Consider the following 71,677-nt stretch of genomic DNA (forward strand, 5'->3'; position numbering starts at 1 on the left):
GATGCTGGCAGTTTTAAAACATCAGGCCGTTCTGCTTCTCAGAAAATATTTGTATTGGACTCAATGAGGAGCAGAGACAGACGTGGCCGCACTTAGAGGCTCAGAGTTTAAATTCTGTAAGTCTCTCTGATATTTTGAGCAGATTAAGAGATCAAGGATGAGCTCGTCTACAACCGTGGCCGAAATTATGTGTGTAGAGTGTGAATTGTGGCCGTTTGGAGTTTGGATAGAGAAAAAATCTTTTTCTGGCATCTCTCCCACTCTAACCGATGATGTCACCCACTCTGACACGAACATTCCGTGCAATACACACCCATTATAATCTAATAATTTCTCCAAAAATGATCATGGTCATTGATCATGGATTGATCAAAAACTATATGACCTATCAAAACGTGGAGTAATACGACAATACACAAGACTTGTGTCTACTGTTTAAAGTTTAAATGGAGTCTCTAGGTGAAAGTATGCCTGAGCAGTAGACGTTTGTTAAACTCCAATGATTGGTCTTTTTTGCTCTTTTTTTCCGCCCGTCCCATTGACTTCAATGCAAAATTTTTGCGCAGCTTTTTGCGACATAAGTCGCGAAAAATTCGTACACTGTTAAGAAAAGTAATAGCATACCGATCCCGATCAAACCGCACAGGGCACTGGTCCCTGCAGCTATTTCATAGCTGTTGGGACCAGTGCCCGGTGCGATTGCCCGTGGCCCTAATAAAAGGAGTGCAATGATCTGTAAATTCAAATTCAAACCGCATATTTAAATGAAAGTAGCACAAAGACATACCAGGTGTTCAAACTTTTCAAATGTCATTGTTTTTCCAATGAAAACGATTCAGAATTTGATGTCAGTTGGGACTGGGCCATGTGACACTGTCAGAATTGGGGGGAACTGAGATGTTATTTTAGGGTGGAATGTTTTTTTCCCCCATTCTTCTTTGGTGTACAATTTCAGCTGGTCAACAGTTCAGGGTATCCTTGGTCCTATTTTACATTTCAAAATGTGTCAAACACTTTCAATAGGTGATACCAGTTTATCATCTGGACTCTTTTCCTAATGAACCATGGTGTTTAGTCCTGCAGACTGGTGCTCCCTCATGGATTCTGGCTTTTGACTTGTGCACTGATAACAACACTGACTCCACCTCTGTCCATCTTGGGACCAGACAAAGCAGCAGCGTTTCTGGATCTGGTTCACACACATTTTAAAAAATATGGGTTTTTTTATTTTGCCTTAAATTGGCAGGACAGTTGAGATGGACAGCCAGGAAATGGGGAGGCAGGGAAAGGGGGAATGATATGCAGCGAACATCTGTCGGGGGGATCGTAGACTTTGTATGTGGCGCCTGCTCAACCCAGTGAGCTATACGGTGCTCCCGTTCATACACAATTTCCTCTTTGCATTTCACTTGTAGATGCATTGATGAGCTGTGTTCACTGACTGTGGTTTTTTGAAGTGTTCCTGAACTTGCACAACCTGAAGACCATGGCCATCCGCTAATGGTTCTGGGCCATGTCCCTCAGAAACAGAGATTTTTAAAAAAAAATATAGACAATGAAATCCCATAATTCTTTGCAATTTTACATTAAGAAACATGAGTAGTGAACTCCTCCTATCTTTACATCAGAACGAATCTTTCTCTTTGGAAAGCTTTTTTTAATACCCTATCATATTAGTGGCCTGTAGCCATGTAATTCATAATTAAAGCAGAAGTAGGCGGAATGTTTGTGTTAATATAAGTCTTAAATAGTTATATCTTACATAGAGTGTTTGGTCCGAAACACGGGTCTGTCAGTCACTCTGCTCTGCTGTAAGCCGAGGTGAAAACTTTCCATGTATCCTACAACCTTTATCCAATGAGGAGAGAGAACGGCATAAAGGGGCGGTCCTCTCTGTGTGTGCAGCCAAGGGATGCGCGTGAATGTGGTGACGTAGGGACAAGGGCGGGGACTGCTAACTCCATCGGCTGCAAGAAGTTAACCAAAACGACCGGATCGCTTACTTCTGCTTTAATAAAATATATTATTTATTTCACAACTTTTCCAGTCAAATTAAAAAGGGGCAAAATACCGTCAACAAACAATGAGATTTCTCAGTTTTAGCATATGATATGTCTTTGTGCTGTTTCCAGATAAATATGTTTTGCAGCTCATCATATCCTGTCTTTACTAACACTTTGGAAAGCAAAACCTTTTTTGCTTTGGGTAACACCTCTCACACATTTATCCAAGTGTAAAAAGAAAAAGAAACGTGTCGGCAGCTGGTGCTTTTCTCTCCCTTTCTAGGATGAGTCTGAAGGGATTCTTTCTTTGTCATGGGGGGGGGGGGGCTTAATCCCTTAATAACTGGACAACTACAGTGCATGTTAACACATTAGTCCGACTGAGGCCTTGTCCATACGAGCCCGGGTATTTTTGAAACCGGAGTTTTGCTTCGCGTCCACACCAGTGGTGTAATAAAAACACTCCGTACACACGCAACCGTGAAATCCGCTACCAAGTGACGCAATGCACGTGTGGAAGGCTGTTTTAACCAATCAAAATACAGTGGAAACCGCTTGGATCAAAAGGCTTGGGGCGGAATCATTTCTATACAAATGCTGTTTAAATAATTCGTTATCAAGAAATCCGCTTATAGTGTTCATTTTTGGTCATTTTATGGATGAAACATGCGCAAAAACCATTTCAAAACTACGTGTTATTATAGCTTTATTTCACAGACTCCAAGTCCAACAATTAAATATTAATTAATTTAATAAAAATGTGTAGCCTATTTATTTTATGTTCGGCGGTGTCCCTTTCACGTGCACTGCTGCAGCAGCCTGCACATGTTGCTGCGCTGTGTCTTGACTCTTGTGCTGTGTGTTGTTGTGTGCTGTGTTGTTGTGCTGTGTGCGTCACCTGGCTGCTGAGCCACATGACTGTCTGTCGGTGCGGCGCAACTCTTTATCACTGGCTGTTGTGTTGTCTGTCAAAACATGGATGAATGAAACATATCCACTTTATATCGACCGCGGACGTCACGGATACATTTTCGGCTTTTGGCTCGTTCCGTTCATCTCCGCATAGGCTCTTTTTTATCACTGCATGACAGCAGCGCGACCCCCCCCCCCCCCTCCCGTCGTAGCCTACCCGGTCTGACAGTGACATAGGCTATTGCCTGTTCATTCATGAAAATCATCCCGAAAAACTCTCAATCAAACAATGTGGGGAATAAGAAACTGCAGCGCTACTGTAGTAGTTCTGTCATTTTAAAAACACACCGGCAGCGGCCCAGCTGATCTGTAGCGTCACTTGTTACTGTAAATGATGCTGTGTGGAAAACCAGCTGTGGTCTGTGATTGAGGGTGAGTTTGGAGCTGACAAGAGGATCGCCCTGACGACCGTTTCGTTATATTTTTCTCATCGAAAAACTATACAAATAGCCTAGCATTTAGATGATGTAAAAAAAAAAAAGTGATAAAAATCCACTTTGTCACCTCCATTTTTGCGAGCTCACCTGCAAACCGCTGCAAACAACCTCTGCGGGCTGGCAGTGTTTACATCAGCACGTGTGCAGCTATGACGTAAACGAGTAAAACAATCACGGTTGCAGTGTCCACACGCACCCGGTGAAACCAACCCCGGCCGAAAACCCCACCCTGGACTCCGGTTTCAAAAAACCACGGTTTCAGGGTTCCAAAAGCACGGTTGCGTGTGGACAGGACATACAACCGGGAACATATGTTCACGGTTTCAAAAATACCCGGGCTCGTGTGGACTAGGCCTAAGACTGGACTTCTCCAGATTCTTCTGCAGGTATACATCTTAAGGCCTGTACATACTCCCTAAGAACAGAGAAATTTGTTTGTTTTCTTAATGTGGCAAGAACAAGAACAAAGTTAGTTCAGGCCACGACATTTCAAACTCACCATACAGACACCATACAGGAAAAAGTCCTGCCCAGATTAGGGGTGCGCGATACTGCAAAATGTTGGTTTGGGCCAGTATTGCCGATACCGATACCAATAGGCTACTGAGCCTTTTTACTTGCAATACAGTTTTACTTACTAGCGATTTATCTACTTTTGTGTAGGGGTAAGCAATGTGTCATTATTTATTAAGTGAATGCATCAATATTCACGCGAATTCAAATTTTCATGATCATTGTTTCCTTTGATTAATCATGACTATGTTCATAATAAAGCTCTCTTCTAGTTGAGCATGAGCGAAGTGAGAGTTGAGCGGTGTTTGCACAGCCACTCTGTAATGGGAGTTGCGTACTGAACATAGAGAAGAGAAACTGAAACTTAAGTATCGATCTCATCACACAAGTATTAATCAATACCAGTACCAACATTGGTATCGATACTATTGATATTTTAGATCGATCCGCCCACCACTAGCCCAAATGAACAAAGTGCGAGAACTCCCAAACCAGGGCTCACAGCCATGGGCGAAAGAACACATTTCTCTGTTATTGTGGAGTACGTACAGGCCTTTAATCTGACTGAAACTGGACAAACGTGTGCTTCACAACAGTAGAGACGGCACAAAGTGTGGCATGGGCACCGATTTGAACCCGGCCCGGACCAGTCGGGTACTCTAGTTGAGAACTCTAATCCAGTTATTTACTAGGTGACAGAAAAGTCAACAGGACAGGGGTTTGTATTAACCCTCTGAGACGACACATATTGCCACCTATGTTGAGGAGGTTTCCATCAACTATTGGATTTTCCCTGTTGCATGTAAACTGGGAAATATGACAGAATTCTGATGAGATGCTTGACTCAGCTGTAAGCGTAAATGTAAACGTATTGACTGCTGCAGTGAGTCACATGCTCTGTCACCGATTGCCACAGGAAGAGGAAGTCAGTCAGACAGCGTGAACCACCAGACACTCTCCCATAGAGAAACAGAGAAGTGATTTCAGGCCCTGGTACTCTCCAGTCAAACGCCAGAACAAAAACAGACTGATGACAGAACAAAGAACAAACTGGTCATTAAGGGATGATAAAGACTATTTAGTTTTTTATTTAGTATTTCTATTAGTCATTCTTCACCTTCCTATTTATGTCCCAATCCCAAAACCCACCCTCATAGGCCTTAAAGGGATAGGTTCAACATTTTGGCAAACTGGCCCAATTGCTTTAATCCCTATAGTTTTAGGAGTAGGTTTGTTACCTTTAATTGTCGGTGCAAGCTATTTTTAGAACAGCGGAGCAGCGCCATTGCCGTGAACTGCTCAGAGCTACGCTACAGAGGCTAATGGGATTTCTTGGTTTCCCTCATCGAACTCATCAAATACACAATCCAACAACTCCAAAACGCTTTGGTGGACAAGTTGTGACCTGCACATTCACCACGCTATGAGATAATAACAGAACGTTGTTTTCGAGGTAAATGCAGAGACTGCTTCCTGAAAAAACTGCCCCCGACAGGAACATGCATCAGCGTTCTCGTAAAGTTCCGTTATTATCTCATAGCGTGGTGAATGTGCAGGTCACAACTTGTCCACCACAGCGTTTTGGAGTTGTTGGATTGTGTATTTGATGAGGGAAACCAAGAAACCCCATTAGCCTCTGTAGCGTAGCTCTGAGCAGCTCACGGCTCTGCAATTAAAGGTAACGAACCTACTCCTAAAACTATAGTGATTATGACAATGGGCCAATTTGCCAAAATGTTGAACCATCCCTTTAAGCTGATCTCCCACTAAATCACTAAGGTGTCAGGTTTGTTCCACTTGTCTCTTGAATTATGCAATTTCCCCAGGGTGTAAAGGTCCCACATGTATTATGAATTAAGGTTCAATGACCTATACAAATACTTTATATACCGTAAATTCTCAAGTACTACAGCTTCGAGCAAATAAAGCTGGTCTCAATTCGAAGCCGGGTCTATTTTCAGTGCAAGCTCTTGTGAAAGTACAGATCCTCTCAAAGCACTACTAGATCATGCGTCTGTACATGAATCACTCTTTTCCCCCGGTGCCACTGTTAGAGCCATCTGTTAAACCTTAGTCAGTGTAAAGAGACTCCCGACTCCTATTTAGTCTGAGCTGATCAAAAGAATTAAACAGGCTACCAATAAACAAGATTTATGCTCGTCTTGGGTTTGATCGTTTGGGTTTGATCGTTTTTGCATGCATTCATTTAGAAGTTTAATCGGCACCGACTCGCTCCATTGGAGGTCCCGGTCCCAGATGTGAGGAGGTGGGAACGCCGCCAAGGGGATATAATTCATTCAGGAACACTCTCCTTTTTTATTAAAACCATTTATTGCAACAAATGGTATACAGTTAGAATTGTCAAGCGCATGCTACGTCACTCCAGGGAGCGCAATAAATACCCCCACCCCCCCGGAGCCATTTGGACTCTGAGAAGGTGAAGGCTGGGATGTGGGAGGCAAGCTTAGCGGTTTTGTGAATACAGTAGTGTTGAAGGGGAGATCAGTGTGAGAGCCTAGATTTAAATTGACCGCCTATTGTGGGAGAATGAATGTGATTGGATGGAGACTAATGGGCTGGCTGTCAGCTGACTACAGCTGGGGCTTGAGACTTCTGTGTCCTGCATGAATTTGCGCAAAGCTTCATTAATAACAAATAATAAATCAACAGTCAATTACAACCGCAAAGACAAAGCACAGCTTGTTGGTTAAGGTACTAAAGGGACGGTTAACCAGAAATACAAAATGATAAATAACCAATTCTTCCTCTAAATAAATGCGTGCTCTGGCTCTTTCCCTGGGTCAGTCTGTTGAAGTGGCACCAAAGGCAAGAGCTCAAGTATTCTTACTCTTTCAAACAGATTTGATTGGATTTTCCCATCTTTACTAAGCAAAAGGTTGTTGTTTTTGAGAATTTACGGTAATCATTATAAAAATGTGTGCGAGGTCAAAGACTAACTAAACCATACCAGGCCAAATAAGGCTGAACCCCTGGAGCTGAACGTCTCACTTCTGTATCCAAGTGAAACACTCATCGAAACCTGACATTACTATTGCAAAGTGCTGAGACGGGACAATGGGATCTGGGCCGTAATGCAGGAAGGTCTGGCGGGTGCCTGTAAACTGAGCTGTTCATCACAAGTATATTTATTAATCAGCATGTGTGTTATTTTGTATATATGGACAACTGAATGTTTAAAGACATTATGAATTGTACATAAATGTTCTGTGTTGCATTGATGTGAGTTTGTTGTTATAGAGACAGAAGTCTCTGAAACCACCAAACACCAAGACAACTTCTGCTTCCTCTCTCTCAGGACTTTGTATGTGATCATCGGCCTTTTTAAGACTGCGATTCGCTTTGCTCATCTTCCTTTGAAAAGCTGACATGTACTTCCTGTTGCTCTCCACTGTCAGTCTGTGAATAAAATCAACAAGGTTTATATAAATATTCAATAACTCTGTGCTTTCTTTTTCTATCAATGATGTCACAGTGAAGTTGACGTGGGAGCTTTTTAGGTATGACACTCCATCACTTCATTTTATCTTACTGGATATTTGATTAAAATTGTCATGATGAGGTCAAAGTGATCTTGAATTTTGACCATCAAATGAGAATCAGAAATGCAGCGTTCCAGACAACTCTGGATAATCTGACCTCCTACTTGAAAAAGTGAATTGGAAGGCACCTAATGTCGGAGCTCCAACTTGGGAAACTTAAAAAATCTACCCTGACTTCTTCCTCTGGTGTCACATGGTGTAGAACCAAACCATCAATGGTAAAACATTGATTGAAATGCATTTTTAACACCAAAATGTGCTTAAACGTTATGAAATATTCAATATTTACCTACATTAACAGATTACCCACCAGTGTTGTGATTTTTCAATGGTCTGTTCAAAAAAAAAAAAAAATCCGGTAAGGGAGTAAGGGAAAAAGTAGGGGAAAAACTAGCCATAAAAACAGGAAAAAAGATTAGTCAGAAAAACAGGAAAAAAAATTACTCAGAAAAACAGAAAAAATTACCTCGAAAAACAGACCAAAAATTAAATTACTCAGAAAAAACTTTGTTTTTTTTTAAAATCCAGTCAATGCAATACGCTTCCGTATGTTTTCATGATTTTAAAAGGCTTCTTTTTCTCTGTTGGTTTTTGTGCCCTTTGTAATGTCTGAATGCTGTATGTGAAGCATGTCCCACTCTGCCATGTTTTTGGCTCATTCTGTCCTGGTGTTTCTGGAACACTTTGAAGATGGAAATTTGGAGTTCTCAAGTGGAAAATTCAGAGTTCCTAGTTGTCTCAAATTTGCCGAGTCCAAGTTTGTGTCTGAGATAAGTCATTCATTGAGTCTTGAGGACTTCAGTCAGCGTGTTGCTAAAATGAAATAAAACCCTCTTTTCCAGCAAGAGCACAGTGCATGACTGTTTCTGTTGGCCAGTGAAAACTGATTGTACTTTACTTACAAGATGCATGGTGAGATGTTATTAATGTACTGTGTGGCATCAAACTACTCCGACTATAAACTCAGAAACTTAGCAACATGTAAGCACATAAAAGTAAGTCATGTGTGAGTTCAGAAAGAGTCCAAGTGAATGCTTGTGCCGTGTACTGGAACTAGTTCATGGTGTAGAAAGATAAGAATCACATCCGTTCCCTTTGGGTTTGATGAAGCAGGAGAGTGACCTCTCTGGTTCCAGATGTTAAGTTGGTTAAGTAACATGATGCCTATTCTTATTGAGTCACTGGGCGAGGCAAGACACCCTGGACAGCTGCCTTGTCTTTCACAGGACTGACACATACGTATATCTCAAAATGTGGGTGTGAGTGGTCACAAGACTGTCTGAAAGAAGAGCTGTGTTTCCTCTTCACTTCACAATGGTGACAGTGAAGAGAAGCCAAGGCTGATGGACTGCAGCTGTTTGGCAGCTCCAACCTGGAACAGGACCACCACCACTGTTCAGACCACAGCAAGCTCTTCCAGTCATATTGTAGTCTTAAATTACTAATCTAATCATGTTAACTTCCAATGTACACAGTACACTGGCCAAAAGCATCACAGATTATTATTAGAACCCAAATCCACTTAATGAAATCAAGACACGTTTTTCCAGCAGGTTAATATTTTTACCACGTTTTTGAACAAAACCACAGCAGCAATAAACTCAGTGTTACACAATAACACAGAGATCTCCAATCAAACGGTCCTCCACTGAGAATCAAGGAGATTATGTCACAGAGACAATACTTATACAAATAGATATTTAAAAAAATCACAGTCACACAATTGTCTGTTGAGGATAAAAAAGCACCATTGTTCTTTCTGACGGTTCTGGTCCTGGTCAGAGTGTCGGCTCTTTTTTCCCAGTAAGGTCCTGGGATGGAGCAGCTTTAGAAAAAGGGAAAGGGATTGTCCGGTGGATCCAGCTGCTCTGGTATTCTAGCCATTGAGAAGACGTCATCGGTCTGGAGGAAGGCGGTCGGCCCCAGGCGTTCCCACACGCACCTCTCACACAGCGGGCCGGAAGCCGAGGAACCGTGGGTCTGGACAAAAGACAAAGGAGACAAACGTGTCTGTAGTTTTTGATTGGGGATTTTGTGATGCAAACAGTATTTAGAGGTATATTGTGTACTGTCTTACATATTCCAACCGTCGGGCGGACATGATGAACGAGGAGCCGGGCGTGATGCAGTTGGGACAGTTTGCGACCGAGCAGGGCAGCGGCTCGCCCGCCTTCATCAGGGTGTCGGGCATCTGGGACTTCAGGAAATATTCCTGGAGACAAGAGGTTGATGGTGTGGACAGAGTTTAGATTACTGCACATAACACCACAGCAGTCCGGCTATAGCCTCTGTGATAGACCGCTCGCCCGGTGGTAGCCTAGTTAGCAGCTAACTAGGCTAACGGCGGAGCAAACTTCCAAACAGGCGTCATTTGTATAAAAATAACCACATATTGGGGATCTAAACAGTCTAACATCTAAACATCTAATCAGATCTAAACAGCAGCCGGGCTGCTGCGGTGGGCTGGCTAACCAGCTTCATCATTCCGGGGGAAAAAAACGAGCCGGGGGAGACCTGGATGACAGCGGAGGTTAGCCGGCCGACCACCACAGCAGCCCGGCGGTAGCCTCTGTGATAGACCGCTCGTCCGGTGGTAGCCTAGTTAGCTTAGCTGCTCCACAGATGGAGCTTCACTGCTCCGCGAACGGCGGAGCAAACTTCCAAAGAGGCGTCATTTGGATAAACTAACCGCATATTGGGGGTCTTAACAGTTACTTTATCGCATGAAAAAACATTAAAACTTAATAAAGTGACGCATTAACAGTGGGAATTAAAATAATTTCTCGAGATAAACCAGTAGCAGTCTTCTTCGTTAGTTTTCATTCAGCTACTCGCCAACACTGCCCCTCCTGGTGAGGAGAGCGGCCCTTTGTGAATCAGCAGCTGTGAGTTTGTGGATTCTGTGTGGATCTCGGCAGGATTGTCTCAGAAATACGTCATTGCGGAAAGAGATGCGTGTGTGTGATTGGTGATCCACAAATGCAGAGTCACACTTCACAAACAGAATTTTCGGTTTTACAAATGGCTTTTTTGTTTTTACAAATGGAAAATTATACATTTACAAATATACAATATATTTACAAATACACATTTATTTGTAAAAACCAAAATACAAGTTACAAATTAGAAATTTGTATTTGTGGATAGCAAAACACGTGTGCAAACCAAGGAACATTTGTAGATCACCCTTTGTGGATAGCAAAACACGTGTGCAAACCAAGGAACATTTGTAGATCACCTTCTGTGCGTTTACAGATATTAATGAGACAAAAATAACTCCATACACATAAAACATTCTGTTCACATTGTGTTGGACACACAGGTTTTTGTGGGTGGAGGCTCTCAGATGTTCGAAACGCTCGGTCTCATATCAGATTCATTCATATTTCTATTCCATCCACTTCAATTCTTCAAATTCTTTGAAGCTACATTTATTGTATGTAAAAAATGTTTTTTTGGAGATACAATGTCAAACCACTTCACCCATGTGGTTCTTACTTTCACAGACTCCATGAAATGAAGCCTTCCTCCTAAATATTTGGCCACATCATGCTTTCAAGGGGTGGCCCAACTTGCCCCTGTGCTCAGTTTACCCCAGTCTCCTCTACAATGTTTACTAAACTGTAAGAACACAACTAGTTCCTAATGGTCCTGGAGAGATGAACACTATTAGTGGCCAAACTACACTAACACACAACAGATTTGTAATGTCTGGTGACTGTGTCAGTGAGCCACATGTCTATCATCATACAGAGACAGAATTGACTCTGGCGTCTCCACAGCAGGAGGACGGAGGACAGAGGATGGAGGCGTGAGAAAGCAGCCTCACAAACACACTTAGTGACTTGGGTAACAGCCATTATTCAGACAAACAATATTTTTAGTCATTTCTGGCTCCAGACTTTCAGACATGAGGACATGATGCTGCTCCTGTTACATTCAGACAGTAAACCGAACAGAGTGTTGTTGTTTTTTTGTCTATTTTTTGTCTTGGGAGATCTCATACGACTGGAGGATCGATGGGTGAGAAAAATATATCAATGATCCTGATCATAGCTGAGGGAAGGAGATTTTATCTCGTCTCCCTTAGCAGAGGAATACTGGAACTTTCTTGATGAAATCAATTAGTAAATGCCGTCCCACAATTCTTTGCTACAGCAACATTTGAAAGCCTTTAAAGTGGAGCTATTATGCTCACTCCAGGGGCTTTTAACGTGATGTCGGACCCCAGTGGAGAACTAGTGAAAGTTTGGAATGATAAAAACACTACAAGCTGCGTGTGTGCTCCTCCACTCTGGTTCTTTCCTGCTTGGCTCTGGAACACTTGGATTCAGCGCCAACCCGGTACAGTGGCCCTGAGGGCTCAAGACAAGGCTTGTAGTTCACTATTTTACAGTATATGTCCGATAACATGTTCTGCAGTCTTCTAGTGAGAAAATGCAAGCATGCAGTGCCAATGTTAGCTTTGGGGTTTATAGCTTCCTGCAGCTGGGAACACGTGGCGACTGTGTTTGACTGGGACTGGAACTAAAACAGCTGCATAGCACGGATGTTACATTCAATTCCTCAATAAACAATTAACAATTCAACATCTTGTTCACCGTGGCACCCCACCCTGACGAGTCCATCTTTTAATGCCAACAGGCGTTTGATCGTCCGTGCTTGGCGGCAACGCAGACGAGACGAGTCCAAACAAGTCCTCGCCGGGTTTGGCTCCCGCTACCTGTGATTGACACAACGCATCTGCTCCCTGGTTGTCGCACATCTGCAGACAGCTGCAGGGCGCCCCGTGGGAAGATGGGGAATTATGAAGCAATGGGTGCAACCAGTCTAACAACACGCATCTAAGTCTCACGGTTTAGACTCAACGGCAGCTATGGACCTGCTCCAATTTGGATCAGACACAGCTTGACATTTTTTTCTGCCCCTGCTCATTATCTTTATTTTCTTTCTTTTCTTTTATCTTTTATGAGTAAATCATCCAATCAGATGATAAAAAGCTGCACCACTTGTGTTGTACGGTAGTTTTACAAAGTGGCCCAGTGTCAGGACAGAACGAGTTAGAGCAGTTAGATGGTAGTGAGAGGTTGTCACACTGAATAGGAAATAAAACTAATCGCTGACTGTACAGAATGTTCAAGCTGTTGGAATCTTGTGCAAGACGTTTACCATTCCATCATGCACCAATAATCTTCTGATGCTGATAATCCATGAGTGAGGGTTGGCTGATCTACAAACAAGTTACTGAGCACACGCACGGCACACAGAGCTTCTCTCAGATCACCGGGGGTCCAGAAGGTTTAATCTGGAAAAAATTATGTAGATTTTGCAATCTCTTGTTTACCATCCAGGATGACGTAATCCATCTTTCCTTTTGCCCCAGTTATTCAAAGCAAACTGGACTGGATCAGTCTGATCCAGATACAAACATTTAAGATTACCAAATCTGGATAATGAGTGCTAAATGAGACTGTGTCACAGTGATGGCTGCTAGGTCTGTTGTTTACAGACCTAGCAGCCGTAGCGTAACCTGCACAGGGTATGTACTGATTAGAAAATGGGGTGTTAGTATTGTTTTCTATGCTGTTTTTTTTGTTTTTTAAATGTATTTTTAATTTCATTTGTGGAATGAATGTTTGAAAATCAGACACAAAATATGAATGAATAAATACTTTTTTAAGTAAGTAAGTAAGTATGTATATCTACATTATAAATGTTGTTGATTTGACCTGTTTGAAGTTAATTTAATTACATTTTGTTCCTGAAATGAAGTTATCCAAAACGTTTTGAACAATGCAAACTGAGGGTTTGATCCAGATTAAAACCAAGATTGGATAACGTGATCAAAACTCAGAATCTGTTTTTAGTTTTTGAACAACCCATTTTCAAGATTGGATCCAATCCCCAATTACCCCAGGTTGTGTCCCCAGTCCTGCCAGTCTCAGAACAGGACCACTCCCTCTGTGTTGTGTGTGTTGGTGCCAATATTATAATAAGATTGGATCCAATCCATTATCTAAAAAACAATCAGAAGAGCCTGGTTTCTGTTAACTCTGAATTTTGTCTGCATTCTGGATCCGGAAATCACCAAATTAACTTGTAATACAATAGACGCAAAAGGTTAACTTAATGGCTTGGGGATTTTCTTGGAAATTATATTCCTTAAATTACAAAGTTTCACCGCATTTTATTAGCTTGGTGCTTTTATTTTGACGGAAAGGCCTGTCTCTCTCGCCCTGGATCCGGTTGCTTACCAAAACAGCTAGTCAACGGCCCGAGACTAATGAGGACCCAGCTGAAAATGACAGCCGATCAATCAGACCATCCCTAAACAAGAGTATGTGCTGAATGTGATGGCAAGCAGAGGCCTGTATGAAACAGCAGCAGCACTGAATCTAAGAGGCGATGTGTCCTACCCCGTCCATGGAGAGGATGTTGTGGATGTTCCTGGTGATGATAAGTGATTTCCTGGCACGCGTCACCGCCACATACAGCAGGTTCCACTCATCGTCAGGAATCCTCGCTGGCAACGGAAAAGGAAATTATCAGGATAGGAGTTCAAAAACTAATAATAAAATATCCTTTCCACAGAACATAGTGTAATAATAACATGCTGCTACAATAAATTAATATGGACGGCATCTGTGACTGATCTAATATATTCAGCTGAACTTTTGGACTGGAACCGAGCCATCAGTGCAGAGTTGGGAACAGAAGCAGCTCTGTCCATCTGCTGGAAACCTAAAGCTAAAATCTGCACAACAGAGAACAAACACTCACAGTATGTGAAGTCGGGATGGTGGCGCATCTCATGCCTGCAAGCAGGCACCTCAGAAAAGTCCTCGGTGACCATCACGGTGTCAAACTCCAGACCTTTGGCTTTGTGGACTGTTCCCACTATGAAATCTGGATCAGGAGGAAACGGTAGAACAACAAACCCCAGTCATAATCTAATCAAATCAAATCTACTTTCATTTGTATGGCACTTTTCATACATTGAGTAACAACACAAAGTGCCTCATAGAGGGTAAAAACAAAGAACACACTCACATACATATGCACGCATACGCAAATGCACACAAGACACACAAATTAGATAAAAGGTATAAAGGCTAAAAACTGAGGGACAAAAAATTGTAAAATAAAATAAAATAAGCCAAATAAATAATATGAAATAAAATAATCTAGAAAACTGACTAAAACAGTAATAGGGTAAAAAGTACAGTTAAGTAAATAATATAAAATAATATAAAAACAGAGAGGTAAATGACAAGTTAAAATTAAAAACTATGTAGATAAAAGAACATAAGATAAAGATTAGATCTAATAAAAAAATAAGGGTAAGAGCATAAAGGGAAATAGAAAGAATTAAGTAAGTCAGTTAAAAGCCTGATTAAAAAGGTGGATCCTTGAGCCTCTTTTTAAAAACATCAACAGTCTCTGCGGCCTGAGGTTCCCCGGCAGGCTGTTCCCCGTGTGTTTTAGATCTTACTTGTGGTATGCCAGCGCCGGGGGACCTCAGGGTCCGCGAGTGCTGATACAGTGCAAGTAGATCAGATAAATAAGAAGGCCTGAGACCGTTAAAGGGATAGTTCAACATTTTGGCAAATTGGCCCATTGCCATAATCGCTATAGTCATAGCAGTAGGTTCATTACCTTTAATTGTAGGTGTAAGCTATTTTCAGTACGGCGGAGCGCAGCAGCTGGCTGCTCAGAGCTATGCTATGGAGGCTAAGGGAATTTCTTGGTTTCCCTCATTAAACTCATCAAATTCAACATCCCAAAACTCCACAGCGCTTTTGTAGACAAGTTGTGAGCTGCACAACCACCACGCTATGAGATAATGACGGAACGATACGAAACGGAGCCGTTTTCGAGGTAAATTCATACAAAACCGCTGATGCGCGTTGCGTTCAGGGACAGTTTTTCAGCAAGCAGTCTCCGTATTTACCCTGTATTTACCTCGAAAACGGCTCCGTTTCGTATCGTTCCGTCATTATCTCATAGCGTGGTGGTTGTGCAGCTCACAACTTGTCTACAAAAGCGCTGTGGAGTTTTGGGATTTTGTATTTGATGAGTTTAATGAGGGAAACCAAGAAATTCCCTTAGCCTCCATAGCGTAGCTCTGAGCAGCCTGCTGCTGCGCTCCGCTGTACTAAAAATAGCTTACACCTACAATTAAAGGTAACGAACCTACTGCTATGACTATAGCAATTATGGCAATGGGCCAATTTGCCAAAATGTTGAACTATCCCTTTAAGACATTTAAAAAGTAATAAAAGAACCTTAAAACTGATCCTGAAGTGCAATAGTCAGTACCCAGAACATGACTAACCCTCCTATAGTCATACCCTGACCCAACTGTGTTTTTGTATTTCAGCTGACTTTATTTATTCATAGGTTGCAGTGACGTCACGTCGAAGGGACCGCCGCCATATTTGTGTCCGATTTGACAGGTCTCCTCATATGACAGCATGCAAACCGCAGGATGGAAATGACAGTTTCTTGATAAAATGACAGGGTTTCATACATCTTGTCTGGGTTTATATCTCTATAACAACAGACTAACTCTATATTATCCCACTTATTACACAGTTGATGAATTAATTAATTAATTTGAGACGTAATGTTGATCAAAGTCCGAAGTCCGGTCACTTCTCCACTGTTTGCTCCTCACCCTCCTCTCGGTCGACTCGTGTGTAGTTGTTTTTTGATAATCAATCAGTAGATTGATGAATTATCATGTAAATGTTACAATGTGCGCATTTATGTAGTCCTGTCTGTCATAAGAGACTACGGTTACGGGACACGTTTGTGTCACGGACTCGCGGTGGCACAGACACAGCTGATCACAGCTGTGACACTGCGCTGGCCCGTCCGCTCTGTCCGCTCTGATCGCAGGTTTGGTTCCAGCAGCGGTGAGGGAGGCGGAGATCCTCCACTCTCCCTCTAACGAGCTACAAGTCATTTTTCTAACATCACAATTAGTCTGAAGCTGGTAAAAATGAAACACTAAAAATCCTTGATAGTTCTTCTGCCCTGCTCCGCTGATCAGAGCGGCGTCCCTAGCAACGGCCCGTTTTACTTAGCAACGGTCTGTTATACAGAAATAAAAGACCCTAAATGCAGAATCAGTGAGTAATTAAAGCAGAAGTAAGTGATATATTTGTGTTAATATAAGTCTTAAATAGTTATATCTTCCGACAGCAATCACTTACATAGAGTGTTTGGACCGAAACACGGGTCTGTCAGTCACTCTGCTCTGCTCTGAGCCGAGGAGAAAACATTTATCGTATCCTACAGTTTTTATCCAATGAGGAGAGAGAACGGCATGCAGGGCTGTGTGTGCAGCCAAGGGACGCCGTGAATGTGGCGACGTAGGGACGAGGACTGTTATGGTGCGTTCAAGGAAACTCGTATTTTTCCGACCGTGAAGTGGTACCAGTTCGATCTGGTACGAGTTCACCGGTCGGAAGTTACGAGTGGCCGTTATAGTGACTTTCACCGGTAAAACAGGTCGGAAAAACACGAGTGGGTTGCCTGGAACGCTACAAAGTCGTAAGTTGTGACTTGAAGCTGTAATTTACGATTTCAAAAGCCTGCCTGGAACGCAGCATTAGCGAAAACGACCGGACCACTTACTTCTGCTTTAATAAGAAAGTAATCAAAATGCAGAATTCAATATATCCATGTTTATTAAAAAAAAAAAGTGAATCCCCTCTTTTTGTGAGACTTGTCACAGCCCATGCTGCGACTGATAGACTGCCTGCAGTCAACTATTTATTCCGCCTATAACTTTACGTCTTTTGGGATGGAATAAAACTGCAGTCCGGGGTTTTTTGGGCGACTGCTATCACAGCCAACAGCACAATATAATCCTGGCATCTTTCAAATAACGTCAATTTTCGGTCTCTTGCTGATTTCCTCCTACTACTCCACTTGTTCTGGTAACGTGACATGCTGTGATCTGTGCCCAGATCGCCCTGATTCGGACACAAATATGGCGGCGCAGAAACACAGTGACGTCATGGGAATCTAATGAATAGCACTTTGAGAAAGAAATTTGGACGAGGAAGTGGGTTTTTCTTTCCCTCAGGGACAGTTCAGTTGCTTGACATCTCTGTCCAGCATTATGAGCTGGTATGGCTAACTGGGGGAGAGCAGAGAGCTGTCTACTGCAGATATTAGTCCCAGGGACCATGTGTACCTCATACAACCCCACTTCAAAAAAAACTGAACTATCCCTTTAATTCGGTGTCTTTCTATAAATGTATCATAAATATAAACATGGAGAGGTGTGTGAAGTCAAACCTGCTCTGGGCAGTTCGTTTTCAGCGCAGTCCTGCAGGCGTTTCACCAGCTCTGGGATTCGACTATGGTATTTCTCCACGATGTTGAGTTTGCCCTGCAGCTCCAGGTCCTCGGTCTGCGTGGCGTACTGCCTCAGGGCCCAGAAGCCGTGTTCGGGTTTTTTGGCAAAGGAGCGGATGAGGGGGTCCTTAATGCCTGAAGGCACCGAGCCCGTCTTCCCTGCCGCCTTCTTCAGCTGCCAGATGTCCATGATGCGATGCAGGCCGATGTTTTGCACCTCCTGGGGGACGAGAACTCTGAGCTTTGGATTTGAGTTGGTTGTGTTTCAAAGTTTGCATAAAACTGATACGAAGTCTGTGAGTGTGACCGGCCGATCCAGGGCTGATGCCGACCATTTGTATGTTATTCCAGTCTTCTGTTTTTGAGTTATATTTTTTGTAATATTTTGCAGTGTATTATAAATACAGTTAAACAAAAACAAAGACTACTATCTCCATAAGAAACAATGGAAGGAGGAGATTTTTCTTTTTTGTGTTCATCTTTTTTGTGTCATTGTTGTGTGAGCTACTGGACTAACTTGAAATTTCCCTGCTAGGGATGAATAAAGTATTCTCTATCTATCTATCTATCTATCTATCTGGAATCAATATGTGCAATGAGGCAAAGAGGATTACTACACAGGGGCATATTTAACATTAAATTTAGGGAGAGATCAGAGGTTTGCATAGTTAAGATCTGATCTACTTTTTCACATAGAGCCAGGTAGGATAGCTGTTTTTCCCTTAATGAATGAAATCATCATCATTTCATATGTACGTTATCTTTGTCGATTAAAATTTGACAGAAAACACGATACCCTATATAACACTACAACGTACTACTATGGTTGTGTATATTTTAGTCAAATCTGCTTATTCCCTGAAATCGCATGAGCTTATGCATACGTATTAATGGGAAGACTTTTTAGCCATCATTGAATGTTTGTTGTTTAGTGTCTTGTAAGCCCATGTGGTCTGGGAACAATAATGTGCAAGACACTGAAATTAAGAAATCAATAAATCAATACACACAAAACACATGTTTCGCTGGTGTAGTGATTGTGAACGAGGTGGGAGGTGGGACCACACTTGTGTGTACTTTGGTTATGGAGCACATTGAGTTGCATCTGGCAGGAAATGTGTCATATAAATAAATATAGCACATTTTTTTCTTCTTCTTCTCTTGACTATATTTATGCTCGTGTTTATAAATATTGAGTGTTTCTGTGAAATGTGAAGCAAGACCGCGGAGCTAAAAGCTGAACTGTGTGAAAACAGCCATTCATGAAAGGACTGGCATGTGGACAGCTGTCTTTGGCCCCGGTCTCTGGTTCTCAGCCGTCCGACAGATCCCAGCATGTTTCAGTGTGTTTGGATTATTAAATAGCTCTTATTAAGACTTTTGTCTGTCCGTGTCTCTGCATTTGGGTTTTCCCTCCTGTTGCATCAGACAGTCATCTCCCTGTCTTAGTAAATGAGTGAATTCATACCAACATGCCAGATTGTCCCTGAGGTCACAGAAGACTGAAACCTTTGTCACATCAGACAATGAGCTTGTTTCTCGCTTCACACAGATGGAATTCACCTGACCAAACGCCACGATGCCACATTCCTACTTCTCATTAATTTAACGCACCCCTATGAAGTGTATCCTGCAGTGGGGGTTTGCATCGGTGAGCTCGACGGCGTTACTGAAGACGTTGAGGTTACACCTCGACAGGATGGCCGTCTTCCCACGACAAGGGCTCACACCGCTCCACACATCCTTGACCACCTTGGCCGCCGTCTCGTCACACACCGCACCTGCAGGATTGGTCACAGACACAGACATGCTGACAAAACTGCCACAAACCATTCGATTTCATTTCTACAAAGACCAGTATTTACCCTTCTGTTTTCCACCAACAAGAATCTTCTCGACGCTCTTGCACACTTTGAGGATGGTGGCGCCCACGTAGGCGATCTCAGCACCGAACCGAAAGCTCTGGAATGACAGACGGGTTAATTTCTCTCGTTAACGCTCGGTGTTCACCCTCTGATGAGGAGACGCAGGTATGGGAATACTCAAATAAAGCACCATCATATGAACAAGTGTTATTGTTCTCAAGAAATACAGGTGAAACTGAGACAATGACCCCGTGGCGTGACATTTGAGACTGCTCTCTGAATGTTGTTGATGTTCTCGGGTAAATGCCATCATGAAGCAGTGCTATTTATGTTCTGTGACACTCTTGTAGACTGTTTGACTGTTTCCTTGTCTTAGTGTCAACAGGAACCAGGTTGGAACATCACACCTAAGTCATCAGCACAGGAAGCTGCTGGCTGCACCTGACAGCTGCAGCTGTTGTTCAGCTCCACTCTGGTGAATCTGCTTGTGTTAAGGTCGAGATGCATCACTTACCAGCACCTCGCACCCACTGGTCTATTTATAAAGATCGGCATAGTGGTGGGAAATTTCGCCCAAGAATCACCACAGACGCTGAGTTTCGCATCATTTCTAAACAGACTGGTCACTGAGGATGATGTGCTCAGTTTAAAAGCAGTAGATGGACTGCACTTCTACTCAAAGTGTTTTACACCACGAGCCAGACTCACACTGAGCCTCCAACATCAACACACTCACACACCGATGGGAATAGCCATCAGAGGCAATTTAGGGCTTAGTAGAGACACTTTGATTTGTGTGTTACACTTTGACCAAACCAGACCTTTGGACATTTTTGCCTCTATAAGGTCACGTTTCCACTACATGGTACCAGGTCCACTCGACTCGGCTTCTGTACCAGGTTCTATAGGTCGTTTCCATTACAGGATCATTCCAACTTTAAAGCAGAGATTTATTATAGACTGATCTGTTTATTTCAAACATCCCCTAGGGCACTGAACATTGTCAAGGACCCTTCACACCCTCTCCACTAACTGCTGCAATCAGATGGGTATGGGGGGGGGGGGGTTGTTATGTTTTCAATTTTGTGGTTTTTATTAGATTCCTAGAAGAAAGGCACTCTCATTCTGTCCCATAGGTGGCTCTTCACATCTTTACACAAAAACGTCAGAGCAAATTTACAAAAAAGGCGTCATGTGTTGGGATCCTAATGGTTACTTTCTCAGCTGAAAAATTATAAAAACTTAATTAAGTGACATATTAACAGCACTACAGAGGGAATAAGCAGCTTTTAGCCATGCAGGATATTCTGTGCATGCTGCACATCGATGATGAAACGACACAGTGACGACTCTCGACCAAGTACTAGTATCTCTTTTGGAACCTTGGCCGAATTCAACTTGGGGCTGTATTTTCCTAACATTTTAGCTCTAAAAGAAGGAATCTGAAGATTTTCAGTTTAATTGCTCCTGTTTTGCGGTAGTTGTGTCTGTCCCTGCATCGCCACAGCAGCGATGAATGGCTGTTTACATCCCTCAAAGCTGCAATTTTTTAAACAAACTTCTCGGTGCATGTTTGAGTAGCCATCTGACGCTGTCTGTGGAAAAAAATTCTTTACTTCAAGCAAGTCAAGAGTTGATATTCCTGTGTTTATAACAACCGACTGCACTTAAACACACCGAGTGCGTCAACTTGGGTCTCGCGCGAGACTTTGAATTAGATCTAGTGTTACAAACATGTCGGCTTGCTTGAAGTAAATAAACTTCTCGGTGCATGTAGCCATCTGACACTGTCTATGGAAAGAAATTGCGGTTTTTGAGGGATGTAAACAGCCTAAGCAGCAGAACTTCAATCCACTCCCATTCATCCCTGCCGACCAGGACGGACACAACTACCGCAAAACAGGAGCAATTAAACTGAAAATCTTCAGACTCCTTCTTTTAGACCTAAAATGTTAGTAAAATACAGCCCTGAGTTGAATTTGCCCGAAATTGTCCTTTAAATTGCCTCTGATGGCTGTTCCCATTGGTGTGTGGATGTTGGAGGCTCTGTATCGTGAGCCTGGCTTGTGGTGTAAAACACCTGTGGTGTAAAACACTATCAGCAGACGGCCTCCTGTGACAGCGTTTCCTGACCTGGCGCCTCTCTGTTCAGCCACATGTTTTTATGTTTTTAAGATCAATTCTGTGTGTGTGTGTGTGTGTGTGTGTGTGTGTGTGTGTGTGTGTGTGTGTGTGTTGGGGTTGGGGCCTTGGGTGGGGTAGGGCGGGATGGAGGTTGTTTATAAAACATGTAAAGCAAAGAATATTGACAGTGAGACAGAGGATGATGATATGCAACAAAGAGGTCAGACTGATGATATTAAACAGTCATAATGTCAGAGACCACAGCAGGAAACATGGAGCTACATCACAGATTCACCTCCTGTGTGTGTGTGTTTGTGTGTATGTACTGTACCGTACCTGCGTCAGGTAATAGATGTGTGTGTGGTCCACTATTTGCAGGGCGTTGACCGCTCCTTTGAATGTGTAGATCTGCTGATGAGGATCTCCCACCAGGATTTTCCCGCAGCTCTGAGACAGCATCACGTCCATGATGGCTGAGACGGAGCAGAGGAACAGGACGTTATCATCACCCTGACAAAGCTCATGAAAAAAAACACGCTTTTTTTTTTTTTTTTTTTTTGCAGTTTCTGAGTGAGTACCTGGAGTGCAGTCCTGGGCCTCGTCGATGAAGATGGCATCATACTTGTCTGACAGACAGGGTTTGGGGTTTTGCAGCTGCCATAGCTTAAGGTAACCTGTCAACACAAAGCTCCAGTGACCTCCTGTTCATCACTCCTTGTCATGTTATGAACAGGATAATTTACTTTGCTCATTTTCAGCCAGCTTACCGTCATGGATCATGTGGTAAGCGTTTTCTTTTGTCTCATTGAAATCCTTCATTTTGCTCCAGATCACCATGGCATCGCGGACAACCAGCTGGGATTTCATATAATAAACATCAAGTTAAATCATGTAAAATGTTAAATTAATTCATCAAACTAAAAAAAACACTGTGCCAGGCCAGCTAAGGGTGACCTCAAATCCGATGATTTGATTCGGAGACGTCTGATTCGACTATCGACCTCATCGTCGAATCGTCGCGAAATATGGTTATGAAAAAAAGATTGTACCATTCTGAATATATAGGGGTGCTCCCTGCTGCTGAACATCTGGATTTACACAGAATTTCATTGTTGTTTTTTTTAATACAAGTTTCATTTACAATATTAAACTGAGGGATGTGTTCTGTCTATCGATCGTGCAGTCTGCGCACAGAAAAACAAAACAAAACAAAAAGCAGAGCCGTCCGTGGTGCTGTGACACTCAACACCTGAACCGTCTACACATGCACCAATCACAGCCACACAACGATGGGACTTCACGTTTTCATTCTCCATACATACTCATTCATTCACAGCACAATCTCGTACTCTTGACCGTTTTTCGTTCAGTTGTTTTAACTCTTTTCTCCGGGGCGGAAAAAGACTCAAATGAGATCATGAATTAATGACGAAAAAAACAACCAAACATGATTGAACGATTAGTCGACTACGGGCAAAATCTGACGAATCAGATTAAACTATGAAAATCTAGTTGAGGACACCCCTAGAGCCAGCTGTGTGGAGTCACACCTGTTTTTCGTCTCCACTTATTACTGTCCTGGTGGTTTTATTAGTGCCGTGGCTGTCGGGGACGTGCATGGTGGTGATGGTCGGGTCTGTTGAAGCCATGAAGGTGTTGAGTGTTGTGGCCAACACCTTGGCCTTGACAAAGCCACCTCGGCCTTTGGGTAGGACAGAGTTGAGAGTGTATGCCTTCAGATTAGAGGACAGCTTCCCACGAGCTTGGTACCTGCATCAGAGGGGTGATACATACCCAAGATAAGACATAAGTCGCTCAGGATGTGAATCTCTAGACACAACAACAACACTCTCTTTCATCACCTGTTCAACAGGTTTAATGTGTTAATTAGATTATACTTTATTATCAGATCACTCTGAAATTTGTCTTGCGTCCCATGACGTCCAAAGTTTCACATAAATAATAACAAAATACAAAAAACATACATTTACAGAAAGCATAAATGTTACCCTCAAAAGTCACATTTAAGAAAGACACAAACTACCTCCTAACTCCTCACAACATAAATCCAACATTACAAAGTGTCTTGGTGCAACACCCAGTGCTCAGTCTGTACATGAACCTTAGGGTCTATTTAGAGACCAAACTCTGATTTAACAGTTTGACAGACTGAGGGACAAAAGAGTTCCTCAGCCTGTTCAGTCGAGCTTGTGGAACTCTAAACCTTCTGTTTGATGGCAGAAGCTGATATTCCTCGAATAACACATGAGAGGGGTCAGATGAGATATTACTTGCCAGAGACAACATTCTTTTAGTGTATGCTGCTTGAAAATGTAACTCCAAAGTTTGACCCACAATCTTTGAACAGATATGTAGCAGTCTGGTTAGTTTGGTTTTAAGTTGGACAGACAAACAACTAAACCAGGCACTAATTGCGTACTGCATAACACTCTGCACTATAGATTGAAAAAATAATAACAGGATGTGTTTGTTTGCTCCAAATGACCTCAATCTTCTCAAAAAATAAATACGTTGTTGTACTTTGCAACAAATAAAGTCTACATGTACACTCCAGGACAAAGTAGCGTCCACGTAGATGCCCAGATATTTATAGGAGGAAACTTGTTCAATCTCAGCATTATGTACAGTAACTGGTGGAGGGTATGAACCCACTGGGAGACCGAAAATGATTTCTTTTGTTTTCTTTGAATTAATAATGAGTGAATTGTTTTCACACCACTTCACTAATCTGTCTGTAGCATGCTGATGAACACAAGGATCATCTTCAGGGCTCAACAAAGACAACAGTGTAGTGTCGTCTGAAAATTTCAAAATAAAAGTATTTGGACATTCTGTTTTACAATCATCAGTATAAAGTGTGAAAAGCAACGGAGAGCTCACACAGCCCTGAGGTGCTCCTGAGTTAGTAACAATAGAAGATGAGTATGTCTGGTTAACTGTAACTATCTGGTTTCTATTCGTGAAAAATGAATGGTACCAGTGAAATAGATGAGGATTAATCTCCATTTGAATCATCTTTGCCAGTAGAAGTTCTGGCTGAATTGTATTGAATGCAGATGTAAAATCAAAAAAGAGAGCCATAGCTGTACATTTAGGCTTGTCTAGATGTTTCAATATAAGATGTATTAATGTTACAACTGCATCCTCTGTGCTACGATTTCTCTTATACGCAAACTGGAAGATATCCAGTTTGTCGTCTACAGACTTGGTGAGCTGTTGAATCACAATTCTTTCCAAGCTCTTCATGACAATAGGAGTCAAGGCCACAGGACGATAATCACCGAGTTCCTTGGGGCATGTTTTCTTCGGTAGAGGTATTATATGTGAAGTCTTCCACACCTCTGGAATTATGTGAGTATCAATTCACCACTTTATTTTCCCATGATCCATTGCGTCACACCACCCCGGAAGTCGGTTGTTTACGTAGCAACAGCTAGCGGCTAACGTAGCAACCGGACATCCACAACTCTTGCGATTGGCTTTATGGTCGTTACAGGCTGCATTCATAAAATCTTTAACTTTCCTTGAGTTGTTTGTGCATCCAACAACAGCACATGCCGTACCGGAGGACATTCTATGAACTTGTAATAATAATAAAAACACTTCTAAGACAGACTGCTAGGCTAGCTCCATTCTGCTTGAAGTGAGACAGAAGTGCGAAACCGACTTGTCGGTGAATTGAGTGTCATGGCGACGCCCAGCGGCGTTCTACGGAAAGTGGTGAATAGAACACTGGAAAATAGGTTGCCACACAGGCGCCAGCTCATCCGCAAACGTTTTCAAAATAAATGCACTCAGGTGATCTGGTCCTGTGGCCTTCCTCTGATTCAGATGTTTAAAGGTATTCCTCACTTGTTCAACAGAAACATCAATTTTGTCTGACTGCACAGGTACAGCTGAATTAAGAATACTGGCAACACGATCTATATTACCCCCCTCATCAAACCTGGAGAAAAAGCTGTTTAACTGATTAGCAAAAATTACCTCATTCTCTGCTACTAATGTCTTCCTGGTATTTGACAACCCAGTCATCCTCTTCATAGTGTCCCATAACTGCTTGGTGTTGCTGTCTTTAAAAGCCTTTTCTAATTTTAATTTATGCACCCTCTTTGCCTCCCGTAGCTTCCCCCTTAGGTCTTTTTCTACACGCTTTAATTCTATTGTGTCCCTGTTCTTGAAGGCTATCTTCCTCAAATTCATAGTATGCTTAATATCCTTATTTATGTGCATCTTATTATTTGGATAGATTTGTATTTCCTTAGTTGGTATCACTGTCTGCACACAAAAATCTATGTAATCTGTTATCACTGTTGATGTCTCATCAAGGGAGCCATGATGATGAAACTCCTCCCACACAGTACAATCAAAACATGCTTTAAGTGTTTCTACACTATCAGATGACCAGACTCTAATGACTTTTTTCTCTGGTTTACTGCTCTTTAATTTCGTTTTGTAAGTTGGTACAAGATGAACCACATTATGATCTGAATTAGCTATTGGTGGTCTGATCCTGGAAGCATACGCCCCCTCCACATTTACAAAGCATTTATCCAGCAGATTATTCTTCCTTGTTTGTCCTTTAACATATTGTTTAAATCCCGGCATCGTTACGTCCAGTTTACAATGATTCATGTCTCCGACAACAATAGCTGGGGCCTCTGGATGTTGTTGCTGCAGCATGTGAACGCAGTCTGCAACAGTAGCTGCTGCTCGTGTCGCTTTGCCACTGGGAGGTGCATAATGTGTGTGTGTGTCCTCAGTTCCGCCCCATAACATTTAACCCACCAGGGTCTATGATCACGCCGGTGTCAGATCAGATCACATGATGTCTTCAAAGTGCAGTGCAGTTTTGAAACTCTCTCCCAAGTTTTTATTTGACTTTGACAGACTATGTCAAACTGGTGATATGGTAGTTTTAATTTGATAGTACAAATTAATTTCCCTTAATGAATAAAGTTCATTCTATTCTTTCCATTCTATTTATCCGGTGGGTGGGATGGGCAAGGCAAGCTTTGTATTTTGTTCCGTATATTCAGGAAAAACCAAATTAGCTGATAAATATATCAGAGACATCTGACATGGGTTGGGTGGGTATATTTTTTCAATTTGGATTTGATGATTTCTGTGTATTTTGGGGCTGAATGTGTTAATGGGTTAAAGTAAAAAATAATAATTATCACTTCATATAGATAAAGTTGTGCTGAAAGAAAAGATACCAAGCATGGGCATGTTAAACATTTTTATGGTGTATAATGCATTCAAAAACAAAATAGGCTGAGACCCCCAAAGCTCAAAGAACAAAACTACCAACTAAAGCTGATGATAAATATCTATATACCCATCATGTGTCTCATGTGACATGGGAATAGCATTGATGGTTTTGACTGAACCATCTGAGTATTCGCTCCATCTGCTGCAATGTACAGCAGGGAAAATAAGTATTGAATGCTTCAATATTTTTCTCACTAAATATATTTCTGATGGGGCTGTAAACATGAGGTTTTAACTAGATTTCAGTAAGAACCTAAGTAATCCACACATAGAAAGAAATCAAAACATACAGTATATGCCCATATATTAAATTATGTGTAATAAAGTGAAATGACACAGAGAATAAGTATTGAACACTTGGAGAAAAAAAAGCAGGTGCAGAAAGGAGTGAAAGACAAGAAAGCAGCTGGAGTCTGTCAGTGTTTAGAAACTCCTCCTAGAGCTCATTAACATCAGCTGCTTTAGTCCTGATTGGTGATATAAAAAGGTTTGTCATCACCAAGGTGTCACACAAGAAGCATCTCATGATGGGTCAAAGCAAAGAGCTCTGTCAAGACCTTCACAACCTTATGTTTGAAAACACACTGACGCCGTTGGTTACAGACGTGTTTCTGAACCCCTGAATGCACCATTGGGACCGGAAGTGAAAAAAACATAATTTCACTGTAAAGCAGCCACAAACAGGTGCTGCTGTAAGATTTCTGAGTCAAGACAAAACTCAGAAGAGAGAGCAAAGAGCAAATGTTGACTTGACAGTGACTGGAAGTATCTGGGGTCAAACTCATTCTCACCTGCGCCCAATTTCTCTGAAGGCCAGAGAGTGGACCGTTTTGCAGTCGACGTTGTTCGGGAAGCGCCGCATGGCCTCACAGGCCACCGAGCGGTTGAAGGCCACGTAGAGGAAGCGGAGGTGAGGCCGCTGCTCGGCGTACTTCACCAACGTAGTCGTCTTCCCTGTACCTGTGACAGGAGGCGACAACAAGACTTTTAGGTTGTGTTACCTGTAATTAAACCATGCACCTGTACCTTTCTGACTCAACACAGCCCATAAACACTCAGCACAAAGTGAGGGAAGTAAAAGGACATCCATGAATTGTGTGTGTAGAGTCACAGTATGTACATGTGAGAAAAAAAAAAGTATTTTGATTTGTAAGTAGCCAGGTAGTTCAAGGATACCTGTTACTACCTGCTAAAAACATGAGGATGTAAAATTATGGGCTGGATTATGGATGATGAGGCTGAAGGGGAAAGAGCGCCTCCTGGTGACAGTTCACATGTTGTACAGTTAAACTATGAGTGACCAGGGCTCATGTTTTCAAAAGCAAACTCAAGACTTATCTTTTTAGCTGAATTTAATTTCATATAATTTTTATTTGTAGCTGCATTTACTTACATATTTTTCACTCATTTATTGTTACATCACTTACACATTATTATTGTTTTATTTAATTTAGTTTATTTTATTTTAAGGATTAGTTTTTACTGCCTCCTGTGTTTCCTCATTACAAAGTAACGATACTGTTCCTGAGTCGTCTCTAGTTTTTAACAACTCCTTACACATGAGACATTTTCTTAATGGTGTACTGTATGTCTTTGTGTATAGCTTTTTGTGCTACAACTTCCCCTGTATGAAAAGTGCTATTCAAATAAAGTTTGATTTGATTTGAATGTACGACAGACTAAAGCTTTCTGAAAGCTCTGTGTCTCTTATGTGTTAACCAGCTACAGTGGCACACAGTGTGGACAGGGTTAACCCTACTCTACATTCTTCAACAACATAATGTATAGTGTTGTGTATTTAGACTTCCCACAGCTCAGAAGAAACACTGGGTGATTTCCTGCATGATATCCTAGAACTTAGAAAGTGAGAAAAGTCTAGATTGTATCCTCTGTAATCCTGTTAACTTCAAATGTGTTTTCATCCATAAACACAACGTTCCCAACTGCAGCCCCTCTGGTCACCGTACCTGCAAAAGCTATGATCTTGACCACGTGGTGTTTCTGGATGTCGTGGCTGAGGATATGCTGCTGCTCGCCTGTGAGCTGGATCTGAGGATGCCTAGTAGAAACAGGACATACACACATGCATTATTTCATGTTATATGGTTATATTAAAGGGAAACTACTGTATGTAAGTCCAGTCATTGTTTTGGTCTTTTTTTTTTCTCTATGGAGCTCCCCTGCTAGTATCAGAGTTTATATTTTCACTGTCGTAAAAACTCACCACTTACTCTCCTCCCTCTCCACTGCAGTGTTTCCCATACACAAATAAATTACGTCTGCCACGAATAGATTTTTCGGCTTTTGGCTCGACCAACGCAATATCGTTCCGTTGATTCATCTCCACATAGCGCTCTTTCTCCATTATTGGTGTTCACACACACACAGAAGCACACATGCATGACAGCGTGGTCTGATCGCAGCTTGCGGCTCTGCTCCGCCGTTCTAAAAACAGCTTGCACCAACAATTAAAGGTAACGAACCAATTCCTAAAACTATAGGGATTATGGCAATGGGCCAATTTGCCAAAATGTTGAACTATCCTTTTAACTTAGAAGGTGAACCCAGAAATCCTGTGGTGAACTGTAGTCAACTTAGTTTACCCTTGGTTCGGAATAAAACCACAAAACAATACAGAAGAATTGAGAACACAGAAGAACAAACGTATTGTGGAGCTCACCCGCTCTGACCGGGGTTGACAGGAAAAGGGCCGTTCTCCATCAGGTGAAGTACGTAGTAGATGTTGTAATATGACCTAGGGAGGCAGAACAGAACAACCAGCTGAAGAGATCCATGAGGTGAGGTGAACGGTGTGTGAGTAGAAACGCCGACACTGTGGGTCTTACCTGTGATTGATCTTGACGTGTCTCCTCTGGAAAGCCAGCAGCACCATGGCCATGTGGCTGAGGTATTCTGTGATGGCTGTGTGCGACAAGCAGCTGCTGAGCAGAGACACCAAGGCCTGCACGTCACCAACGCTCTCACTGAGGATCAGTATGACGGCCATGACTGCGTACGGGTTGGGACCCTGGAGAGTCGACACACGTGATGTAAATGTTTATGTTTACAATTAAATTTAACTTATCAGTTGTCACTATTTTATTGCAGTGATTACCAATAGAAGTTTGTTTTGATTGATTTTTCTTTTCTTCCCCCTATTTTTTCTTTGGGAAATACAGGGATGTGGGAAAAAAAAAAAACTGTACGGGTCACTCCATCACTGATATTGTATCAGGATGGATATTTTTGTTGTTGTCTTTTTGTTCTACTTCATTGGAAATAAAAATACATATAAAAAAAAGAAAGATCAAAAAAGAAAAGAAAAGAAAAAGAAAGTTCAAAACCAATGTGATGACTTAGGGCAGTATTTCAGTGTCATTCTGGGTCATGTTATTATTTTTTTTTTTAATCCGATGGCAAACTTGAAAACATCATGCAATTAATATTTAAAATGCTACACTTCTCCAGTCTTTTAAGTTATATAATCCTTGTTTGGCAGCTCATTTTTATATGTACCACATTTCACATTTTCTCTGGAATATCTTTCACTTTATAATACATTGATGTAAAATATAAAATAATGTAATTCACAAAAACAAACAAAAAGAAGAAGTTTGTTTTGTTTGTGAGCCGTACCTCAATGCCAAGGTTATGGCGCTTCTGAACGTCAGGGATGCGTAGTCTAATGGAGGCCTCAGCTTGGGGGAAAAGACGATGCTTCTTGACACAGTTAAGGACGTCCCCCGGCCACACCCGCTCTCCAATTTTGTGCTGAGCCATCAAACTGACAAACACACACACACACACACACAACAGGATGAGCATCACAGCTGAAATTCATTGACAAACATTTAGAATCAGAAATGGACGCATATCCATACCAGGCAGTTGTACAACTTGGTTATACAGCTAAGAGGAATTTGCTTTGGTGATGTGCAAGGTGTATGGCAAATAGTAGCACAAATAAAATAGAAAATATATACAGTGTAGGCCCATTAGTGTGGGGGTGGCAGAGTAGGTGATGGTTCATGTTGATGAGTCCAGCAGCAGTGGGGAAGAAAGCCCCAACCTTAACTGCCTGCCTCAGGCCCCGTCCAGACGAATACGCGGCTTCACTGAATCCGATCTTTTTCTTAATCGTTTTGAAAAAAATCTCCGTAAACACGGCATCGTTTTCAGAAATATCTGCGTCCACATGGATCCAGTGAAAAAACGACACAAAACACTATAGTACATCCACCAGGTGTGTGTGGAGTGGGTGGAGTGTGTGTGGCGCTGTAGCGCTGCCACACACAAACACTTACGACAGAGAAGAAGACGGGAGTCCCCGCTGTAATTCAATAGAAGAAGAAGTCCCTTCAAACTCAAATATGGGATTAAATGTTGACAGGGAGTCGTGTCAAGAGTAAATATGATGATCAGTGATGATTAAACAGACGCGATTCAGCCGCAGCGTCTGAGCGACCCGACGGGAGTCGGCCGTTGTTGTTGTTACGTCCATAGACTGTCAGTGTGTGCAGCTGCTGCAGCGGTGTGTGTGTGTCTCAGGTTACAGGTAGAGCGGCGGGGGGCATGACATCATCGTTTCAGAAAAAAACCGTATAGGCCGTCCAGACGAAAACACTGGGGCGGCGTTTTCAAATTTACCCACTCTGGGACCCGTTTTCAAAAAATACCGTTTTCACCCCCCGAAAACGCTGTATTCATGTGGATGCGAGGCCAATCCGATAAAGTATTTATCCGGATTAGAAAAAAACGGATTCGTGTGGACGGGGCCTCAGAGACCTGCAGGTGTAAAGCAGCTCCTCAACCTGTTGGCTCTGTGGGCGAGCTGCAGGGGGTCCAGGGGGTCTGGAATGTCCGTGTTCAAAGGACTTCAGCGCTACAGAGGTCAGGGTGACAGACCTGTGGTTGTTAAAGATCTTTTTGACGTTCCTCTCCTGCGTGGTGAGAAAGGTGGAGGTGGATGGGGCCTTTGATGTGTGTGAGGGTGTGGTCATCTGCTGAAAGGAGTAGTGGGGGTGTTGGGATGGGGGGAGTGAGCAGAGTGGTGGTGGTGGGGGTGGGGGGTTCTTTTCAAAGCGGCAGTAGATGATGTTAAGGTCGTTAGCAAGACGCAAGTTGTTGACTGAAAGTCTCCGACCTGAAACGATCTGGGTGTAGAACTATGGCAACAAACAATTAGCCAATGAGAGAGCCTGTTTATGATTATTTGTATGTGTTGTGTATGATGGCAGTGGTTCTCAACCCTTTCAGGGGACTGGACCACCTACTTTTTTTAACAGCCCTGAGTAATCCCCAAACCAATTTGACAGAAATAGAAATAGCATTTTTAATTGCATCATTGCATATTTATGAACTGTTCTGAAGGCAAATATGTGATTTCAGAAGTGGCTGTACACTGAACTTTGCACGTTAATGAGTTTTACTCAGTCTTCCTGTGCGATATTTCACAATAAAAGCTCAATTAAGAAATGAATGTCCACTGAAACACTAGGGAGGGGCTCATGATTGAAGGACAAACAAGAGTGAATCAAAACCATCAAAATATGACAAATTTCCCACTAAAACATATAGGATTGGGGGAAAATGCCTTGCAATTACACAAGTACCACTACAGGTCCGAGAACCCCTGGTTGAGAAACACACTGGTGTATGGTTTAACCTTTAGACTTACCTGGACCTCAAATTCATTTATTTGTTCAGTGTTTAGTATTTGTCTTATTTGCCTTGTTCAGTCCATGCACTCAAATGTGAGAATCATCTTTAAATAAAGAGTATTTGATTAAAAAAAAGGTGCAGTATGACTCTTCTTTGTCAAACAGAAGTTCTAAGTATCCCCAAACTAAGGACATGCAGACTTACACGACAAGGAGTCTGATGCTCTGGTGTTTAGATGATTCTATGATCCTGCTGTTCTTCAGGACGTAGAAGACCTCTAGCATTGTGTCCTTCTCTTTCAGCATGTAGCGGTAATATTGTTTCTTGAAGGGGACAAACTATAATGGGAAATAGGAAACACAAGTGCAGACTTTGGTGAGCTTTACGGTTAGAGCTGTGCAGACCACAATTGGCTAAACTATAATATCAGCAAAAGAATAGAAACTCCCAAAAGAGACAACAGCATAAACACATGCATGTGTAAACTCATTTATGCAGTAAGAAGCCACCTGCCCTGCTTATTATGCTTTTGGCCCGTTACCATAATCCCTATAGTTTTAGGAGTAGGTTCGTTACCTTTAATTGTCGGTGCAAGCTATTTTCACCACGCTATGAGATAATAACGGAACGCCGATCTAAAAATAACTTGCACCGACACTGATAACGAACCTACTCCTAAAACTATAGGGATTGTGGCAATGGGCCAATTTGCCAAAATGTTTAACTATCGCTTCAATAAGTACTTTCATATAACTCAGCTGGACGTCTGACCTTGCTGTCTTGGATAATGTTTTTCCAGCGATGACAGACACGGATGGCGCTGCGGTAGAGGTCCTGGGCGGGGAGGAGGCTCAGCACCTTCCTCAGCACCTCCTCAGGGAGGTTCTCCATGCAGCCCTGTGGCTGCAGCAGGACCCTGCTGCTGCCCAGGAGGCCGTAGTGGGCGTCAGGGAGGGGCTCCGACCAGTCCTCTCCTTTGCTGGCATCGCAGCAGTTAAAGTCGTCATCAAGTCCAAACATTTCCGCCGTCATGCCTTCTAAATAATCCACCTCCTCCGCCTGAGGTGCTGCCACGGCGCCAGCAGCCAACAGGCTGTGGTCGTCGTCCCACTCCTTCTCCTTCTCCTCCACCTCCGGCTCCGGCGTCATGGCGGCAGCCAGCATTGTAGCATCATCAACTTCAACATCATCTTCCTCCTTACAGGAAGCCTCTGCTGGCTTCACTGCAACCAGATGCATGGCCTCATCCTCCTCCTCCTCCTCCTCATCCTCCGTTGGCGCCAGTGGGACAGCTAACAGAAGGACAAAGATTCAGTGACTGACATGCACTGCATTACTATACATTATATTTACTGTTTTTTTTTTACTACTATTGCTATCTGCTATTTATCATCTATTTCTCTGTCTGCTGCTGCAACCCTGTACATTTCCCCACTGTGGAGCAAATTAAGGATTATCTTGTCTAATTTTATGACAATGACATTTGGGTCAGTGACAAATAAGTGTTGGCATTGGCAAGATGCATAATTTAGAAATATCTTTAAAAATTGTCTTAAAATCATACCTCAGATGTGTTAAAATTTACATTTTGTATTCATGTTGGATTTATGTCATTTGAAATGAAATCTGAACCATTTTTCACCGAAGTCAGACTGAATGCTGTGAAAATGTCAAATGGTTTAACCACAAAAGAATGCTAAATATTGAACTTTAAAAAAAAAAAAAAGATACTTCATTCTGAAAACATCAAATTAAAATAGATTTTCAGATATTTTTGCTGTATTTCTATATTCAAATTGAATTAATTTGGTAACACTGAGCAGGACTTATCCTAAAAACACCACTTTTATTCTAAATAATGTGACAAATGATGTCAAATTTGTTAAGAAACAGTGTTGCATTGTAAAAGTGAATTACACGTATTCTACATTGGGTTGCACTTGCGCCATGTCATTGACCCATTTATATATAAAAACAACAACAACTTGGAAGCTGACAGTTTAAAGCACATTACCCCGCTTCCGTCTCTTGGTGGGGTATAGCCCTCTGTTGGGGTCCCGGTTCCCTCGGCCGGGGTTAAAGGTGTGGGGCTGTGTGAGGGAATTAACGCCCTCTGCACTCAACTCACTACATTCCTGAGCATTCACATGTCTCCTCTTGGCCTTGCCTTAAAAAACACCACAACATACAGTCATGTCAGCGCAACTACTGTATTTAGTACTAAATGGTTCCTGGGTGGGAGTATGCTTCCTACAAGAGTATGCTAACCCTACAGGCCATTAAAGAATGGGGTTAAACCAACATGCTAGTAGTGTAACAAGCACCAACCAGGCCTAATAATAAATGTAGCACCATACAGTGCCTTGCAAAAGTATACTATTCATTCATTCATTCATTCATTCTTGAACTTTCCCACATTTTGTCAGGTTACAACCACTACCTTAAATGTATTTAATTTGGATTTTATGTGATAGACCAACCCAAAGTAGAGCATAATGGCGAAGTGGAAGGAAAATGATGTGTGTTAACCCTCCTGTTGTCCTTCTGGGTCAAGGAGGGAAGGAAGGAAGGAAGTTAGGAAGGAAGTTAGGAAGGAAGGAAGGAAGGAAGGAAGGAAGGAAGGAAGGAAGGAAGGAAGGAAGGAAGGAAAAGAAGGAAGGAAGGACGAAGGGAAAGAAGGGAGGAAGGAAGGATAAAGGGATAGAAGGAAAGAAGGATGAAGGGAAAGAAGGAAGGAAGGACAAATGGAACGATGGGAGGAAAGAAGGAAGGGAAAAGGGAAGGAAAGATAGATGGAAGGAGGGAACAGATTGGGTGAAGGAAGAAGGAAGGACGAAGGGAGGGAAAAAGGATTGTGGAAAGAAGGAAGGGAAAGGGAAGGGAAGAAAGATTGAGGGATAGGGGACAGATCAGGTCAACTGGATCAGAAGAGGAAGGAAGAAGAAGTAAGGACGAAGGGAAGGAAGGAAGGAAAGAAGCAAGGGAAAAAGGAATGTGGAAAGAAGGAAGGATGGAGGAAGTGAACAGATTGGGTCCATTTGACCCAGAAGGACGACAGGAGGGTTAAACATGGTGGTGGCAGCATCATGAACCTGAACGCACCATCCCAGAGTGAAACATGGTGGTGGCAGCATCATTTCTTCAGCAGGGACAGGGAAGCTGCTCAGAGTTAATGGAAGATGGATGGAGCTAGATACAGAAGAGTCCTGGAGGAAAAGACTTGACACTGGGACGGAGGTCCAGCTTCCAGCAGGACGACCAGACTTTTACACAATGTATCACTTTCCTTCCACTTCACTGTGGTTGTAACGTGACAAAATGTGGAAAACTTCAAAGGGTATGAATATTTTTGAGGGCACTATCGACTGTGTGGTGATGCTCGTCATTTTTCTCTAGAAAAACGCCTGAAAAGCAACTTTACCGTTCATCAGCCCAGGTCTAAATGTATGTCCGACACAGTTCCCTGGATACTGTTTATTAGGTGGAGTTTAAAAGTACATAACCTATCTACCATTGAGTTGAAGGGAGCAGCATAACTTGTTGCTTAATGAATTTACTCACTTTTCACGGCCACTTCCATTGTCCTGCACCTTTCAGTCTGTAATGTAAGTACATTGTTATTCACGACAAAGGCTTAAAGCACGAAGCAAAGTGGCATAGCAGCAGGAATGGCGTCGTCGTCTTGTTGTAGTTAGTGTTGCTAGAATGGAGCAGTTAGCGCTGTGGCTACATGTCAACTAACTAAATGTAAACTACCACTTCTCCTCTCTGTCAGTCTGACCACACACACAAACTCAGAGGTGCCGGTGCTTCTGTCTCTGACTTGTTCATGTACATTTGTAGAGAAAAAACACACGGAGCATCATACGAACCTTGGCGTGAGGTGAGTCGTCGCTGAAGTGGTTTTGAAATTGTTGTTTGTGTTGGTGAGGAAGTCTCTCGTTTGACCAAGGAGTTTAAAGGAACAGTATCGCCCCTAGCGGCCTGGAGTGTCAAGCCTCAGATCATGTAATGTAGTAGGGTAGGCTACATGATGTATAAAATCATCTATGTTGTGTACATAGATGATTTTATATATATTATATTTAATTTTCTTGAGCATTTAATTCATACATATTATATTTATTTTAGGTGAGAGAGAAACGACTTTCGTCAATTCTTCTGTATGTCCAATACATATATAGAATTGACAATTAAAATCATTGAATCTTTATATAATGCTTGAAAAACTTCAGTAGGAAATTGTGGAATTCGTAATATGATCTTTAAGAAAGAAAGAAAGAAAGAAAATAAGAAAGAAAGAAAGAAAGAAAGAAAGAAAGAAAGAAAGAGTTATTGGGTTATAAAATGCACTGTCATTAGTAATATATCATGTTTATTGTTATTTTTTTATCATGCTTGTTTTTGTGGCTTACAAATTGCATACAACATTGTAACCATATTGTACAATATGTTGTGCATGTCTCCTTCACATTCTCTTGGAGCTTAGGCCTATATATTTTTTATATATTCATTTCAAAATGTCTTTTATATATGAAATAAATAAACAAGCACATTAAAGTTCCATTCAGAGAGGTCAGTGTGAGAAAGAAGCCCAGACTGTGGTAAGAGCAAAGGTAGTATCACATTTATTTTTGTCAGTAATTACTAGTTTCCAGAGTAAGTTCAACATCAGTATCCAGTTAATTGCACTAGCATGGGGTTCAAGGCACTGCATCAAATATTTCTTATTAATCAGTGACTGACTTTATCAATACTGTACCTCTGTTGTACAATACAGTGGCACCAGAAGTAAAAAAAAAAAAAAAAAAAAAAAAAAAACTAATTTTATTCATGTTAATAAACCAAAATATGTTACTGTATTTAGAGACAATGGGTTATTTACATTTTCTAGTGTTAGAGTGAATTCTTTCAAACCCAGGAGGCCTTTAGTCAAATTACAGAAGTCAGTGTTCTGTTTTTCTTTGAGTGATTGATTGATGGATCTCTATAGCCTGATACTTACCACCGAAGTCATTGAACAGAATCAGGCTAATGTTGCATTACAGTTCACTTACTGCCGATTTTGTGTAAATACTGACGAGATGATTAAAGTCAGAAAAATATTGTGTTAGCACATGGAAGGAATGTTTTGCAGACACAAAATAAAAATCACAATGAATTGCATCCCATTAAACTACATCTAATCTCATAAAATCCTGGAAATGACTGTTAGTCACTCAAGGCGTACAAGACTAAAGCCTGGAACACAGTCTGCTGGAAGTGTCCAAACAGCCTGAGAGTTGGTCACCAGAGTATATTCTTGGCCTTCAGGTGTGTTGTGGTACCTCCATACTGAGAGCAACACGTGGTCCAGTACATCTAATATAAACAGGGCTCCTTCATAGCTTCAGGATCTCCATCCAAGGCTGCGTTCAAGACTCTAATTTCTTAATTTGATTTTCCATCTTGCTCTCTGTATGGTCATTTCACCTCATAGACACAAATATTAAAAAGAGGAGCTTGCATGGGGTCTAAACTCACACCGCAAATAGTGATTATTAATTCTTTTGTCTCATTAGAATTTGGAAATAATCAATTTGAATACATTTCCAAATGTTGCAGGCCTGTGTAGGAGCCCTGTGTAACAGAAAAGACTATCTCTTCCTCTCATCCTCAGCCTGGACGGCCTCACTGCTTCAGGACGGGCAGCTCCCTCGGTTTGAAGAAGGCCTGAACCATCCCCATGGCAAAGATGTAAACTTTAGCATCCACCATGATTTTCTCTTTCTTCAGCAGGTCTAAAGAAACAGACAAACACAATGTCGGGTCAGCAGTGCTGCTTTCGTCAACGTAAATTATGATGAAATTAGGGCTGGGACTTTAACGCATTAATTACGAGTAATTAATTACAGTGACGGCTGGTATCAATGGGCTAGTGGGGCTAAGCCCTCCCTGCATTACACAACAAAAGATGAGGAAAACATATTATATATAGCCTATATTATATTCTCTAAATAACATACAAAAGATTGCTCTAAGTCTTAGTAAAATCGGAACTGGCAACAATATTAAATAGTTTCAAGAAAAACACAGGATATCTCTAAATGGGCTAATTTTAATCAGCCCCAGCTCACCGAGTCTGCTCTCATTCATTTTCCCACTGTGGATGATTGACAGGTGCCATGTCCCGCCCTCGCCATTGACCGACTGTTGGGGCTAATTTCATTCAGCCCACAGGCCGATCGGTTCTGACCAATCAGCAGCGGGCTGACGCAGGGTCAGTGATTGACAGGCGTCATGTCCCGCCCCCTTGGTTAACTTGTCATTGGGGCTAATTTCATTTAGCCCAACACCGCTGTTTTCAGACCAATGACAGGAACCGGAGGAAAAGTTGTGTTGTTGTGGGAGGGAGAAGACAGAAACAGCGGCGCTAGGCGCTAGCATCACAGGTAGCTACTTTACTGCTCTAAACTGTCTTTGCTAACATGAACGAAGTGGAGAATCTAGTTTCTAAACTCACCGGGAGCACCAGACTTAAATGACATGGCGATAACAGACCAGAAAGGCCGTCGATATGAGCTGCATATATCGTCTTTTTTTTCTTTTCTTTTTTTAAAATTGAGCAACATCGTCGGGTGTGTGCGTGCGTGCGTACGTGTGTGTGTGTGTGTGTGTGTGTGTGTGTAAGTGTTTGTGTGTGTGTGTGTGTGTGCGTGCGTGTGTGCGTGTGTGCGTGCGTACGTGTGTGCGTGTGCGTGTGTGCGTGCGTACGTACGTGTGTGTGTGTGCGTGCGTGCGTGCGAGAGAGAGAGAGAGACTGTGTGTGTATGTGTGAGATAACCAGGTGAAGTTTTTATTTTTTATTTTTTTCTTTGGACTAGACCCTTCTACTTAAAGCTTCAGTTGGTAACAATTATTCAGTCATATTTGCTGGAATTGTCACTATATTCTGATGGTCAGACATTAAATGAGTAATTTAGGACAAAATCCAACTCCTCTGGCTCCACCTACAGCCTGTAATCGTATTTGCCAAAATCCACCGCGCCCGACGATTCTCCACCAGTCAGGTAGAGGGAGCAGGAGGAGCAGCCAATCGCCGCTCCTACACGTCGTGCTATGGATACGGTACATCTTTTTTTTTTTTTTTTTTTTCTCTGTGAGTGCGTTCATGGCTACTTTGTGTGTGTCTGTGTGTGTGTGGGGCACTTGGCAGAGGTTCATAAAGGGACCTGACGGAGTATTGTCTTGAAATTTCCGACCAAGTCGCGGAGTTTACTTTCACTTTCGTCAACTTACCAACTGGAGCTTTAATGCAGTGTGTAGGCCTAGTTAGTTGCTATACTTTTGTGAGATGTGATAACCCTAACTTTTAGCTGTGTTAACCATTTAATGGGTATAATTTATTTATTAGCCCACCCAACTAATTTGACCACCAGCCGCCACTGATTAATTACACAAAAATTAACGCGTTAAAAAAATTAACGCATTTTAATCGCACTTATTTAAAAAAAATTTTTTTTTTTTTTTCTTCTCACATGTGTCTACGTGTGGTGCGCCCACGCAGTTTGAGAGGCTGACTGGCAGAGATGAGAGCTGGTGAAACGCTAGCATGGTTATTTAAAACACCATCTCTGATCTCTGCCTGCACATAGATACACAGACACGGGCGCACGCTAAATGCGCTATATAGCGCTAATTGCTCAGCTGCAGCGCTATATCTATGACCTGTCACTGTCACAGGTGCAGCTCATCTCATTATGATAGGACTTCACCCTCAGAGCTGTCTGTCTTCAGACTGTCCTGACCTGTCCCTGAACATCACACAGGGACAACATGGAGCTGCCTGTGTGATTGGTTACTGAGTTTTATTAATGTTTACATCAGGCTGAGTTCAACAAATCAGTTTATGCTACTGTGATTTAAGTAGCCTAGTTAAATACTACAGTAATCATCATAGTGTATTGGAAGGAAAGACCATTTAATCTGTATGTATCAAATATCGATTACCTTGAATGCTTAAGCTTATGTATTCAGTCATTCAATGCAGGGATGCAAACAGGTCAGGACCAAAAAAGAGAGGAACTGGGGGGGGGGGGGCTCACCATTAACAAATGATTACATTACAATATCATGGAAAAGTCAATTTCCAGTAGTTCAACCCCAACCAAGTATTGAGTGCATATAGATGGACATAGTTTTCAGAGGGCCAACATTTCTATATTAAAAATGCTTTAAAAAAATCCTTTGCAATGTTTCAATTTTGGAGATACTGAATTTTAGGTCTTCACTGAATGTTAGTCATAATTATTACTATTAAAATAAACTGAATAAATAAAAGACATGGGATGTTTCATAATGTGTTAGTTTCACTTTAATTGAACACATTCTACATCGCGGAGGCGACGTCTCTCCTTCACCTCTGAAACGGGGCAGAGCTCCGTGGGAGACACCTGCCTGACACATGCACGGGGGGAAAAACGGCGGCGCCGTCGCACCGACTGCACACGGATACGCGCCGCTTTGGGTATAATCAGAGACAACCATGAATGAGTTCGCCTCAGTTTCACGTGATTGTCACTGTCAGCCTGTAGAAAAACATTTTACTGACCCCAGCTGAGACGCTGAGACGCTGAGACCCCCCCCCCCCTCAAAAACAAAAACTCTTCGGATCTGAACGATTCACACAAGTCACCTAATTGGTCATGAAAAAAGCGAGTTTCGCTTTTCGGCGCGCTGTTTGCATCCCTGTTCAATGGTATACTAAAATCCATGTGAAAAAAAATGCTTCTCACTGTTCTCAGGTCAAATATTTATATGCGATTAATTGTGATTAATTAATTACAAAGCCTCTAATTAATTCGATTAATTTTTTTAATCGAGTCCCGGCCCTAGATGAAATATCATCGACGATTAACTTTTATCACGTGACGAAAACAAGACAAGATGGTGGTCATGTAATGATAAATACAACTAAATAAATAATGCAATATTGTTGACAATAAAAATTAGACTGAATGTGGTTTACAAAATAAAAACTCTGCTAAAATTTCTCTTCATTTTCTTTGACCAAAACGAGACGAGAAGAAATAACATTAGAATGTTTAGTTACGTTATTATTATTTTGCAGTATTTCTGTTTTCTAGGCGACATCACTTCCTCAATCCCCACTCGCGGCAGAGAGAGAGCGTTTAAAGAGGGTTTTTTTCAAAATATCTGCTAAATATAGTGTGAGGGAACTTAAAGTCCCCCTCCCGCGACCCTTTTTGGTCATTTTAAAACCAGCTCATTAGCCATGCACATTAGCAATGCACCTCTGGAGGGTGGGCGGAGACTGCGCTGCTCTGCACCCGCCCAGCCACCTCCTCGCACCCCACCCCCCACTTGCTGACAGCTGGACAGATTCAGCGCGTTTAGCGTAAAACTCCACACTGGGATTCGATCCCAGACTGGAACATAGTCCTTGCTCATGGTGCAAGCTGCTCTACCAGGTGAGCTATACCTGTTATACTTTGACAGCTACACCTAGCTGTCAAGCCTTTCACCTCTGAGCCAGATGCAGAGCGGGGCGGGAGCTTGTAGCACTAGTGCCCTCCCCTGGAGCTGTGACACGTCAGCTCCAGTCTCCCTGAAACTGCCAGTTTGCGTCTGCCATTGGTTCACAGCAATTTGAAGGCAGAAAAACTCAGAAATGCAATTTTGCACTTCCTTTTCTGCTGATATGTGCTCTAACACAAGAAAAATGCCACAGGAACATGTGAAAAGCTCAAAAAACACGATTTTCACGGGAGTGGGTCTTTAAAATAAATATGTTGAACAGCATCTTCCATATCTAGAATGGATGTTTTCTTGAGTCTATAAGGTAACAATAATATAATAATAAGATAACCATGTTTGAATTGTGAAATGGGTTTGACTGAAAGAAAAATGTGGTTTTGTCTATACTATATAGGTAATTATACTATATTGACTGGGTTAAATAGAATGACATTACTAGAAAGAGAAAGGAAATATTCAGGGGTTATTCTGACTAAAATAAAATGCTCAGACTGTTAAGTCGACTGAAACTTGACTAGACAAAAAAAAAAAAATGAACGTGACTAAAACTAATAAAAACAGACGGTAAATGACAGTTTGACACAAAGACTGGACTAAAACTAAAATTAAAACAGGACACCAAAAACAACACTACAGGTCAGTGTATCTGTTGGTTATCTCTGTGCTCAAGAAGAAACTGAGGTCTCACCATCTATTTTTGTCTGGAATTCATCGAGAGGTAGAAGTATGACTTCAACGAATTCTACAGGAGGAAGAAAAAAAAAAGGTTGTGAGATGACCTACTTTATTATGGAAGAATATTTCTGAAAAGTGATAAACATAACTCACCTCCATCACCTGTAGGAGAACACAAGAGAGGATTAGCCAATGTGTTTTTTTTTAATTCACAGGTAAATTCCTAAAATGCAGTACATATACAGAAAAAAGTGATGTTGTTGGGGATTGTGATTAACTCCTGTGTTGGTATGGTATGATACTGTTATAATTAGCAGATATATTCATATGTATCCAATGCATAGAAATTAAACACTAAATTAAAAATAATAGATTTAAAATCAGAGGGTTGAAACTGAGCTGCCAGCTCCATAACAGAAAAAAAAAAAAAAAAAATCATGACAAATATTTTGATCAATATTTAGACTGTGATTATCCAACATGATTACTCATCAGGAAACATGCTACACTTTTGAACTTTGAAAAAAGGAGGAGACAGATCAGAGATGTACAGCTAGCAGCATCACTGATAGACATATAGGGATCAGGGATGATAGATCAATACCACGGTCTATCACTTATCTTTATGGAATTTTAATGGTCCTTTTATCAATACACGGTGCTCAAGCATAGATTCAATTGTTTTAAAAAATAATTTGTGCCATTCTCCATCAGCCTCCTCAATAAAAACCAGCCCTAACCCAATACTTAACCTCCTGCAATAACTCAATATTTCTATTGTTTATTTTTATCTATTCAATTGTTTTTCACTGGTTTTGCCTCTTATGATATTTATTGATTCAATGTTGCTTTTATTACTGCTCATCATTATATCCATCTGTTTTTGAAAATGATAAATGATAAATGATGATGATGATGATAAAGAGATAATGTATGCAGCACCACTAAGCCCAAGAATTTTCCTACAGGGACAATGAAAGTATACTGGATTGTATTGTAACACTTTTTCTGTTTCGTAATGGCCAATTTAACATTAGGTTCCAGTTCTGAGATTTGATCATGAGCCTAACCGACACTAGTGACTGAATCCCTCCCGTCTTCTCACCCAGCTGTTGTGTGGGGTTAATATTCTCCGCTTCGTCTCCGTTGATGTTGACCAGGACGATCTGGGTGGTGCAGTTAGACAGGCCGGGGTCCAGACACGTCACTACGATCAAAGCAAGCAGAAACATTACGTAACACGACGCTCACACACCTCCGAGGCTTTCAGAATCTATCAGTGCTGCGGCGGCTGCCCTGTAGATAAAAAATGTGCATGGGACCCCTGAACCTCTCGAAAACACACACACACACACACAGGAGATAAGATACACACAGGACAGGCAAGCTAATGCAATCAATTGTCCAGTGTGTGTGTGGGCGATGATACCTGGAGTCACTCCGACTACTTCCCCTTTGTAGCCGGTTTCTTCCTTCAGCTCTCTGAGTGCAGCAGCTTCTGCAGTTTCCCCCTCATCGATCAAGCCTGGACAAAGACAGGAGGTAACACCCATATTCAGGAGTCAAATAGAAGAAGTCTGTACTATTACCAAAAAAATAACATTCTGTTGTCTCCCCTAAATTGTCGGTGCAACCGTGCAAGCTATTTTTAGAATGGCGGAGCAGAGCCACCAGCTGCTCAGAACTACGCTACGGAGGCTAATGGGATTTCTTGGTTTCCCTCATCAAACTCATCAAATACACAATCCAACAACTCCAAAACGCTCTCATGGACAAGTTGTGACCTGCACATTCACCACACTATGAGATAATAACGGAACGTTACGAGACAGAGTTGTTTTTGAGTCAAATACAGAGACTGCTTGCCAAAAAACTGCCCCTGACAGGAATGTGCATCAGCAGTTTTGCATGAATTTACCTAGAAAACAACTCTGTCTTCTAACATTATTATCTCATAATGTGGTGAATGTGCAGGTCACAACTTGTCGCACAATCCAACAACTCCAAAGCGTCAAGTTGTGACCTGCACATTCACCACATTATGAGATAATAATGTAATGTTAGAAGACAGAGTTGTTTTCTAGGTAAATTCATGCAAAACTGCTGATGCACGTTCCTGTCAGGGGCAGTTTTTTGGCAAGCAGTCTCTGTATTTGACTCAAAAACAACTCTGTCTCGTAACGTTCCGTTATTATCTCATAGTGTGGTGAATGTGCAGGTCACAACTTGTCCATGAGAGCGTTTTGGAGTTGTTGGATTGTGTATTTGATGAGTTTGATGAGGGAAACCAAGAAATCCCATTAGCCTCCGTAGCGTAGCTCTGAGCAGCTCACGGCTCTGCTCCGCCGTTCAAAAAATAGCTTGCACCTACAATTAAATTACAATTACAAACCTACTCCTAAAACTATAGGGATTATGGCAATGGGAAAACTTTCTGACCTGCAGGAAACTCCAAACTGTTGCATCCCAGAGGAGGACGGAACTGCTTCACCATCACCACGCAGTCTTTGTGGAGCGTCCGTTTCAGGAGCGCGATGATTCCCACGCCTGCAGGAAAACTGTGTTACACCCCGACCACCTCATCCTTGTCAAACAAGAGAAAGACGAGACGGACATGCTCACCATCTGCCTCTGTGTTGGTCTGCCTAGTCGTCCTCTTCACGGTCTCCCAGGTCCTGGAAGGATGAAAACGGAAAACAGAAACTGAAAGCAGCAGAGAGGGAAACTGTTTGATTGTGGGTCTGTGTTAGGTGTGTGATGGTACAGTACCTGGTGCTTCCAGCCACATCCACGTACGTGGTCTTCTCCAGTTTCACCCAATTCCCTTTTGCTATGAGCTGGAACACAGAGTAGTGTACTTTTGACTCCACTACACATCACATCACACCACACAGTGAACTCCTCCACTGTCAGTGTCCTCATGCTGCTTCATTAGATAAAGATGGAGCACAGTGATCTGTTCTGAGGTATCAGGATTTTTCAGAAAACAGGTGATCCAGAAGTTTGAGTCAAGTAAAAAATCTGACTGAACAACATTCACTTTTTAAAAATTATTATTATTACTTATAATAAACTTTTTTTATTGATTCTATACAGCATTATCCTCATCTCGTACATAATTTTCTAAATACATAGAACATACCCATACTCCACACAGGAAACAAAGACAAAAATTAGGCATAAACTCACAATTAATCATAAAGTAGAGTAAATGAGAAGTAATAGTAATAAAAGTATTTTTTTTCACTCCTTCCATCCTTATTTCCACTCCTTTCTTGGGGATTCCCTTTTCCAACAACTTTCACTTTTACATGGAGGATCTGCACTGAAATGAGCAGATTGAGCTTAGAGTGCCTATAGGCACTCTAATTGAGCTCTGTGGTTATGTTGGAGAGTGTGTCCAGCACTAATGGAGACCTCTTCAAACGAGCAATTTCTACATTATATCTTCGTGTAATTGCAGCTTAAAAAAATTTGACTCACCTCTTCTTTCACTATGTGTGGAGTTGTAGTCCTTTTGGGTTCCTCGGAGTTACTCATTGTCAGTATCTGAACAGCTGTAAATGGAGGAGAGAGCCGAGTTAAAAAGCTTAAATTAACACCATTCAGCCCGAGCCCAACTGGACAGTTCACACAACACACAAACACACAAGGCTGTAGGTCCAGCTCTACTTGGACACGGGACGATTCTGATCATGAGTTGCTCAATTAGCTGCTACAGCGGGGCAAGTTCACCAGCAGCAGCAGCCACCATTACACCCCCTCATTCAGCTGCTCTGTTCGTTTCGTAGTTAAAATTTTGTTCGCTGCTTCACACTCCCCCAGCTGCACGCGGGCTCTGGGCTCGTCTACTTTACACTTTTAATTATCACGTAAAATGAGAAAGAAAAAGAACTAAACCTAACTCACGTGAAATCCCAGCCTTGTGTTAGTAGTGGTAGAGATAGTGAAGAAGTAGGGAGTTGTCACTCCGCTACCACTTCCGGTTACCTCATACGTCATTTGAGTCAACTTTAAAGAAACTCTTTGCTGATAAAGTTTAGGAAAAAAATTAAAAAGCTGTTCATTCAGCAATTATTGTAGCTTTTAAAACATGTTTACTCAACAGTTCCGACAAATTTAAGTACATTTTGCATGCTAATACATTCTTAACTTGCAGTTAATCAGTAAATATGATAGGTTGACTACAAATTTGTCTATCCAAAGGCACTTCACCTTTCGTATTAATTGTGCTTATTGAAAATATTAGTAGGGTCCATTATGTTATATTTTGAAAGGATTTTACAGTGTTTTTTATTTGTATTTGGAATATAGAATGAAAATCGATTGCAGTTAATTTCGGGCATGGAGTGACACCTCTTCCCATAGACAATCTCTGCCTCAAATCAGCGGGTTTTCCTCGATTACGCCCACATGTGCGTCCCAGAAAGACGTCCCCGTCTGAAAACGCAAACTAATCACTATATAACACTAATAAAAATAATTATATTCATTACGTACAACTGTGAATTAGAATTAATTAAGTTTCTTAATATTTTGAGGTATTTAATAGAAACTCTACCGAGAGTCTCAAAAAGTGGTGCCCGGACGGTTTTTACTGATGGACACTTTTCCATTACAGGATATTGCAGCATGAAGAAGGAGCAAGTTGTCAACTGCCAGTTTTCGGTTTGGTATCCGATATTCAAGAAACACACTATTAAAAGGTGAACCGCGACTGTTTGTTCAGAAACAGATGAAATATCTCCATTGTTGTCGCGGTGAAACAGGCGAATTAGCCCGCAGCTAACGTTAGCTAGCAGACAGAAACAGATAGCGACCATCTCTGTCTTCATCCTAACTGTGTGTATTATTGTTGTTTATGTTTCCCCCCACGCCTGTCTGTTGTCATAAGCGTATTTTATGTATTTATATGTTATCATATTTGTAATAATATTTATGTTTATATTTTATTTTTTAGCTTGATTCTGCCATTGCCTCAGAATGTAATAGAATATTTACTGGACGATGGGACACTGGTAGTCTCTGGGAGGTAAGAGGCCACACGCACGCATACGTACGCATACTCACACATTCTATTGAAGGAGCTGCACTTTATCAATCAATCGACCAGTCTTTATGTAAAGTGTAGAATCACCATGCCACATTGTCTCAAAACAGAATTAACAATAAAACAGTGCATGAGGCAAAACTAGCTTGGAATAACAAGTCAATAAGAAAATATAAATGAAAACAAACGTGTTTAAAAGCATCAAAAAGTAGAGAAAAGAACAACATCATCCTCTGTTTTAATCCACTGCTTGGATTCTGTAATCCTCAGATCTGTGTAGGTTTTATTAGTTTCAAGCGTCACATACAGCTGCTACATTAACCAGTGTTTCTGTGTGGTTTCTCCTCCCTCCAGTGACCATAACACACAGCAGACACACACCAACAACAACAACTCGGATGCAGAGGAAGATATTCAGGTAAAGGAACAGAAACTAAAGCTCTTTGTCCACCTAGAGAGGTTCTTTCTGTTTGTTTGGACGTTTGTTAAGGAGGATTGTTGTCATATTTCTGTGATGAATTATTTGTCTTGTTATACACTGTATTTGTCTGGTGGAAGTGGACACATGACCACAGATCTGTAGTTTAACCATCTAGTTCAAACTAAGTCTGGTGTGTGTTGTTTTCTGCTCCCCTCTAGTGGTCAGATGATGAGACAACCACCACTGTCACAGTAAGGACATCAACACTTTCTTGTTTCAAACATTCTGTCATAATCAGTTAAACCAAATGATGAATTAATTCCAACATGATAAAACTCTTTTTAAACCAATATGTAAACAAGTGTGAGGCTCTCCTCTTCACTTTCCTCTCTGTAATTTGAAAGAAGTGTGTATTATGTAACCTCCATGCTCATCATGAAGTGTATGTTTTAATGATGTGATGACGGTTGTGTCTACCAGGCGCCAGAGTTCCCAGAATTCACCTCTAAAGTGCTGGAGGCCATAAACGCTCTGGGTGGGCGTGTCTTTCCTAAACTTAACTGGAGCGCTCCTCGGGTGAGTCAGCGTTTTAGCTCGGTGTCAGAAATGATAAATGGACTTGCACTTATATAGACCACTAAAAGCGCTTTACACTGTTTGTCACATTCACACTTTCACACACACATTACACATGTGGGTTCAGTCAGTGTGAATGAGGTGGGAATTGAACATACACAGGAAGATCAGTAACACTTGTCATAAGTCTTTTGGACCTTCTGTGTGTGTTTTTTATTTGTAGCATGAGTAAATAATTTTTTGTACATTGCAGTAACAACTTACCTTCATAACCACATAACTTAACAGGTGTGTGTGTGTGTGGGTGTGTGGTGTGTGTGTGTGTGTGTGTGTGTGTGTGTGTGTGTGTGTGTGTGTGTGTGTGTGTGTGTGTGTGTGTGTGTGTTTTCTAGGATGCTAACTGGATCGCTCTGAACAGTTCCCTGGAGTGTCAGAGCCTCAGTGATGTGTTTCTGCTCTTCAAAAGCTCAGACTTTATCACTCACGACCTCACGCAACCGTAAGCCTCCAAATCCAACATCAACACACACACGCAAACACAAAGTGTCATAGCAACTGAACCCTCTGAGGTCGATGCCATCATATACGATGGTGGTGGTAGTGGTGGTGGGGGGGGGGGTATTGTTTTAGCGTCTATCTCCGGAACAACGAATGAGCCAAGTAATTCTTTTTTTATTGAAAGCGGGACACTTCGCACTGCAAAAACCCTAAATCTTACCAAAAATATTTATTTCTAGTCAAAATGTCATTTTTAGTCAAAACAAATCTCTTTATAATTAAAATAAGACTCGTCACATAAAAAGTAGCTTGTTTTTAGACACTTTTAACTTCTTTCAAGCATATTTTCAATTGAAATAAGTAGAAAAATCTGATAGTGGAGCAAGTTTTTCTTTCTTATTACAAGCACAAAAAACTGTGCTTGTGGTGAAAAAGTGGAAATTAGTTTGAAACAAGTGAAAATTGATCTAAAAACAAATTAATTTTTAGGTGATGAGTCTTATTTTAAGTGGAAAGAGATTAGTTTTGACTAGAAATGAGACATTTTGACAAGAAATAAGACAAATATTCTTGGAAAGATTTTGGGTTTTTGCAGTGCGGCCTTTGCAAAGAGTCCACTGGTTCATCTGTAGCTCAGCCAGAAGCGAGTAAACATTTGTGTCCAATAAGAGACTCCTGTCCCATCACAGGATAGACCAAAGTCCTACAGGAGACCCATAAAAAAGCCTGTGCACCCAGTGGACACGTCAGGCCTGTGATGTCTCTCTTCCTCGTTACAGACACACACTTTTTCATGCCAGGCGAATGGGGCATTCTTGTAAATAATATGAACAGTTGAATAGTGTCTGAAAAGAAGTTTATAATAATTTTCTCTGTCTTTCCAACAAATATATGTGAAATTTATTTTCTGTTTTCTCAACGAGGAGTTTTGGAAAAGCGAAGCGTTTTCACAATACATTTATGAGCCTCTGCGCGCACCGTGAAATTCTTTGACCGGCGCAAGACGGACTCATGTTTTCATTCATCAATAATTAAAGTCAGAGGTTTAAAGAGGTTCACATACCGTCGTAGTTCCGACCATAAACGGTGATTCGGCTGCGTTATTCTCATGACTCGCCACGAAGGAAACGCTGGTCGGCTCGACCAGCATTTCCGCCACCACTAATAATAACGAAATAACGATAGAGACAGAACGATATATTTATCGAAAATGGGCCCATTAACAAGTGTGGGTAGCGGAGATTCATCCACATTAACGTGAGACTTTTTTATAACCGAATAGAAACTCCTCGTTGTCCCTTTAAATTGTAGTACATCACAGGGCTGAGGTTTACAAGGATTAATACACATGGAGACCAGACGAGAGAAATACAGAAGAAAATGCCACAGACTCTGAAGGGTTAAAAAGTTTTCACACCCTCTCACTTTTGGGCTTTCCTGTGTTGTGGATTATATGTGAAATGTCTCACTGTTTTGCCAATCAGTCTAACCACAATTGTGATGAAGTCCATAATGACTGTGACCAGCTGCTCCCTGTTTGCTTGTATGATCCTTCAGATTTGTTGAAATTCAAATGGGAAGCTTAATTGATGGGACATAATTTAGAAAAGCACACACACACACATTTCACTCTGCATGTCAGGATCAAATGAAATGTAGAGAACTCTCAGTAGACCAACACAATAATATTGTGACAAGGCATAGATCAGGTCAAGGGTTTACAACCGTTTCTCCAGCTCGGACTGTCCCAGGAGAACATTGGCCTCAGTAAATAGGAAGAGGAAGAAGTCTGGGACCAGGACTGGAGGTGTAACCGGGCAGGAAGGATCCGGGTCGGGGAGGAAACAGAACCCAACAGTGATTCTGACAGAGCTCCAGAAGTCCTCTCTACTGGGATGGACACTCCCCATCCAGTCAGACGGAGCCTGAGAAGTTCTGGCAGGAGGAACTGGATAAACTGCCCATCTCCAGAACATCTTGAGGAGGTCTCAACAAGACCGGACTTGCCAAAGGGGTTTTTAAAGTTCTGATTTACTGGTCAGAATACTCACTTTTGGTCAGCAGTTGCTTCCATTTAGATTTAATTTGTTGAAACAATGAAGTCTTCAAAAATGCTTTATGAAAAGACTGTTGATGACAACCAAGACGTGTGTGTGTGTGTGTGTGTGTGTGTGTGTGTGTGTGTGTGTGTGTGTGTGTGTGTGTGTGTGTGTGTGTGTGTGTGTGTGTGTGTGTGTGTGTGTGTGTGTGTGTGTGTGTGTGTGGTGTGTGTGTGTGTGTGTGGGTGTGGGTGTGTGTGTGGGTGTGGGTGTGGGTGTGTGTGTGTGTGTGTGGAGAGAAAACAGTATAATAATTGGAGTTTTTAAAACTTCACCAAGCTGTCCGTGGTGGGGGTTTTTTCATTTCATTGGCTTTGCGTTGATATAACAGTATGTCACATTCTATGTATTTTCTGTTTCTGCAGATTCCTTCAGTGTAGTGACCAGGACTCCCCAGATCCTGTCATCAACTATGAGGTATGTTATACATTTATTCATGTTATCATGTTGAAACTCTCTCCATTTGAATTCTTGATCCATAAGAAGATGTACAGGTCACTCAGCTGATTTTGAGCTTCTCCTCTGATTGGCTGACTGTTTTCTGAGGGATTCAGTTAATATAATAGATCCTTAAAGGTTGGATGGTGTGTTCAGGTGGGCGCTTACCTCTTTGTTGTGACATCACAAAGTTACAGAAGTCCTGACGGCTGGTTTTAAGGCTCAGTTTCTGAATACAGGCTGTGTGTATTTCTCTGTGGCCTGAGGCTTTGATACTTTCACTGTATTAATATAGAACCTAGAGCTGATTTATAATCACACTACACATCTACCTTTATACTGTATGGAGCTTTAACACAAACATCTGCATTTATACTGTATGGAGCTTTAACACAAACATCTGCATTTATACTGTATGGAGCTTTAATACAAGATAAACTATACAGAATTAGAACACACTGTCTAATTTTTCTTTAATTTTTTTCAGGCTTTTCTTGCCTTTATTTGATAGTATAGTTGAGAGAGACAGGAAATGGGGAGGCAGAGAGAGGGGGAATGACATGCAGGAAAGGGCCGCCCGATGCAGGATTCGAACTGGAGCCGCCTGCTTACCTCCTGCGCCACTTGCCACCCCACTATCTCATTTTTCTTTTTAAATGTCATTAAATGAGCTTTTTGTAAGTTTTGTTATCACTACAGAGCTAACATTGGCATGGAGCATTCCTTTACTTACCAACAGCTGTTTCCAGAAGTGGGAAAAAAACTCCGGTGTTAAACCTCATCTCCATTTCTCCCTCTCTGGTCGTGGCTCACTGGGGCCTCCAGTCTGTCCTGTAGACAGAGCTGCTCACAGGAGCTTTTATAACCTCTGCTATTGTAAACATTAGAGAAAACTTATAAACACCCCCATTCATCTGTGTTTTAGATGGGTCAGATGAGACAACCGAGTAAAGACACAGTTAGATTTTCCCAGATTTGAATACCTCATGTATGTTGCAGTTGTGTAGCTGTGACATCCACTGTGTATATGAGTATTTATCCCCTCATGAACACACACCACGGTGCTTTTTTTCCTCACCTGTGTCTCTTGTTTTCTCCTCAGCTGGTCCTGAGGAAGTGGAGCGAGCTGATCCCAGGCGGAGAGTTTCGCTGCTTTGTCAAAGAAAACAAACTGATAGGTGGGTAGATCCTCACCCTGAGCTTCAACTTTAAGATATCCACAACCGACCGCACTGTAACATGTCACAGAAAATGGCTGAAAACCCCTTTAAACAGTGATATAATGACATTTTCGGCTGGACGTATATTCAGCAGGCTAATTTAGAAACAATTATAAAACTAATTTTGAGCCGGTCTGATGGTGTGTGTCTGTGTGATCTCTCAGCTATCTCCCAGAGAGACTACACACAGTATTACCAGCACATCCTGAAGCAGGAGGAGCAGATCAGCCAGGCCATACAGGAGTTCTTCAGCCAGCACATCCAGTACCACTTCCTGGACGAGGACTGTGAGCAACCACCTTTCTTCCACCCCTCCCCCCTCTACTCTCTCTATTAGCCCTCTTTTACTTTTTATGAGCTTATGAAATATTCATCGTTAATGAGGCAAGGAAAGATTGATCGTTCCAGTCATTTTTCGCATAATTAATTTTGAAATTTAATTTCAGCCAGTATTAACATTTTCTTTCCTCTTGAGAGTTTGTGGAAGGAGCTGACAGAGTCAAGTCGATGTTTAATAATGATTTTCTGTTTTGCAGTTGTGTTTGACGTCTACAGAGACAGCCAGGTAAAGCCATACTCATGAATTCGCAGGATATTTCCAAACAGACTGTCTGACACTTATTTATTGTGTGTGTGTGTGTGTTGTGTGTGTTGCAGGGGAGGGTGTGGCTGATCGACCTGAACCCATTTGGAGAGGTGACTGACTCGCTCCTGTTCAGCTGGGGGGAGCTGACATCAGGAGGAGGAACGGCTCTCCAGCAGGTCAGCCAGGTCTTATTTATCTGGTGGTGTGTTTGGGAAAGGAAGAGAAGGGTCGTATCTGAGTTTAAAGGGATACGTAATGCCAACATTTTTTTTCGTGTCTTGCCTCACTCACAAGCAGATAGACACCATCCTTTCGACTGTGCGTGCAGTAACAAGGGGGATAGAGCCGTATCGCCTGTAATTAGCTTAGCTCAAACGCTGGAAGTGCATAGGTAGTGTTAGCCTGCCTCCTACGTAAGCCGAAATCAGCAGTCAGAAGCCGATTTCATTTTAGCTCTAAACTCTGTAAATATATCACTTTATCAACATTTCAAACATTTTTTGGCGAGAAAGTAGCCGTTTAGATCAGCAGTGTGTTGTTAATTTGTCTAAATACCAGCTGTTTACAATTTTGTTCGGACGAATTCGGCGCTACTCAAGCTAGCCGTTGTGACAAATGCACTTCCTTGCACCCTTTACATCCAATGACGATCTATGACGATAGAATTTGTGCTTTTACTTTGAAATAGGAAGCTAACCTACCCTCGATGTAGCTAGCTTGAACCAAAATAAACCGTCTTTGCTTGAACCCTCCGTTTTGACCGATCTCGTCCCGTTACCGACATTTGACCACTCAAGATGCCTTACCGGAGAGTTTTGTCAGCTCTGAGACGAAGATCGGTCCGTTTAGAGTTGCTGAAGACTGTCTCTAATGACTTTAGGTGGAGGTAGGCTAACACTACCTATACACTTCCAGCGTTTGAGCTAAGTTAAAATTACGGGCGATACGGGCTCTCCCTTGTTACTGCACGCACAGTCAAAAGGATGGTGTCTATCTGCTTGTCATGGACTCGGGAGTGAGGCAAGACACGTAAAAAAAAAATGTTGGCATATCCCTTTAATGCAACTGTGTGTGTGTGTGTGTGTGTGTGCAGGAGGGTCCGGCGTTCCGGTACACCAACAGCGAGGTGACGGTGCAGCCCAGTCCCTGTCTGAGCTACAGAATCCCAAGGGACTTTGTGGACCTGTCGACCGGAGAAGACGCCTACAAACTCATCGACTTCCTCAAACTGGTAGGACGTGTGAAAGCAAACTGGCCCTCAGGTTTTAGTGTGGTGGAGAAGCTCTTCTCTTGGCTTTTCAGTAACAATTACACAAAGAAACGGCATCAATGCCTCTGATATTGTAATGAGAATGACAGTAATAATGGTGGAACATTACAAGTGGATTAACTGGACTGAACACCACAATTTATGAATAAAATTCCTTCTATAAGTTAAACCTTAAAGGGATAGTTTTGGAACATTTTGGCAAATTGGCCCATTGCCATAATCCCTAGTAGTCCCTAATAGTCATAGCAGTAGGTTCGTTACCTTTAATTGTCGATGCAAGCTATTTTTAGAACGGCGGAGCAGAGCCGCAAGCTGCTCAGAGCTACGCTACGGAGGCTAATGGGATTTCTTGGTTTCTCTCATCAAATTCATCAAATACACAATCTGGTGGACAAGTTGTGACCTGCACATTCACCACGCTATGAGATAATAATGGGACGTTACGAAACAGAGTTGTTTTCGAGGCAAATGCAGAGACTGCTTGCCTAAAAACTGCCCCCGACGGGAACGTGCATCAGCGGTTTTGCATGAATTGACCTCGAAAACAACAGCTTGCAACGACAATTAAAGGTAACAAACCTATTCCTAAAACTATAGGGATTATGGCAATGGGCCAATTTGCTAAAATGTTGAACTATCCCTTTAAGATCTGTAAATACATTAAGTTTTCATCATGTCTGTCACCACCCAGTTGAAAGGCAGGAAAAAATCTGGAATCTGGATCACACATGACTCTTTGAGATAAAACTATTTTTTAAATATAATTTATTATATTTATTATAGATTTGATAATATACAGTATTTATTAAATAAACAATATTTTTATATAACATTTATTTAACATAATAAAATGAAGTATGCAGTCGGTTCAGAGATAGTGACTGTCCAGGCACCTATACATAGACATCAGTATGTGTGAGCAGTCACCATCACTTCCAATGAACCACTCTCCAGACCCCAACAACCAGGAAATTGGTTTGGAGACGTGTGAACAGTCACCACCCACCAGAACTCATATCAGGATTATTATAGAATGTGAGAATATTAGTATACAGTATATATAGAATATAGTCCACGGCCAAACATAAGAAGAAGAATTTCATCTGATAGAGGATGTGTCTTTTTTTCTCTCTCTCTCTCTGCAGAAGAGGAGTCAGCAGGAGGAGTCGGAGGAAGAAGAGGAGGAGGAGGAAGCGGAGAACGCTCCACAGTGACACACTTCCCCTCCGACCTGAGGAGTAGCTGCTAGTGTCAACAGTCCCCCTATATAATCGTTTTCTGCATGAAGTGACTCCTCTGCCTCTATCCCGTTAGAGCTCATTCTGTGGTGTTTCCTGTCCCGGTAACAGTACGAGGCGTACTGGAATCTCCTCATCAGCTCTCTCACTTTAGTTTAATGGAACGTGTTAAATGAACGGATCGTGCTAACGACTCTGAGGATTCATTTTCTGTTGACTTGTTCTCTCCCTCCTGAGAGCTGAGTTGTCGGTGGGAATGTTCTCCGGGAGACACACACGGGGGGGAGTGGGTGTGTGTTCAGCAACACTGTAAAATAATGCCTGCTTTTATACTTTAAAATTAAGTCTGTATGTTATTGTCAGAATTTGTCAAACACACACACACACACACACACACACACACACACACTTCTCTGTACTCTGAGGCTGTGACAGATGTCTTCATTTAACACTGAAGTTGTTCATCACTGAGCCATTGTTAATTTTCATTCAGAGCCCGCTGCCCCTCCAGCCAATTTGCCCAGAGTAGTTTAGACACACTCATTGCTCTGAGACGCTCGGGGCTCTTTTCAAAGTCCTGTTTTTCCCATCATGCATCACTGTAGACTGTTGCTCCCGAAAAAACCATTAAATTTTTTTGTCGTGTATCGACTCGGCTGTCAGTCTGGTGGGTGCCGTAAACTAGCACATTAGAAATTGATTGTGCTTTTATGTAAGCTCTCATTACGCTGGGAGCTAAATGAGTGTGCACGCATCACGGCGCAGGGGGTTTGTTATGGGTTTTTCTTTCCTTCAGAAGACTGAATGCAATTACGGGAAGATGGAAAGAGCTGGTGGTGTAGCAGTTATGGCTCCCTAGGTGAAGTTGTGTACCAGGCACATTTTGTGGGCAAAGTTTCATATTAATTATCATCGTGACAATGAAATCTGCCTCTGAACACACCATCCAGACCGGGAGGTGATGTCCTGACTTGACCTGTGCTGGACTATGAGACGCACCGCTCAGGGACAGCTCTACACCGGGGCTAGGGGGTCAAAAATATGTGTAGCCCCAGTTAAGCCCCTCAAGTATTTCATTTTATATTTTAAAATACATAACTTTTTTTTAGGTTGAAAAACATTTAAAACTTCACAAGTAGCCATTCTGTTCCAATCCAATCCCCTGTGCCTACTCCATTGACTGGTGTACACTACAACCTGTGTGTGTGTGTGAGGGGACAGGTGAAGGGAGGGGAGGGGGGAGTCTTTTTTTATTCTTGCACATTAGGCTTAGGCTAGCTAGCTTACAGTCCGTTGCAATGGATCGTTTTGTGAGGAGATGTGAAAAATGAATCTGAGAGAGGAACTCGTGAGCCAGGACTTGAAGGAGCACCAGAGCAGTCCATTATGTGTTATATAAATTTATCCACCTTTACATGTATTGATCTTTTGCCGGCTTCCTTGTAAACAAATGCAAAAGCACCAGACTTGCATAGTTAATTAATAATTGAAGTCATGAAAATCAATTATTTTCTTAGCACCCCCACGTATCGGCCAAGCCCCCCCTTAGCACTGGGAGAGAAAAAATCCTGGAGCCATCCCTGGGGGACACCGTTTTTGGCATTTAAGAGAAACGCAAACATCTGACCAGTGAGACTACATGCAAAGTAAGGGCAACAAAAAAAGGATTATATAACATTACTCACAAAAGTTTAAATTTGTGGAAAATGTAAAAAGTTCCTGCTACAGTGATATTATATCATGAAAGTAGGGCCTTTAAGTAGAAGTATGGGATGGTAATCTCTTCATTTCAAATAATGTATTGAAACAAAAGCTAACAACAGTGAGTGTACCACAACAAAACATGTCAATGTGTCGTCACGTGTTGTCATGTGACAAAAGGACGTCCACTTCTCTGTCTTTCTGTGACCCTTCCAGTCTCTGTGTCTCTGTCCAACCTGCTGATGACACTCTGAGCTCAGTGGACACTTCCCTCCGACACAACATCCCATCGTCTGAAGTGGACATGTCCAGGTACTGTTGATGGATTGTTGGGTGTGGTCTGTTTCAAATACAAACTGACATTGAACCAGAAAAGTTAGTGGTGGATTCATGGATCAGACACTTGTGTTTTTTGTGGTTAGTCACCCCAGAGAACAGATTAGAGAACAGCATGTTATGTGATAATACTGAAACATTGAACAGCTGAATATCTGCATTTAGAAAAGGTCACCTTTATACATCTTTCTTACTTGAAGAGCCAACAGAAACATGAGAATACACTGTAAAAGAACTTGATTACAGTTGCAGCGAGAGGCTGGTAACGTCTTGCTTTCATTTTACTAAACCCCCCCCAAGAAAAAAAAACAGTTGTACCCCACAGTGCCACCTCCACCCCACCCCCAAATTGATCTGTCCGCCCCTGATATTCTCTTCTCTCCATCCTTTGCAAATGGGGTGTTTATCTTTCATCAGGGAGAGGGGGGTCAGACTTGCTGACTCAGTAGAGGATGAGGATGAGGGGGAGGAAGGGTTGAGAGAGGGATGAGGGGAGGTGTGAGAGCAGAGGAGCTTCCCTTGGCTGCTGCTGAGGAAGAGCTGCAGTAGTTTGCAGCCGGAATACTCATGAGCTGCTGAGGCTGCAACACATTGTCCTCCCCCTCCCTCCCCCTGTCTGTGTCTCCCTACAGTATTACACACACATAATAAGGCCAGAAGTCGAGTTGTGAGTGTGTCTGTTGTCTGTCAGTGTGTGTCTCTGTGTCTGTGTGTTATGGTCAGTGAGCAGCCAGCCCTCGCAGCTGTCAGTCCGGGGGATCAGTGCTTCTCTGCAAACAGAAACTTTGTAATCCAGATGTAATGCGGGTGGGTTGAGCCAGGTGAACGCGCAGCAGTGAAGGGTCGCTGCTCATCCACGTGCACGCCTTTTGTGCTGCTTGTATGATGCTTGTCGGCAAATTGGCGCATTGCGAATTTACCGCTACCACGTCCTGGCCAGACCCCCACCCCCACTACATACACACTGACAGAGACACACACCTCTGATGCAGGAATCCCATCCCATCAGCCTCTTTCTACTGCTTTAACAACACGCGCTGCCACAATAAGACTCGGTTTCTGTGTTAATTATAGATTGATTAGACTTAATAGTGGGACACGGGGGTTGGTGACAGGTGATGCTGTCGGTGGAGAGGTGGGGGCAGCCGACGTGCCAACGGCAATTAACTGCGTTTAGAGACAGTCGCAGGTGGCAGCAGGTCCGCGGTCTAGCTCAACATGCGCAACCAGCGTAGAACAGGAAATAACTGGTACTGGCTTCAAAGTAAAAGCACAATCGTTTTATAAAGTGAAGCAAATTGCCCAACTGGGAGATTGTAAATTAGATCTAGATAGATAGATAGATAGATAGATAGATAGATAGATAGATAGATAGATAGATAGATAGATTTTGTTCGTCATAATAGTATGCCTATTTATTTTGTTAAATCAATAATCACTAGAATTTTCTATGGTTTTACAGCAAATATTTCAAACAGCCCAATTAAATATCCTAATGCAGTGGTTCCAAACCTTCTTTGGCTTGTGACCCCATTTTGACATCAGAAATTTGAGGCGACCCTGCAATCACATCATGATGACGTGAAATTTCTGATGTCAAAATCATCATGTGATCACAGCCGTCAATCAAGATGCGCCAGCTCAGATATTTTTATAAGCTGCATTTTATTTAAACTTGATTTATATTAGAGAAAGTGAAGGTGCCTAATCAGAATTTTAAAAAGAATGATTACTTCAAAAAATATTTTTTATTAGCCCTCTATGGCATGACTTTTTATTTTTTGGGGAAAAAAATATTTCACCCCATTTTTTGGGAGCTTGGAGGTCCCTGATAACATATCCATCATAAAATCTGCCCCCCCCCCCCGAATCAGATTTGGGTTTGTTGCCTCAACATTGTGCTATAAGGGTCCTAAAAGTCCGAGCTTTTTATGTGATTATGATTAGTGTTATACAAGTAAAACTAATAGTATATTCATAGAAAACAACTTTATTTTTGACATTTTGTGTGTCTGTGTGTGTGTGTGAGAGTGTGCGCACATACGTGTGTGTGTACCTCTGTTGTGTGTGTGTGTGTACCTCTGTAGTGTGTGTGTGTGTGTGTGTACCTCTGTAGTGTGTGTGTGTGTGTGTGTGTACCTCTGTAGTGTGTGTGTGTGTGTGTACCTCTGTAGTGTGTGTATGTGTGAGAGTGTGCGCACATACGCGTGTGTGTACACCTCTGTAGTTTGTTTGTTTGTGTGTGTGTGTGTGTGTGTGTGTGTGTGTGCGCCTCTGTAGTGTGTGTCTATGTGTGTACTTCTGTAGTGTGTGTGCATATGTAGTGTTTGTGTATGTACCCCTGTAGTATGTGTGTGTCTCTACCTCGGTAGTGTGTCACTGTGTACCTCTGTTGTGTGTGTACCTCTGTTGTGTGTCAGTGTTTACCTCTGTTGTGTGTGCACATCTGTAGTGTGTCAGTGTGTACCTCTCTTGTGTGTACCTCTGTAGTGTGTCAGTGTGTACCTCTGTTGTGTGTGCACCTCTGTAGTGTGTCAGTGTGTACCTCTGCTGTGTGTGCACCTCTGTAGTGTGTCAGTGTGTATCTCTGTTGTGTGTGCACATCTGTAGTGTGTCAGTGTGTACCTCTGTTGTGTGTGCACCTATGTAGTGTGTCAGTTTGTACCTCTGTTGTGTGTGCACCTATGTAGTGTGTCAGTTTGTACCTCCGTTGTGTGTGCACCTCTGTAGTGTGTCAGTGTGTACCTCTGTTGTGTGTGCACATCCATAGTGTGTCAGTGTGTACCTCTGTTGTGTGTGCACCTCTGTAGTGTGTCAGCGTGTACCTCTCTTGTGTGTGTACCTCTGCAGTGTGTCAGTGTGTACCTCTGTTGTGTGTGCACCTCTGTAGTGTGTCAGCGTGTACCTCTCTTGTGTGTGTACCTCTGTAGTGTGTCAGTGTGTACCTCTGTTGTGTGTGCACATCTGTAGTGTGTCAGTGTGTACCTCTCTTGTGTGTACCTCTGTAGTGTGTCAGTGTGTACCTCTGCTGTGTGTGCACCTCTGTAGTGTGTCAGTGTGTACCTCTGTAGTGTGTCAGTGTGTACCTCTGTTGTGTGTGCACCTATGTAGTGTGTCAGTTTGTACCTCTGTTGTGTGTGCACCTCTGTAGTGTGTCAGTGTGTACCTCTGTTGTGTGTGCACCTCTGTAGTGTGTCAGTGTGTACCTCTGTTGTGTGTGCACCTCTGTAGTGTGTCAGTGTGTACCTCTGTTGTGTGTGCACATCTGTAGTGTGTCAGTGTGTACCTCTGTTGTGTGTGCACCTCTGTAGTGTGTCAGTGTGTACCTCTGTTGTGTGTGCACCTCTGTAGTGTGTCAGTGTGTGCCTCTGTTGTGTGTGCACATCTGTAGTGTGTCAGTGTGTACCTCTGTTGTGTGTGTACACCTCTGTAGTGTTTGTTTGTGTGTGTGTGTGTGTGTGTACACCTCTGTGTGTGAATAAAACACACCGGCCCATAAAATATTCTTGTATCTACCTCCTGTATAGTTAATAGATAAAAGTAAAGTCAAAAACATGATTATGGTCATTATTTACAACTAAGAACATATCAACACTGTATATTGATATTGCCTGAACAAAAGTGCCCTAACTGCACAGTGTTGCCCTGAGGCAACGAATGAAAAAACACAGTTTTAGAATATAAATAATGCCAAAATAAGTGTTAAAATGATCAAAAATACTCCTTTACATGTTCATACACATGCATATATTTTTTATTTTAAGTTACTGCTAATTTAAACATGTTAAAAAGTGATATTCAACTGACCAATTTTTGGCAATGTGCACGCTGCGGGTCTGCTTCCTGAAAAGGCTGCCCCCCCCCTCAGAGACAAGGTCACATGCACTTCAAAACCACTTATTATTGGACATAGACATGTCTGGAGATATTTTAAAACATTTCCCCCCAAAAAAAGGTTAAAGAAGGTTCCAATTAGGCTACTAGACATTTCAGACGACTCTATTTGATTTCCAGGCGACCCCATGTGGGGTCCCGACCCCAAGGTTGAAAAACACTCTGATTAATTGGCTTACTTTGTGTGTGTGTGTGTGTGTGTGTGTGTGTGTGTGTGTGTGTGTGTGTGTGTGTGTGTGTGTGTGTGTGTGTTACACATATTTCACACATGTTTCCAGTGTCTTGCTATTTTTACATTTCAGCTTCTTATTTCATGTTTCTGTTACTGTTTCTGTTACTGCAAGTTTGCAGTGCAAATCTGAAAATCTAGAGGCTATCCTATAGCCTATTATAATCATTAGGCCTTGTAGTGGAAAAAACATATTTAATTGGACATCCAACGTGCACCTTTATTATATAAATGAAAAGGCTTATATTATGAAAGTTGAGACAGGAAGTGGTTGCACCTCACGGTAACATTGACGGCTTCTGTCCAGACGGCCGGAGAGGAGAAAGGAGGAGTGGGGAGGGGGGGAGAGGGAGAGGAGGGAGAGAGAAAGAAGAGGAGGAGGGAGGCAGCAGGGACACGGGAACCTGCAGGAGGACTCACATGGTCCTGCTGCAGCGGAGCTCACACCACCGGGACTCTCAGATCCTCTGGCGCTCAGCTCGGCTTCCTCCTTTAACAAACACTCTCCCCGTTTTTTTTGTTTGTTATTATCGTCCTTATTCCGCATCCTTTCCTCCCGCAGCCCAGTGTCGGTCGGACTCGGGCCGGTAAAACAGCGCCATGGCTCGGGAGAACGGAGACACCGGCAGAGGAGAGGCGTGGAAAAAACAAGTCGACGAAATCAAGAAGATTTTTGATTTTAAAGAAGTGCTGGGAACGTGAGTAACACGAGGCTTTTCGCTAACTTCACCTCTCTGATATCCCATAATATTCCCACCGGGATTGATTGTACATGTGCGGCTCCAGTGAGTTTACAGTGACCTTACTTCACTTACTGGCAGTGTTACTGTATTGTAATGATGTTCCCATAGGGACTGGAAATCTGCTTCAGCACCGACCTCACACACCTGGGACCTGAACGCTCTTCTACTGTCTTATTGTAGTGTTGCTACCGTCAGGTGTGTGACACAGGGGGCTTCTCTCCTGTGGGGCTGCTGCTTTCTGCTTTCTGCTGTTACTGTTGCTAATGATGCTCTGGCAGGCAGCACTGTGATGCATTAGTACAGCGGTCCTGTGACTGTGTCTGTTGTGCCAAGTCAAGTGAATACTGACTGACTGACTGACTGACTGACTGCTCCTGACGGCCAGTGGTAGTGACTTCATGACATCAACATCACACTCATCCAGCAGGCTAATTTAATCACTATTTAAAATATTCATTGATTTATTGTAACTTACAATCCTTTACAGACCATTTTCATTTTAATAAATTGTCATGATGTAGCAACTATTACTTTCAGAGTTAGTCCCAATCTGTTACTTTTAGCAGTAGATAGATAGATAGATAGATAGATAGATAGATAGATGGAATTCATTAGATCTTGCTCTGTTATTCTTAAAATCTGAATCAGAAGTATTTGCTAAAACATGCTATGTTACAGATATCTTCATATATCCTATATACTGTACATACATAGTTATTTACATGCCATTTACATTGAATTTGTACAGTTTGCTTTATATACTGAATTGATTAGCCTATTTCTTATAAAGATAATAGCATTGGCTAACTAGTTATTTGGAACTCATTCTCCTTCACTTTTAACATGAGCTAACCATTTAAGCCTGTTATCCATTACGGTCAGCATTGACATCTTGTTACTTTTATTTTTACTTTTCGATTTCAATTACTGTGTGACCATTTATCCAACACTCTATTAATGTGGTTATGAAGTCCTTGTGAATATCTATCTATCTATCTATCTATCTATCTATCTATCTATCTATCTATCTATCTATCTATCTATCTATCTATCTATCTATCTATCTATCTATCTATCTTCTAGACAAAATGATTTCAGTTTGCTTCCCAACCTTTGCAGCAGCATTAATCTATTCCAGAAGTGTGTGGTAGTGAACAGTGACCCTGTTGTGTCTCTTTCAAACTCTTATGTCACGATTAATATTCCAACATGCCGTAAACCTCCGACAGTCAGTCTCTGTCAGTGTCTGTTTTCCTGCTGTGAGAAACAGCCTGGGTCTGGTTGGACTGGCGCAGCTTTGGGGGCCGACACATGGGGTGGATGCAGATTGGGATTAACTGTGCAGGGATTAGAAAAACTTCCCCTGAACAGAGGGAAGTTCAGTCACGTTGTGTAATGACAAAAGATGGACAACTCGCTGGCTTGAAACGCACAGACACACACTCAGTCAGGATGCAGGCTGCAGGACCCAATGATCCGAGTCGGCCATGTTGCAGCCACACATTAACCAGAGCTGCTGACGGATCTTTGAACCTAATGCATCAGCAGAAAAGGGGACGGGGCGGGGATGAGTGAATGTGATGGAGGGGGGGGGATTCTCGATTAGCATGGAGCAGCGGGATGAGGAAGAGGAGGAGGAAGAGGAAGAGGAGAGGTGGTTCCAGTGTCTCCAAGTGTTGTGATGAAGCACAAAGCCACAAGCAGCTCCACTGAACTAGATGTGTAGATGACACTGACTGATACACAGCTCAGGGTGGACAACAGACCTTCACCACCAGCAGTGTTGCGTTCAGGTGCAGCAGCACATGTCGGATAAGCCATGTTGGCCACGTTACTTTAAGAAAGTAATTAGTTATAGTTACTTTCCCCAAAAGTAACTGACATTTCTACATTATAAAAGGGAGTAATTACCGGGGCGGTGCGTTGCGCAGTGGTTAAAGTGTTGTTAAAGTTAAAATGTATAGGAAACACTGCATGTCTCTAAAACTTATCATGCAGGTTTCCAGGAATGGATGCCAAGTACCCTACTCATTTCAATGTAACAATTGCTGATGGGAACCAGTATCAAAAAGGAAAAAAAGATCATGGACTTCATGATCAATTACCATGGCAACGATCGAAGCTTCGATTTTTTTGGGTCAGCCCTAATAATAATCCTCCATGTCCTTTACGATCTAGCCTTGTGCACCACTTAAAGGAATAAAACCATTTGTACTGACAAGACACTGTACAAGACAATAATGACAGCTTTTGGTGTGAACGTACGGCCTATCACTCGGTTGTTAAAGGGCTGTGTGTCGGCTTTTCTGATTGGTGCTTTGAGAGCGTGCCGATTAACCTGTTTTGGGTCCAAATTGGCTGATAATGATCGGCAGCTGATCAATCGGAGCATCCCTATTAGTTCCAGATAAACGTCTTTTTTCGACTAGTTGCACTGTTAGTAACACCAGTATTTATAACGCAGTTATTCCCATCACTGCTGATAAGTAAAACTTAATTTAGTGTGTTACTTTGCATTTATGTTAGTTTGGAACAATCTCAGTCAGAGAGTATTTTGACTTGTTGACAGAAATGTAAATGGTACAAATTCATGTATTGCTTATAGTGATGGTGGAAAAGTACATATTTTAGCATTAATTTTGATTTTATGTAGCATAAATACTGGAAGTTGCAAACAGTCTTCTTCACAGCGTCCATGTTGTGTCTGATTTAAGAGCACATGGACATGCTGGAGTCAGAAGACAACCTTCCAGCTCTGGACGTGGGACTGTCCGAGGAGCACGTGAATGCAGCAGCGCTGCAGTTTGGCTGTTCCTGCGTCAGCACTTTGGAGCTGACATAGAAACATTGTGTGCGGTTTGTGCTGACAGGAAGTGATGTCACCGACTTGATGCGGACCCATCATGTTTTGCCTCCTCACAACGGATCACTGTCGCTCCTGCCGGCCAGTGTGTGTGTGTGTGTGTGTGTGTGCACACGCATGCCCTTACTCACCTCTTCTGCTTAGGGTCTTAATGCCCTTCAGTGTGTGTCCCCAAACACAGGATTAATCTCACCAGTCTCAGCACATGCTGGCTGGGTTATGTGTGTGTGTGTGTGTCACGTGACCATGATCGTTTGCAGTCATGTACATGAGGCTCTCCTCGGTGTCTTATTACCCTCTCCTGGTCAGTGTTCTGTGTGTGTCCCTGTCGCCCACTATTCAATAATTCAAAACCAACAGGAGTGTGTTCTTTTTTTGTGTGTGTGTGTGTGTGTGTGTGTGTGTGTGTGTGTGTGTGTGTGTGTGTGTGTGTGTGTGTGTGTGTGTGTGTGTGTGTGTGTGTGTGTGTGTCTCAGTGTGTTTGTGAGGTTCAGGTAGACAGCTCTTAACACGAAGGATGATAGAGAGAACAGGTGCAAAGCAGACAGAAATGTCCTTGTTTGCAAATGTAACTGGACTGTTCCTTAACATGTTAAAGGGATAGTTCAACATTTTGGCACATTCGCCTATTGCCATAATCTCTAGTCTTAGGAGTAGGTTCATTACCTTTAATTGTCAGTGCAAGCTGTTTTTAGATCGGTGGGGAACGCAAGCTGCTCACGAATCGGTACTTTCACCTTTCCCCCAAAACTCATCAAATGCACAATGCCAAAATGCTCTCGTGAAGAATCTGCACATTTGCTATGAAATAGTAACATTTATATGAAGCAAATACAGTACTCTGAACTACTTGCGTTTTTGAAATCACATCACCGTCGTGTCTGGAATGTAGTTCCGACTACGCATTTACCTCGAAAACAACTCTGTCTCGTAATGTTCCGTTATTATCTCATAGCGTGGTGAATGTGCAGGTCACAACTTGTCCACGGGAGTGTTCTGGAGTTGTTGGATTGTGTTTTTTTGGGTTTAAATATATTTTTGGGGCTTTTTTCACTTTTTAATTGACAGGATAGTTGAGAGAGACAGGAAATGGGAGGCAGAGAGGAGGGGAATGACACGCAGGACAGGACCGCTTGGCTCGGGATTCGAACTAGGGCCGCCTGCAGTGAGGACTATAGCCTCAACACATGGCGCGGGTGCTCTACCAACTGAGCTAAACACCGCCCCAGCTGGATTGTGTATTTGATGAGTTTGATGAGGGAATGGCGAAAGTACTGCTTGCCTTGTCAGCTCACGTCTCTGCCGCCGATCTAAAAACAGCTTGCACCAACAATCAAAGGTAATGAACCTACTCCTAAGACTAGGGATTATGGCAATAGGCAAATTTGCCAAAATGCTGAACTACCCCTTTAAGGTGTGGGTCAGCGGTGGGTGGTGGAGTCTAAAATCTTGGTGGTGTCAGGTCCGATCTCCGCTCCTACAGAAGGAGAAGGTGTGTGTTTGTGAGACAGAGACAGAAAGTCAAGTGGCAGTGACGCTGATGCATTGTTGGAACGTCACTGTGCCATCTAGGGCACGCTGCCCTTAATTGATGCTCTACTTCCCTGCTGCTGGGACTGTTCTCGTCACTGTTTCTGGGACTGCAGAGCCCCCCCCCCCCACCTCCCCCCTTCATGTCTTTATGTCATATACCTCCCTGTGTGACCCCCGTGTTCAACTCCAACAGGCTCCTGTTCTCACCGTGGACGCTTTAAACTTTCTCCTCTTCATCCCTGATATAAATATCATCTTATAAATAGAACAAAGGACGATTGTTTGCAATGTGACAAAAGCAACTTCATGGAGCAGCCCACTGAGTGTGTGTGTGTGTGTGTGTGCTCCCTTCATCTCTTTGTTTTGCGAGTTGTTTATGGCTTGTCCGTCTGTCCCATCCTCGTTACCATGCTGTCTCAGTAACACCTTGACAGAACTTTTTCAGGGACAATCTGATGAGATTTTTGTGTCAAAAGTGAAGCTGAGTTTTAACCTCAAATCACATTAAAGACTAGGGATGATACCGAATTCGGTACTTTTATTGGTACCAACTGATTCCTACGGTAATCCCGAGTATTGATTCACATAAAATCACACGATACCACAATTTGGCACCTGAACGCACCCTCATGTCTGTGAGATAGTGGACCACATCTGACTAACCCGACTGGACACGCTGGTTCAAGCCAAAAATACATACAAATGACTCGGACAACTCATTATGACAGCTTAGCTTGTTTACACCCAACCATAACAATCAAATTCAAATTCATAAGTTTTAACATTTTTTTTTTATAAACAAAATTACTTTAATTACCACAAGTGGGCACAAAAAAGTACTGAAAACAGGTGCCGTTGCATACCGGTACCGGTTCCCAGGAACCAGGTGTCGATACCGTATCGGTTTAAATGTGAAAGGAACCAATCCCTACTCAAGACTTGACATTTCAATGGTGAGAAACTGTCACACATTAATTGGATGACTGTGGATAAAAGGGGATGTGACCTGGAACTAGTCTGGTGCTGGAGACAGACGACCATGAGGAGGTGATTCCATCTCCTCAGTCTATGATGAGCTGTGACTGGCGGCTGCTGGTGTTGTCAGGAAAAATTCTAATCCATCACAGTTTGGTGTTTTTTTAAATGGCTGAGGTCTCACTGCTGAGCTTCTCCACATCTCATCCTCTGATGGATTTTTCTTCATTGTATGGAGCTTTGCTCGTTACATAACAGATTAAAACAGGTGACCCATCTTCACGACAAGTGAACTGAAGACTGGAAGATGATCCCAAAGCTTTGATGGAAAAAAGTGAGTGGGACTTGGCTTAAGATTTTGTCAACCTGCTGTTTCCACAGTGAAGTTTGATGATCATGACAGTTTTGTTACAATGTGGTCTGATGTAGAGGGAAACAGAGCGGTCAGATAGATCTGTGCTGTGGTCAGATTAAGGGTGTATTTAAACATATGGCTCGTTTGGTTTGATCAGATTTTGTTGCATTTTTCTTTTGGGTCATTTGCGTTCTCTCATTGGTCAGAAATCTTATCCGGAAGGAGGAGGAGCTACCCTGGGAAAAACAAAAACCATGGAACATCAGCAGTGTGTGGCTGGTTTGTTTTTCTGAATCAGTTGTGTCAGTTGCTGAGTTGATTACATTGTAACTGCAAACAAACCGCTCCAGGGCTTGAATGGAAGTGAGCCGAGACCAGACCAGACCGCCCCTTCTTGGTGATCTGGGCCTGTTTGTTTTATCCCACATCTGACCAAACAAACCAGTCTTTGGGGTTAAACGCTCCCCGTTTCGGAAGAATTGCTGTGAACAAGCCAGGTCTAGGCTGTATCCACACCACAACTTTTTTGTTTCAGAACACATCCCTTTGCTATGTTTCCCCTGATGTCCACACTGGGTTTTCTAGCAATGAGCTACTGGGACACTCACTCCAAAATATCAACTGTCTCCACCACAGACGTTTATTAGAAGGCAGGTCTTTCTGTTTGATGGATAGTTGGTTAGTATGTAAGTATTGTTTCAGATGATGCTCTTGCTCTTCCCTGCAGTTCCCAAGCAGCAGGGAAACGGTTGGCTCAGTAGACTGTGGCTCTGCATTCCCCTGAACAGTAATGAAAATATCATCAGTCAGTCAGTCAGTCAGTCAGTCAGTCAGTCAGTCAGTCAGTCAACATACTTCTTCTCTGCTCTGTTCCATCTCCGTTGTACATGCCGTAGCAATTAGCTCCCATTCGAGTCAACCAGAGCTTTTTCTGTCTTAGTTCCATCACAGCTCCAGCAGTCCCATAGAAATATGCAGTAGGTCTATTCTTGACTGATTATGCATCAATCCACGTTGACTAGATCTCTGGACCAACATCAGATTGTAAAATCATGACCCGTCAGCACAGGCAACACGTTGTCGGTCAGAGGGTCCCACAGGTAAAGCCTGGTTTATGCTTCTGCGTCGCGGCGACGGCGTAGCTACGGCGTCTATGCGGAACCCTACGCCGACCCTATGGCGTAGCCGGACGTGCACCTCCAAAAAATCCTGACTACACGTCGCGTTGATGCGCCACGATGCGAACCGTAAGGACTATGATTGGTCCGTTCAGAACATCAGTGTGGTAAATTCACCCATTCAGCCTCAACTGGTCGGACAGACCACCTCCACAAACGTGTTCTTCGTCGCCTGCGCTTCAACATTTGCAATAAAAGCATTTGTTTTTCAGTTGCCATTGTTTACTGTGACAAGAAGCAACAAGTTCCCTGACGAAAACCAAGGAATCCGATATGAGCCCCCCAAAACAACACGAAGACACAGCCACACACCCCTAGTGGCTTGGCGGTAAATTGCAGAGCAACGCGTTCCCTCAACGCAGAACTTCGAATGCTCAATGACGGCGTAGGGTCGACGCCGTAGCTATGCCGTCGCCGCGACGCAGAAGCATAAACCAGGCTTACAGTTTTTCTCGATTGTTTACACACATTTTCTGAATGCATGCCTCATACTCTCAGAACTCTACACACAAATCCAAAAACACACACACAATGGGCAAAACCCTTAAAGCTATGGTATACATTTTGAAAGAGGATGAGAAAAATTTGAAAAAAGCACCTCTCACACACCCCCGCCCCTCCCCTCTGAGCTCGTATGGCCCGCCCCTCGGGACCTCCTCGCGACACGCCTCCCCCCCTCCCCTCACAGAGCAGAGCGGAGCAGGCAACAAGCCTGCTGCCTGCAGAAACCAAACGCGGCTTTGAATGCTGAGTAAAATGTCATATTCACAGTCACAACTTCCACAATAAAACCAAAGATTACCTGTTCAACATAAACTCAGCACCGCCGCTGCAGCCTGGGTCTCTCTGCACCGCGGCGCCACGGAGCTCCAGGCCCCGACTCTTCCTGCTCCTCTTCCCCAGACACAGCACCCTGTCCTGGGTCACCCAGCGCCAAGAGTCTCCCTGTAGCATGAGGCTGTGCTCGGCGCTAGCCCACTAATACCGCCTCGTTACCGGCAGCTGGTGCACAGCGGTGGCATCGCGGCTGGCGCCGCCGCTGTGCACCAGCTGCCGGTAATGAGGCGGTGCCAGTACCGTCGTCGCCGTCCCCGGCAACGGGACCGCGGCGACCGCTGGTACGAGCAGCGCCGCCATTAGCAACCATTAGCACAGCCTCATGCTACAGGGAGACTCCTCGCGCTGGGTGACCGGCCACAGGGTGCTGTGTCTGGGGAAGAGGAGCAGGAAGACCGGGGCCTGGAGCTCCGCGGCGCCGCAGTGCAGAGAGACCGGTCAGGCTGCGGCTGCCTGCGGCTGGAAGCAGCTGTGTGTCGGGGAGAGGAGGAAGACCAGGAGCTCAGCAGGGCCGCGGTGTGCAGGGTGCAGAGCACCCCGGTCAGGCTGCGGCTGCGGCTGGAAGCGGCTGTGTGTCGGGGAGAGGATCAGGGAGACTCGACGCAGCACTGGTACCGGTAATACGGG

General features: G+C 42.6%; 4 protein-coding genes across 4 annotated transcripts in view; 2 read left to right on the plus strand and 2 right to left on the minus strand.

Annotated features, from left to right (window-relative positions):
• Nucleotides 1-9,025: 9,025 nt before the first annotated feature.
• On the minus strand, nt 9,026-36,491 carry fbh1 (F-box DNA helicase 1). Its single transcript, XM_085769480.1, has 20 exons — nt 36,360-36,491; nt 34,813-34,965; nt 33,570-34,090; nt 33,003-33,136; nt 30,774-30,921; nt 29,984-30,165; nt 29,818-29,892; nt 29,105-29,196; nt 27,929-28,097; nt 23,396-23,615; nt 22,613-22,700; nt 22,424-22,519; nt 22,182-22,318; nt 19,722-19,818; nt 19,471-19,637; nt 17,797-18,076; nt 14,266-14,391; nt 13,902-14,008; nt 9,563-9,697; nt 9,026-9,465 (listed from the first exon to the last, which is right to left on the minus strand). The coding sequence occupies exons 1-20, from the start codon at nt 36,376-36,378 to the stop codon at nt 9,313-9,315; spliced, it is 3,099 nt and encodes a 1,032-aa protein (XP_085625606.1). The 5' UTR covers nt 36,379-36,491; the 3' UTR covers nt 9,026-9,312.
• A 1,762-nt stretch (nt 36,492-38,253) lies between these two features.
• Nucleotides 38,254-46,963, minus strand: nudt5 (nudix (nucleoside diphosphate linked moiety X)-type motif 5). The gene is made up of 10 exons (XM_085769438.1): nt 46,920-46,963; nt 46,494-46,567; nt 45,780-45,847; nt 45,633-45,685; nt 45,450-45,557; nt 44,440-44,535; nt 44,116-44,217; nt 43,164-43,172; nt 43,024-43,077; nt 38,254-38,578 (listed from the first exon to the last, which is right to left on the minus strand). Exons 2-10 carry the CDS (start codon nt 46,548-46,550, stop codon nt 38,469-38,471), a joined length of 657 nt encoding a protein of 218 aa, XP_085625564.1. The 5' UTR covers nt 46,551-46,567; nt 46,920-46,963; the 3' UTR covers nt 38,254-38,468.
• A 661-nt stretch (nt 46,964-47,624) lies between these two features.
• Nucleotides 47,625-57,051, plus strand: cdc123 (cell division cycle 123 homolog (S. cerevisiae)). Its single transcript, XM_085768822.1, has 13 exons — nt 47,625-47,716; nt 47,971-48,042; nt 48,415-48,478; nt 48,700-48,732; nt 48,962-49,057; nt 49,450-49,556; nt 52,020-52,071; nt 53,195-53,270; nt 53,477-53,599; nt 53,849-53,877; nt 53,970-54,074; nt 54,992-55,129; nt 56,314-57,051. Exons 1-13 carry the CDS (start codon nt 47,643-47,645, stop codon nt 56,380-56,382), a joined length of 1,038 nt encoding a protein of 345 aa, XP_085624948.1. The 5' UTR covers nt 47,625-47,642; the 3' UTR covers nt 56,383-57,051.
• Nucleotides 57,052-62,935: 5,884 nt separating this feature from the next.
• Nucleotides 62,936-71,677, plus strand: part of camk1da (calcium/calmodulin-dependent protein kinase 1Da) — a 104,795-nt gene continuing 96,053 nt past the window's right edge. The window contains exon 1 of the mRNA XM_085769454.1: nt 62,936-63,264. Coding sequence (XP_085625580.1) covers nt 63,167-63,264 — 98 coding nt within the window. The 5' untranslated portion in view covers nt 62,936-63,166. The remainder of the gene's footprint in view (nt 63,265-71,677) is intronic.

This window comes from Trachurus japonicus, chromosome 23, assembly GCF_045865225.1.
Source record: "Trachurus japonicus isolate A0001 chromosome 23, Traja_1.0".
NCBI lineage: Eukaryota > Metazoa > Chordata > Actinopteri > Carangiformes > Carangidae > Trachurus > Trachurus japonicus.

Coding starts and splice junctions, on each gene's coding strand:
- fbh1 (XM_085769480.1), bottom strand. Junction 30,166..30,773: donor GCCATAACCTTGGCATTGAG/GTACGGCTCACA, acceptor TCGACTCTCCAG/GGTCCCAACCCGTACGCAGT. Junction 19,638..19,721: donor TGTTGGTGGAAAACAGAAGG/GTAAATACTGGT, acceptor CCAATCCTGCAG/GTGCGGTGTGTGACGAGACG.
- cdc123 (XM_085768822.1), top strand. CDS start 47,643: ATGAAGAAGGAGCAAGTTGTCAACTGCCAGTTTTCGGTTTGGTATCCG. Junction 48,479..48,699: donor ATGCAGAGGAAGATATTCAG/GTAAAGGAACAG, acceptor GCTCCCCTCTAG/TGGTCAGATGATGAGACAAC. Junction 53,600..53,848: donor CCACTTCCTGGACGAGGACT/GTGAGCAACCAC, acceptor TCTGTTTTGCAG/TTGTGTTTGACGTCTACAGA.
- nudt5 (XM_085769438.1), bottom strand. CDS start 46,550: ATGAGTAACTCCGAGGAACCCAAAAGGACTACAACTCCACACATAGTG. Junction 45,686..45,779: donor GATGTGGCTGGAAGCACCAG/GTACTGTACCAT, acceptor TCATCCTTCCAG/GACCTGGGAGACCGTGAAGA. Junction 45,558..45,632: donor GACCAACACAGAGGCAGATG/GTGAGCATGTCC, acceptor GTTTTCCTGCAG/GCGTGGGAATCATCGCGCTC.